The sequence below is a fragment of the Chrysemys picta genome, chromosome 1 (genome assembly GCF_011386835.1).
Source record: "Chrysemys picta bellii isolate R12L10 chromosome 1, ASM1138683v2, whole genome shotgun sequence".
In the NCBI taxonomy this organism is placed as follows: domain Eukaryota; kingdom Metazoa; phylum Chordata; order Testudines; family Emydidae; genus Chrysemys; species Chrysemys picta.
This window is the reverse complement of record NC_088791.1, coordinates 269080301-269152389: the sequence shown is the minus strand read 5'-3', so window position 1 is coordinate 269152389 and position 72089 is coordinate 269080301. Positions and strand designations below refer to the sequence as shown.

General features: G+C 40.8%; 1 long non-coding RNA gene across 2 annotated transcripts; it reads left to right on the top strand.

Moving 5' to 3' along the window:
• The first annotated feature begins 26188 nt into the window (after positions 1–26188).
• Positions 26189–46465, top strand: LOC135983985 (uncharacterized). 2 transcript variants are annotated; one of them, XR_010601880.1, is made up of 3 exons: positions 26189–26399; positions 43341–43416; positions 44266–46465. It is a non-coding gene; the product is annotated as an uncharacterized LOC135983985 (long non-coding RNA). The 2 variants fall into 2 exon arrangements; XR_010601881.1 differs by having other exon boundaries at positions 26189–26406.
• Positions 46466–72089: the final 25624 nt, after the last annotated feature.

Below are 72089 nucleotides of genomic sequence, written 5' to 3'. Positions count from 1 at the left end.
GCACTGCAACACTGGTTGCCTCACAATGCTTTGCTGCTGTAGCTTCCACCTAGGCCTCTCACAAACAGCATGCAGATTGCACTCTGGGTGTCTGTGTATAGCTTTGAGAATCAGATTTATTCACTCTCCAGACTTGTCTGGTAGACATGTTTTTGGTCATAATTTCAGCTTATGTTCATAACTTTACAGATAATGTTGCTACACACATTTCACCACAATATTATTGACCAGTGAGCTATTAGTTTTCATATGATAACTCACAACGCATATTTTGTACAAGTATAATTACAATAATAATTGTCTGTTGTAATTGTCTGTAGGGTGTGAATACAGGGATTTATTGGGTCACAATCATGTTCTACAACTTGCTCTATGAGGTTCTCTACACTAGAATTTTTTTAACCTCAGATTAATTGCCAATTAAATCAAGGCAATTAGCACATTTGTAGACATGGAAAAAATCATTTGTGGAATCTTAACTGAATAATTATGTATTGGAACAATTTTATGCCCCCTAGAAACTCCTGAATGAAGCCATTTCCATCGTAACCTTTTTTGAGATGTCACATACCCTGTAGCTGTATTTATTTAAGTCACATACCCCATGAGAGTTGTCCTCCGTTACACCATCTTGATATCTGCAAAGTTACTTGCAAACCAATATTTAAATATAAAACAGATAATATTGTGGTTGTGTATTTTAAACTACCTCTTCTATGTGTATTTTCCTTGTACACTGAACAAAATAAATGTGATGTAGCAAGACTCCTAAAATCAGGAACACAACACGTCCTAGGAAGATGAGGTCTTACCTGGATCTCCCCTTGCCTGCAGTGTCCACTTTGCAACCCAAGTACAGCAAATGGAAAAGATGAAGATGCCAGGAGCCTTCTTGATGAGATATCAGGGGAAAGGAAACTGGGGAGTTTGAGAGGGAGATGTAATATAATCACTATGATTAGGGAAGGCTGCATCACCAGTGCCAGCTCTGCTCCTGGCTCCTCTACCTGCACTGGTGTCCAGACAGAAAACTTGTCCATAGATGCCTCTACTCAGATCTTGGTGTGTATTTGAAGAGACTGTGGCCTGCATTTCCTTTTCATAGATAGCCAGGCTGGGGAGACTGTCCAGTGTGAAAGGTATTTGCTGATGTAATATCTCAGGAAGCAGGTGGAAGAGCTTCAGGAGAAGGTGGTTAGGCTGAGGAGCATCTCAGTGCACATGAGGAATTTATCAAGAATATTCATATGGAGATCTCCAAGGCTGGGGAAGCTATCCAGTTAGAGAGGACTGCAGTTACACAACTGGGGGAGGCAGATATAACAGAAAATGTGGAAATGACAGTGAAATATCATGTCAGAAAATGTGGAAAAGACATAGAAGTGCTAAAGTACTTTTCTGTTTCAGTTTTCACCAAAAAAGTTAGTAGCGATTGAAAGCCTAACAGTGAACACCTCTGAAAATGAAATAGGATCTGAGGCTAATATAGGGAAGAAGGAAGGAACAAGTTTTAAATTACTTTGACAAGTTAGATGTCTACAAATCAGCAGAGTATTATGAGTTACATCCTAGAATATTCAAGAATGTGAGTGAGGAGATCTCTGAGCCATTAATAATTATCTATGAAAACTCATGGAAGACGGAAGAGATTCCAGAGGAGCGGAAGAGGGCAAATATAGTGTAAATAAGTGGAATAAGGAGAACATGGGAATTATAGACCAGTCAGTTTAACTTCAGTACCTGCAAAGATAATGGAGCAAACAATCAAGCAATCAGTTTACAAACACGTACATGATAAGTAACAATCAACATGGATTTGTCAAGAACAAGTCATGTCAAATCAACCTAGTAGGTTTCGTTGACAGGGTAATAAGCCTTATGGATATGTGGGTAGATGTAGTTTATTTTGACTTTAATTAGGCTTTTGATACTGTCTTGCATGATCTTCTTAAAAACAAATTAGGGAAGTATAGCCTAAAGGTGGGTGCATAATTGGTTGGAAAAACATTCCCAGAGAGTAGTTATCTGGTTCACAGTCAAGCTGCAAGGGCAGTATCCAGCAGGGATCAGTTCTGAGTCTGGTTCTGTTCAATATCTTCATAAACAATTTAGATAATAGCATACAGCAGGGGTGGGCAAACTTTTTGGGCTGAGTGCCACATTTGGGTGGGGAAATTGTATGTGGGGCAGGAGGTTGGGATGTGGGAGGGACTGCTGAGTATGGGAGGGGGTGCAGTGTGCAAGAAGGGGCTCAGGGCAAAGGATTTGGGGCAGAGGAGGAGTGCGGGGTATATGAGGGGGCTCAGGGAAGGGGATTGGGTGCAGGAGGGGTGTGGAGTGCAGGAGGGGGCTCAGGGCAGGGGGTTGGGGTGCAGGAGGGGTGCGGGGTGTGGTAGGGAGCTCAGGGCAGGGGGTTAGGGTGCAGGAGGGGTGTGGGGTGTGGTAGGGAGCTCAGGGCAGGGGGTTGGGGTGCAGGAGGAGTGTGGGGTGTGGTAGGGAGCTCAGGGCAGGGGGTTAGGGTGCAGGAGGGGTGCGGGGTGTACAAGAGGGCTCAGGGCAGGGAGTTGGGGTGCAGGAGGGATGTGTGGTGCAGGCAGGGGGCTTAGGAAAGGGAGTTGGGGGGGAGGGGTGCAGGCAGGGTTCGGGCTTCGGCCCGGCACCGCTTACCTAAAGCAGCTCTGGGGTGGCAGCGGCACACACCGGGGCCAGGGCAGGCTCCCTGCATGCCTGCCCTTCCCTGTCCCTGCGCCACTCCAGGAAGCGCTGCGGCCCCTGGTACCTCTCCCGAAGCTCCCATTGGTTGCGGTACCCTGTTCCTGGCCAATGGGAGCGGGGGGGAGGCAGTGCCTGGAGGCAAGGGCAACACACGGAGCCCTCTGCCCCCCCGCCCAGGGGCTGCAGGGACGTGGTGTCGGCCGCTTCTGAGAGTGGTGCGGGGCCAGCGGTGCAACAGGGGGCAATGCCGCAGGCTGGATTCAAAGCCCTGAGGGGCCGGATCCAGCCCGCAGGCCTTAGTTTGCCCACCCCGGCATACAGAGTACACTTACAAAGTTAGTGGATGTTACCAACCTGGGAGGTGTTGCAAGTGCTTTGAAGGATAGGATTAAAATTCTAAATGATCTGGAAAAACTGGAGAAATGGTCTGAAGTCAATAGGATGATAGGATGAAATTCAATGAGGACAAATGCAAGGTACTCCACTTAGGAAGGAACAATCAATTCTATGCATACAAAATGAGAAGTGACTGCCTAGGAAGGAGTACTGAGGAAAGGGATTTGGAGGTCATAGTGGATCACAAGCTTAATAAAAGTCAACAGTGTAAAACTGTTGCAAAAAAAGTGATTATATATATTATTATTAATGGAGATATCTTATCCCCTAGAACTGGAAGGGACCCTGAAAGGTCATCAAGTCCAGCCCCCTTCCTTCACTAGCAGGACCAAGTACTGATTTTGCCCCAGATCCCTAGTGGCCCTCACAAAGATTGAACTCACAACCCTAGGTTTAACCAGCCAATGCTGAAACCACTAAGCTATCCCCTCCCCTCCATTCTTGAATGTATTAGCAGGAGTGTTGTAAGCAAGACACAGAAGTAACTTCTACTCTTCTCCACAGAGATATGGCTTCACTGGAGTATTGTGTCCAGTTCTGGGCACCACAGTTTAGGATAAATGTGGACAAATTGGAGAAAGTCCAGAGAAGAGCAACCTAATGATTAAAGGCTTTGAATTTGTGATAAAACTTTTACTTGGCAGTCAAGTAGTCTAAAGTCAGATTCAGACACATATTCCATTATTTAAAACATCTTTGTGGAACATGTAGCTATACATGTAGCTATTCAATTAAGTGAATATTTGACAAATAGAATTAAAGTATGAAAGCAATATGGAAATCCTACAGAAAACCTTCCAAGTGAAACCAGTTATTTTTTGCAACTCAACCTGAGAAGCTCATGGGCATTTGGTACGTTAACTGAATTTCTCAGCTGTCTTTATTTGTTGAGTGGTTGGACCCAAAAAAAAAAAGCGATTAACTGTTTCATTTTTTATGTCTTTAAGCTGTGGATTTCCTTTACTTATTTCTCAATATGTCCTTCATGACTAAAACCCAAGGATACACTCTATTGATTAGGATTTTGTCCTTCAGGTTTCATAAAGAAATAGAGATTACCAAAATCTGTGAATCCCTTACAGGTAAATGAGCACAAGGCAAAGGCTATTATAGCTACATATATTGTTTTATTGATAATATGAGTGAAGAATAATTTCCTGTTTACAGAATTTACATATGATACTTGTTTAAGAGCATGTATCATGGAGCAGCTTCATAGTTAAAGTAGAAGAAAGGTCAATTTTCAACACCTCCCTAATATCATTCAAAACAAAGAAATCACTCCCAGTCCTCTGAAAAGGCCTGCGATATAGGCGAGGTCAGAAAAGATGGTCTAATGATCCTGGCCTAGTTTCCAGAAATCAGAAGAGAACATTTATAAAGCTGACTGGGAGATCATGATGGGCAACTGAAACAGACGATCAAGAGTTTTCTAGGCTATACAGTCACATTAGCCCTGAATTAATCAATGGCCCCTTTTTGATGAAAATTGTATTTCTTCATGTTCATTATCAAGCCAGATTTAGTATAAATAACCTTCCTCTACCAGTAGATTGTGTCTGTCAGTATCCTTGCAGATGGGCATAGCGCATGGTAGGGATCTGTGAGACACAGGTATTTTCTAGCCTACTGAAAAGCAAGCTGTTAACAGAAAGACCCCCTCAGAGTCACTAAATATTTTGGAAAGGGATATCTGGCTGTATGGTGAATGATAAAGTAAGTGGGATAGGAAAAAGGGATAGGAAAGCCTCCTTGAGAAAGAGGGTACAAGAACTGTAGAACCCAGGCTGGGAGTTGATAACTCTATACAGGATGATGGACTTTTGGCGCGCGGATCTCTTTGTTACCCCAGAAAGGGTGAAATTATAAATGACCTGGCTGGAGAGTTGGAGTATTGAGAAGAGGACAACCCTCACAGGGCCAAACAGCTGTCTGGCATGGAAAATTAAGGTGCAGTTTCTGCATTGCCACATCTGGCTGTGAGGGAATGTTCTGGCCAATAAGAGACCCATGGCAGACCCTAAATAGACTTTGATACTTTTGATTCAAACCATCACTTTTTAAAGCTAGCTGCACAATACTCATTCCTTGTTTGTTCTGACTGAATGCTCAGGAATACTCTCTTTGAGAAAGCCTTGCCAGCATAAGTGACTCTCATAATTCAAACACCTATTTTATTCCCAAACACCTCCCGACTCCCACCCCTATAACTATACCCTACCCCAAAAAGAGAGAAGTGCCAGAGGCTCAATGAAGTCCACAAGGGACTTTGCTATTACTAGTGATTTTAAATAGAAGGGACTCATACTCTATGCTGATGGATGGCAAGATAGAAAAGTTATCCTCTTGCCTTCAGTTGGGAACTCACACTAGTAGAGTGAGTAGATTTGGTCCATAAACAGTCTAATAACACTATATTAGCACAAATTCTGTCTCTCTGAAACATTAATATATATACTGTCCACCCAAGCAGATTTAAAAGCCTTTTAAGCTATCATACTTTACTATGATAAACTCAGTACTACAAATAAAACAGAATTAAATAATAAAAGCGCTATCTCTACCATTTCAGCAAAAACGCTTTAATTCATAACAAATACTTTTTTTCTAATAAACAGTCTCAAAAGCAATAAATAATTGGCTTATTCTATTCTATTTCCTAATTGTGAGTGAAGATACTCAAAATGCAACTTCTTCTGTAACCTTTAGGCCAAAAGATACTACTAGCCTACAGAGGCAACTTTCATACATAGGGTTCTGGCTGTAGTAAGGACAGTGTTTGACCCTGTATCTCTATATACAATAGCACACACAACATCAGTACATTGCAGAAAAGAAGCAAATTGATCAAATATTTGAGCACTGGAGCAGTGCCTTCTGTTCCCCTGAGTCACTGGCTGTCCATCAAAAATTAGTATATTTGCCAAAATTATGGTGCAATTTGGCGCACCGGATGCTAATAAAAGTGCAAATCCTCTACAGAAATCTAAAGCAGCTGGCACATTTCAGTATATGCAGTCACCTCATCCTTGATGTCTTATATTTACACCATTTGACCTGCAGTCCTGTATTTTCAATCAAAATTTCTAAAGCCCATGGACAGTGAGAGAAAGATGCAGAGTAGCACTGTGCCCTCTGGGAACAATTAAATGCTACATTATTTTGCCTGCCTTTGTCTGTTCGTGTTGGTACAAATATTTGTGAAATGTCTCCACACAAGTTATTTTTCATGTACATTTATAGCAGTAAAGATCACTGTCACAGCCTGGTGAGTCACATTGAACTTTTTCAACCTGGCAACATACTATTGCTATGATTATAAGAAAACCTGCAGGCATCCAGTCAACAAAATTGTTTATTCAACCCCTACCTTTGGAAAGTGAGAGCACAAGTGCATTCATCACTAAAATTATTCAGGGTGAAATTCAACCTCAAAACATCCTCCACAAAGCTAATTGGACTTTGTATGGAGCCCTCTCTGGAGACACAGTGGGATGGAATCTGCCATAATCCCTCACCCTCCTTATAATGCTGGATGTTTGCCTTTCCTGGAAGAGTCAGCCTATTTGTTGTAATGGTGCATCTGTTCTGCTATGTCCTATGCAGCAGTTTTAGACAACTGGATTTGATAAGATTGAAGTTAGTATCCCTGCCATGACTTATCCTCAAGATCCCAACAAAATTTCTGTTTTGCAAAATAAAATCAATAGGTGCTTCCCTTCTGAAATGAAATCATGGGTGGGGTTAAGACACTCGACTGGGACATAAAAGGTGATGCTTCAAGGCCCTCATTTGACTGAGGCAGAACAAGTCTGTACTTGGGTCTCCCAGATTCTAGCTGAATTTCTTAACTACCAGGCTATTGGGTATTTTGTGACTGTACCTCATTTGGATAATAAATTCTATTCCTGTCCTGAGAACTATATCCAAAGAAAATGTTTTGTCTAATTTTTTCTGACAACCACTACTCTTTGGGGCTGTCATGAAGCCCTAATCTGCATTTTGCAGTACGTATAAAGGGTTCCTGTGTAGTTCTTTCACACATATGCATGCATCATAGGGAGAGTCAATGTAGAAATGTTGTGATATAAAGAGAGAAGAGCAATCTACCCGCTCCTCTGAGCTTGGGCAAAATTCACTCTTAGATAATTGTGTTTTTTGTAGGGTTCTGTTTGTTTGTTTTTGTTAGAAAAAATATAGTTAATGTTACAGATTGATGATATCCTGAATGAACTTTATTGAATAATGTAAACCTTATTGAATGTGGGGTAATACCTTTGGGGTACATTGTATTAGAAATGCAAATATGTATGTACTATTGTGAGATGGAACTTCTTTAGCAGGAAGACAATGTTAATTAAATCTCTGGAAGGCATGAAGAAGTTCAAAGGTCTTTTTGGAACAATATGTGTGAAGTGGATTTCCTAGGAAATACCTTGAGTTGAGGGGAATGCAAATTCTCCCCATTCCAAAGCCAACCTTTTGAAGATACACCCTGGGCAGAGATACCCATTCTATACTAATTACATGATTCTTGGAGCTCCAGATCAAAGACCCCATATCTGTATAAGAAGGTGGATTAAACTTGTCATGAGTCTGCCTGTTCTGAATTGAAGCTGTGATGAATTTACAACCACAAAAAACACCCTTGAGTGGGGATTTGAAGGACTGCTCCTACCAGATCCCAAATTACAGGTGGGATGGACTCTGGTAAGCGTATTAGCATGTGTGCAGGTTCTTTATTGTTGTTAGTATGTGTCTCTGTAATGATATTTACCTTAAAAATAGAGTAGGTTTGCATATGAAGAATTATGTGATACTTCTAACTGTTAACAATCACTTTCTTATCAGCCTCTGAAGAGAAAGTAAGCAGGTGTTCTTGGGCAACCAGTCTGTGCTGGGTAATACACAGTCAAGGCCGGGAACAATGTGGCCTGAGAATAGCCCATGAAATAGCTGCTGAATAAAATAAAGAATATACAAATAAATTTAGCAACAAACAATAGAATAGTTTTCTGTCTTCTCTCATAGGTATCCATACCTAATAAAGGCTGTTGGGGGCAAATATGTTATTTTTCTTAAAACACTAATAGAAAATTAATTGAGGAAATGACTCTCCTACAAAATCTTTCATGCCATTCATTTCCAGGCAGTATATAAAAAGATCAAAATTAGCTGCTTACATATTTATGAATAAACCAGGTCAATCAGATATGCATAGAACTTGGATTTGAATGTTTATATCATGTCAGCATCGCAAACGAACAGAGGTAAAGATTTATAGATCCAGTTAGCACCCGGTGACAAATGTTGAACTCTGTGGACCTGTGACAGGTTCCCCACAGGGTGCCATTTGAAACTGATGTGCCACTGAGCCCTGTGACCCACGAGCCTGGGCTCCCTCTCACACTGTGCTGCTGTGACAAGTTACAAAGCCCTCCAAGATTGCACTTTCACCAGCATTCACACAGGTAGGGACACACCCAGCTGCAGTTATATGCAGGGTCTCTAACCACCAGCCTCCCAACATAGGACCCAGAGCAGTACCGTCCTGCCCTGGTCAAATATGGCCAGTATATTGGTTTTAACACCAGGTCCGCCTCTCCCTCAATGTGAAGAGGACTATGCACACTTGTGGTAACCAAGCTGAGATTTTCCTCAGATACCTTAGTCAAATGCACACTTGTCAAGGCTGCTTCCCCACTCTGAACTTTAGGGTACAAATGTGGGGGCCTGCATGAAAACTTCTAAGCTTAACTACCAGCTTAGATATGGTCCGCTGCTGCCATTCCCCAAGCTTATTCCCTTCCCTGGGAAGCCTTGAGAAACTCTTCACCAATTCCCTGGTGAATACAGATCCAAACCCCTTGGATCTTAAAACAAGGAGAAATTAACCATCCCCCCCTCCTTCCTCCCACCAACTCCTGGTGGATCAAGATCCAACCCCCTTGGATCTAAAAACAAGGAAAAATCAATCAGGTTCTTAAAAAGAAGGCTTTTAATTAAAGAAAAAGGTAAAAATCCTCTCTGTAAAATCAGGATGAAAAAATAACTTTACAGGGTAATCAAACTTAAAGAGCTCAGAGGACCCCCCTCTAGCTTTAGGTTCAAAGTACAGCAAACAGAGATAAACACTCTAGTAAACGGTACATTTACAAGTTGAGAAAACAAAGATAAACTAACACGCCTTGCCTGGCTGTACTAACACGCCTTGCCTGGCTGTTTACTTACAAGTTTGAAATATGAGAGACTTGTTCAGAAAGATTTGGAGAACCTGGATTGATGTCTGGTCCCTCTCAGTCCCAAGAGCGAACGACTTCCCAAACAAAGAGCACAAACAAAAGCCTTCCCCCCACCAAAATTTGAAAGTATCTTGTCCCCTTATTGGTCCTTTGGGTCAGATGCCAGCCAGGTTACCTGAGCTTCTTAACCCTTTACAGGGAAAAGGATTTTGGAGTCTCTGGCCAGGAGGGATTTTATAGTACTGTACACAGGACAGCTGTTACCCTTCCCTTTATAGTTATGACAACACTTGTTTGGATTAAAACATAAAATAAGTCTATTAACTATAAAATGATTGATTTTAAGTGATTATAAGTGATAGCTAACAGATCAAAGCAGATTACATAGTAAATAAACAAAACCAAAAACTGAGTTTAATATACTAGATAGGTAGGATATGAATTAGCAAATGCTCACCCTGAGTGATAAACAGGCTGGCAGATTCATAAGGCGCAAGCTGCCTTGGCTTTGCAGCTTGGGTTTCCCAGGCTTTCATACACAGGCTAGAAATCCCTTTAGCCTGGTACCATCACTTCCCCCAGTTCAGTCTTTATGCCTCAGATGTTTCCAGGTGTGTTGTTGTAGGGCAGGTGAGGTCCCATAATGATGTCATTTCCCCCCTTTTATATCTTCTTCCCACTTGCTGGAAAGGTCTTTTGCTATGACCTGGGTCAAACAGTTCCCATTGTGTAGTGCTATCTCTGAGGGGTTTCTATTGTACATAGTTCCTGGGGTAATCCTTGTGCTTGTGTGCATTTCCTCAATAAGCCATTAACATTGTTTTGCTTTTTTATTGTTGTACTTGAAAGTCTGCTTGTGGGTGTTTTCAACCTCACAACATATTTCAGTGACACATACATAGCCAAACTTCATAACTTCACATACGACAATAGCACATACAATCCAATGATATATTAATGTCTAGTAGATAAAGACTTTTAGAATGATACCTCACTTTGTATAAAACATATCCTAATTACATGACAGTGGTGAATATTGTGGTGCCAGGGTGTCCCAGGACTTATGTAAATAGGAGAAGGGAAATAGACCTTGAAGCACCACCTTGTAAACCATAAAATAAACCTATAATTTGTGTTTGTACAACATATAGCACAATGTGACCCAATACTAGTTTTCCAGGCATTTCCATAAACAAATAGTACTGTTAGAAAGAAGCAAATGTTGTCTTATTGTTACTCTACTTGGCTGGGAGTCAGATGACCCGGGTTCAGTTCTTTACCGCAGACTTCCTATGTGACCTTCAAGTCACTTAATTTCTCTGTGCCTTAGTGCTCAATGTTCTGCTCATATTTTCTAACCCTTTCTCCTACCCTATCTTATTTTGGTTTACTTAGACTGTGAGCTTTTCAGGGCAGCAACTATCTTTTATTATAGGCTTCTATGTTTTCACCCATAAGAATGCACTAATGTTGCTTGGGACCTCTAGATGTGACTGTAATATGTAATAGTAAATCTTAGTATTTCTTGGGTCATCATTGGGAATCTAATAATAAATAGCATTACAGATAAAGGAATATAATATTTGCCACAACAACTCAGACCACCAAATGTGGTATCCTTCTTCCTACTGTAGTATCTGATGCTACAAAAGAAAAGAGAAACTTCAATATGTACTATGTTCACAGGAGAAGAAAAATCCTTTATCTCTGTAATATTTAGGTTATATCTAATCAAGTTATGTCCCAAGCAGACTCATTACCCTTATCATAGTTTTCAGAACTACAAAGTTATCCAGTCCTTTTTGACAACCCCCCCGTTCTAATTTTATTTATTTTATTTTTGGGGGGACAGAAAAACAGTTTCTTCCATAAGAATGACAATCACAACACTGATCCCTCATCCTCTACCTCTAAATCCCTACCAAGATAAAATTAAAACAAAATCTCACCTATGCAGAATTTTCACCCTAAAAAGAGAGAAATGGCAGGGACCAATGAATTCCACAAGGGATTTCACTATGTCTATTGATTTTACATGGAAGGTTTAAGATACCATGCTGATTGCCAGCAGTACAAAAGCCTAACATAGATAGATTTGGAACCCTGGCTCAAAGTAATATTTTTGATCAGTATTTGACCAATCCATTCATTTTATTTTTCTCAGTGAAAATGAACCTATTCTTTATAGAGCTGCAGCAAATTATTCAAGCTACTCAAATAAAATGAACTGATCCCTACATATCTTTATAGTTTAATGTAAGAAATTTCTGCCATCGTCTGTTATGCTCCCCTCTTCATGAAGATATAGACATCTATAATAGAATGAACCTGAATACTGTGTTAACCTTTTAAATCTCCAAGCAAATTTAAAGTTTTGCAAGCCCAGCAGCTGCTAAAATGAAATACCGGCTCAGATCTTTCAGAAACCCACACATTTCCATAAGATTTCAGTTCACATTCCTGGACTGTGCTTGTCAATGTCACATTCTGCCAGTGAAATGAATAAAAGTTTTCTTGGAGGGCTGCCAGGTTGAATACCCTGCCTATAAGTCATCCCCTCAGTTCCAGGGCCAGTGAGGCAGCATGCTCAGATGCTCTAGCTCCCTGTTTCTCACTCCGCTCTGGGGGGGGGGGGAGGGAGAAGGGAGGGGGACAGACACATTTTTACGCTGATTCAGGATAATTTTTTTGTGAAAACTGAAATTTTTCACTGGAAAGGATTTCCATTTCCCAGCCACCTTCATTCAGATCCTCATGTGGTGCCTATAAGTATAGAAGCAGACTTTGACTCCTTCAGGGAACTGATGGGCAGGATCCCCTGGGAGAATAACATGAGGGGGAAAGGAGTCCAGGAGAGCTGGCTGTATTTTATTGAGGTTGCAGAAACAAACCATCTCAATGTGTAGAAAGATTAGTAAATATGGCAGGCGACCAGCTTGGCTTAACAGTGAAATCCTTGCTGATCTTAAACACAAAAAAGAAGCTTACAAGAAGTGGAAGATTGGACAAATGACCAGGGAGGAGTATAAAAATATTGCTCAGGCATGTAGGAGTGAAATCAGGAAGGCCAAATCACACTTGGAGTTGCAGCTAGCAAGGGATATTAAGAGTAACAAGAAGGGTTTTTACAGGTATGTTAGCAACAAGAAAGTCAGGAAAATTGTGGGCCCCTTACTGAATGGGGAAAGCAAACTAGTGACAGAGGATGTGGAAAAAGCTAATTTACTCAATGCTTATTTTGCCTCTGTCTTCACGAAGAAGGTCAACTCCCAGACTGCTGCACTGGGCAGCACAGTATGGGGAGGAGGTGACCAGCCCTCTGTGGAGAAAGAAGTGGCTCAGGACTATTTAGAAAAGCTGGATGAGCACAAGTCCATGGGGACGGATGCACTGCATCCGAGGGTGCTAAAGGAGTTGGCGGATGTGATTGCAGAGCCATTGGCCATTATCTTTGAAAACTCATGGCGATCGGGGGAGGTCCCGGATGACTGGAAAAAGGCTAATGTAGTGCCCATCTTTAAAAAAGGGAAGGAGGAGGATCCGGGAAACCACAGGCCACTCAGCCTCACTTCAGTCCCTGTAAAAATCATGGAGCAGGTCCTCAGGGAATCAATTTTGAAGCACTTAGAGGAGAGGAAAGTGATCAGGAACAGTCAGCATGGATTCACCAAGGGCAAGTCATGCCTGACTAACCTAATTGCCTTCTATGATGAGATAACTGGCTCCGGGGATGAGGGGAAAGCAATGGACGTGTTATTCCTTGACTTTAGCAAAGCTTTTGATACGGTCTCCCACAGTATTCTTGCCAGCAAGTTAAAGAAGTATAGGCTGGGTGAATGGACTGTAAGGTGGATAGAAATCGGGCTTAATCGGTAGTGATCAATGGCTTCATGTCTAGTTGGCAGCCGGTATCAAGCGTGCCCCAAGAATCAGTCCTGGGGCCGGTTTTGTTCAATATCTTCATTAATGATCTGGAGGATGGCGTGGATTGCACCCTCAGCAAGCTTGCAGATGACACTAAACTGGGAGGAGTGGTAGATATGCTGGAGGGTAGGGATAGGATACAGAGGGACCAAGACAAATTAGAGGATTGGGCCAAAAAAAGATCTGATGAATTTCAACAAGAAGAAGCGCAGAGTCCTGCACTTAGGATGGAAGAATCCCACGCACTGCTACAATCTAAGGACCAAATCGCTAGGCAGCAGTTCTGCAGAAAAGGACCTAGGGGTTACAGTGGATGAGAAGCTAGATATGAGTCAACAGTGTGCCCTTGTTACCAAGAAGGCTAGTGGCATTTTGGGCTGTATAAGTAGGGGCATTGCCAGCAGATCGAGGGACGTGATCATTCCCCTCTATTCAGCATTGGTGAGGCCTCATCTGGAGTACTGTGTCCAGTTTTGGTCCCCACACTACAAGAAGGATGTGGAAAAATTGGACAGAGTCCAGCAGAGGACAACAAAAATTATTAGGGGGCTGGAGCACAAGATTTATGAGGAGAGGGTGAGGGAACTGGGATTATTTAGTCTGAAGAAGGGAAGAATGGAGGGGGGATTTGATAGCTGTTTTCAACTACCTGAAAGGGGGTTCCAAAGAGGATGGATCTAGACTGTTCTCAGTGGTAGCAGATGACAGAACAAGGAGTAACGGTCTCAAGTTGCAGTGGGGGAGGTTTAGGTTGGATATTAGGAAAAAAACTTTTTCACTAGGAGGGTGGTGAAGCACTGGAATGGGTTACCTGTGGGAGGTGGTGGAATCTCCTTCCTTAGAGGTTTTTAAGGTTAGGCTTGACAAAGCCCTGGCTGGGATGATTTAGTTGGGGATTGGTCCTGCTTTGAGCAGGGGGTTGGAGTACATGACTTTCTGAGGTCCCTTCCAACCCTGATAGCCTATGATTCTATGATAGAACCATTGGTGATACATCTATTTACATCAGCTGAAGATCTAGCCTATTCAACAGAGGAGCCTTTCACTAGGTCATTAAACAAGCCTATTTGTTTAAAGGAGTGTTGCGACAAGACTGGAGCCAGATTAGTGATATTAGTAGGAGACAAGTTAAAATGTATCTATAGTGGGGAGGAAAAAAAACACCTTTCTTTCTACAAGTGTCAGAAGGTGGAACAATGAAAATAAACATTAGTTCCTAAAAACAGCCGTTTAGATGCTAGTTAGAAGTCACTGAGCGTAGGAAGGAAAATAATGGAACAAGAACACCAGCCATGTATATATCTTGTAAGGAATGGTGAAGAGTGTGTACTGAGTGTGGCATTTATGAGTACAGAGGGCACAGCTTTTAGGGAGAGGATTTGTTTCTGATGTTGAATGACAGCCCCTGGTGGAGCCATCTAAGATAGAGTAGAAAAACAAATGTTTACAAGATTGAAAATCTACAATATTTCTGAGTCATCTGGGGACATAAAGGTGGTCACAGGAGGGAAATGCAGAGTGTGCAGTTCAGACGTTAGTGTAAGGGGAAAATAAAACAGACTAAAGAAAAATTTTAAATTCAAGACTGAGAAATACAAATGAAAATAATAACAAAAAGTTTCTGAGGTCTTACAATGATGAAAAATGTGTTGTGGGTGCAATACTGACAGCTGTAGGTTTTGGGAGTGTCAATATTTCCAGTTCTCATTTTATGCCTTCTCATTGGTAGATCAGATTCACAATTGATAAAAAGATTCCATAACTCAAAGATTTCACTGTGAATCCACCCTCAATTCCAGGGCCGGCCTTAGCAAGAGCGGGGCCCGATTCCTGGTGGCGTGGCTTGCCGCAAGCCCCGCCCCCAGGAATTGGGCTGCGCTCCGGCCGGAGCTCCTCCTGGGGTCGTGGGGCTTGGGTCTGGCCCAGAGCCGCTCAGCCGGGGCCGGGCTGGAGCTGAGCCGGGGGGCCGGGCCCGGCCCGAGCCTAGCAGGCCGAGACGGCGCGCTCAGCCACAACCGGGGCCGGCGCCCCGGGGCCCGAGCCGGGTCAGAGCTGCTGGGGCCGGAGGTGCTTGGCCGGGGCCGGACTGGGCCGCGCTGCGCCTCCCCGGAGCGCTTCTCACATCCCCCTCCCCCACCGCTGACTCAGCTTACCTGGTGCTGCCTGCCCGCCCCTGCTTCTTTTCAGACTTCCCGCGAACCTCTGATTCGCGGGAAGCAGGGGCGGGGGAGGAGCAGGGGGCGGAGCGTTCAGGGGAGGGGAGGAGGGGGAAGTGATCTGGGGGCAGGGTGGAGAGCTGTGGCGCGGGGCCCTCTTGGCGCGGGGCCCAATTCAGCCGAATCGGCTGAATCGGCCTAAAGCCGGCCCTGCTCAATTCCACTACTAAGTAGCCAACATCTTCTTTTTTATTCCCACCATTAGAGGACTTCTACATTTTATGTGTTGATAAAGTGGCTCTATGATTACTCATCCCTAATTACATCAGTCCTGCAGTATTATGTAATGAAAACTATCCTTTATTTAAAAAAAAAAATCCACCCAGAAAAATGTGCTTTTTTAATAAAAAAATATGTGTATTAAAATCCTGATAAATCCTGAAATATCATAAACAAAAATGCCACTCCTTAATAGTAATGTTATAAAAAAGATTTTGTTTAAAAACATAAAAAAGCATGTGTGTTTTGCACCCATGAGGGTGAAGGACTAGTTTAATATATGATAGAACGAGAAGGAATTATTTTGATCATGTACTGTATCGTCCCACATAACTCAGGTCACACAATTTCGCCCAGTAATTCATGCATCAGGTCAATAACTTCTGGTTCAGAGCACTAATAATTGCTAAAGTGGAGGCACTAAGGAAGCTTCATTAGACAGTTCCTACAAAGCAAATACACACAATCCTAGATGAAACCCTCCTACTGTTGCTGGGGTGCTTGTGATGTTAAACAAGAGGCAATAAAACAATATCTTACAAATAGCTTTATAAAAGTTTTCAGGTTGACACTTTCACAGGGGAGCAGAAATCGCCAGAATTCACTAGATGGATTTAGTGAGGAGAATATTATTGTAGTAGTTGTTAACTTGGAGATAATATCTTCCATAGTGAGAAAAATACAGTGAAACCCCGCTATACCGCGATGTTTGGGGTCCAAAAAATTACATCACGCTAAATGCAGGGTCGCGATATAGCGGGGTTTCAAGCCCATCAGTGGTCCCCAAGGCGGTGCATTGATGTGCGCCGCCTAGTGCTCCTAGTGCCTAGTGCCCAGCAGGAGAGAGAAGCTGTGGCCCCGCGCCTGCCGGGGACAGTGAGCACCGGCACCAGCAGCCCTGTTTTTCTTTGTTCCCAGCAGGCGCGGGGCCGCAGCTCCTCTCCGGCTTGGAGAGAATCCTCGGCCCCGCGCCTGCCATGGACAGGGAGCTCCAGGGCTGCAGATACCAGTGCTCTCTATCCCCGGCAGGCGCGGGCCGCTGCTCCTCTTGAAGCCAGAGAGGAGTCGCGGCCCCGCACCTGCCGGGGACAGAGAACAACAGGGCTGTGGGCGCCGGTGCTCTCTGTCCCTGGCAGGCGCAAGGCCACAGCTTCTCTCCCCTGCCTGGCATTAGGTGGGGGCACATCAATGTCCTGGCAACCATCATGGCATTGGGGACCACTGGTATAGAACATACAGTACTATATTACTGTGTGTCTTCCAGGGGGGCCAAATTGTGATCGCATTATATGCGATTTCACGTTATGGCGGGGCCCCTTAGTGTGGGGTTTGACTATATATACGTTTCCTTCCTTACTGATTCATCAAGTCTCTTCCAGTATGTCTACACTGCAGCTGGGAGTGGGTAGACAGATTTTCACTGGCGGAACTCGAGCTGGAATGCAAAAATTAGCAGTGTGGACATTCCGGCTCAAGCTCTGAAACCTAGAGAGTCTGATGGGCTTGAGAGCCCAAGCTCCAGTCCATGCTGCAACATCCACACTGCTATTTTTAGTGTGCTAGCACAAGCCCTGCTCACACAAGTCTGCCTACCTGAACCAGGAGACTTGCTTCCACTTGCAGTGTAGACATACCCCTTTGGTCCATGCAGATAGAGATAACTGTTTTCTTTCTGAATCAATGCCATGGGGCACACTACTTTGTTGGTTCAGTAATATGTTCTATTACATCATTATCTCACAGTGAGAAGTTCTTTCACTTCAGGAATCTGTGGTTTGGCAGATTACAGTCTGAGTACAAAGGGTGTAGACTTCCCCTTGCAATAAGACCCAAACTGGTTGTCTTTTAAATCCACCATTTTGTCCAAAGGTCACCATCTCAACTTCCTCTGTTTTCTTTATGAGGCTCATCTCAATGGCTCTGTTGTGGTCTGGGAGGTTATTTGCAAGGTCCCCATTAGTGACAAGTGCCAAACATATAGTCCTTGACTTTGAAGTTAGTATAGTCATTACACTAACACAGGCCACACGATGCTTAGATGCTGCAACAAGCTAGGGCTAGGGTCCATTTCCTTAAGTATCTTTACAATCTCAACAGCTTTGCCCTGGAATCAATATGAATTTAACAGAAGTATTTCAGGTCTTGAGATTAACAATTCAAGCGTATTCATGAATGCTGTCCTTTGGACATAGATCCAAGAAATAGTCCAAGCAAAGATGAGAGATTCCTAGAAGCATAATACATGTATATAGACAGACAGCTCTCCTCCTCTTCCTATATTGCAATCACCTAAATAAAGCATTAAACTCCCATCAGCAGAACTCTAGTAAACTGTTACATAGGCCAGGTCTACAGTACACAAAAATTGCCTGCATAACTATGTCAGGAGTGTGGGGAAAAAAATCACACCCATAAACCACATAGCTATGCCAGCAGTGCTCTTTCCATCTCCCTCACCACCTCCGACCTCTGTATAGAGGCAGCTTACACCAGGAAAAAATAAGGGTCCTTTTGCTAGTGTAGCTAGCGTTATTGGGAGACATGATTTAACTATACCCAATGTCCTTTTTTCTTACATTAACAAGCCTCCTAGTGACTTGTAATTTTGATCTGTACGTATATTTGAACATATTATGAGGCAACCTTAAGGTTGAGTAGGTTGTTTAAACTGTACTGATTAAATCCCATTTTCAGATAGTGTATAATCTGGTTTCTGTGATGTTCTGGGATGAAATCCATACCAGTGAGGGCTTGTGTCACAGCCTGCCCCACAATCTTGGGGGCTTACCAATGCTCACTGCTGTAGCTCCTAACCTGGGCTGCTCACAAGCACATCCCATCTTGCCAGTCACACACTGGGGGCAGCTTTGTCCCCAGCAGTCTGTTAGTAATATTCCAGTCAGACTCTGGCTTCCACCAGTCTTGGTTACTACTTTCAGGGTGACTTCAACAGACTCCGGGTCCCCAAATTTCACCAAAAACGTGTTCTGAACTGTCCAGTCCCTTTCCTGAACAGTTCAGATATTAAAGTTCTGTTGTCACTGTAAAGGGTGAATATTCAACAGTTTGCTATTTTAACTGGAGTTACCAAATCATTCAGTTTAAACATGACACTGGATTAGTTTAGACTAAAAATAAAATAAGTTTATTTAATTACAAAAATAGAGATTTTAAGTTAGTACAAGTATAAAGTATTAAAATCAGAAATGGTTACAAAATAAATGAAGATAAAATACTTTCTAGTAGGTAAAACTTAACAAGATAAAAGGTAAAATCCTTACCACATGCTTCCAGCAACAGGCCTGACCAAATTCTCAGGTCAGGATCATCCCACAAATTCAAAAGGCTGGTTCCTTTTTCTTCTTAGGCCTTGGCTACACTTGGCGGCAGCGCTGTGAAGCGCGAGTGTAGTCGCGCCGCCAGCGCTGCGAGAGCTCTCTCGCAGCGCTGCAAGTACTCCACCTCTCTGAGGGGAATAGCTTGCAGCGCTGAGAGAGAGCGTGCAGTGCTGCAGGCGCTGATTACACTGGCGTTTTACAGCGCAGCACTCGCTGCGCTCAGGGGGGGTGTTTTTTCACACCCCTGAGCGCAGCAAGTGCAGCACTGTGAATTGCCAGTGTAGCCAAGGCCTTAGGTGAAAGAGAGAGAAAGATCATGGGGTGTTTCTACCCCTCACTTTTCACCCCTTTGAAATGTATTTTCCTGAGGATTGTCCCTAGATAAAGGTCATTCCAGCTGTGAAGAAAGAGATTTGGAGTCCTGTGGTAAAAAACATTCCATGTTGTTGTTTGCTAAACTGCAGATTGAACTGTTCCTGCCCCCCTTTGTTGCCAAAGAGTAGCCACTTGACAGGTGATTGCCAATCAACTTTGATGATACCTGGCTAGAGGAATCAGCTAGTCTTTTGTCTTTGAGAAAGAACTTTACCCATTCCCCAGATTTGTCTGGTAAACACATTGTAGTCAGAATTACAGCTTATGTTCATAACTCTTAATACACATTTTGTACATACATTACACAATAATATTGATGATCAGTGGGTTATTGGTTTTTAAATGATATCTCACAAGGCATAATTTGCACAATATCATTACAATAGTGTGTAGGGTCTGAATATGGGGTGCTTTTGGTCAAAGTTTCTTAAAACGTTAGAATTTCTGTTAAGAAAGAAGGTTGGTGTTGAATATTAGCTAGGCTCCACCAAAACACACTTTCATCCTTTTTTTTTTATTTTTTTTTTTACTTTTTTTGTCCAGAATATAGCAGTTTGTTGCTCTTTATCAGAACAGATGGAAAAACAAAAAACACATGTTGTGATTTTTTTTTCTAAACATTGTTTCCATTTTCTATCATAATTTCATTTTTGTGGAGATTTTCTGATCAGCTCTGTTTTTTAAATAATGGATAAAATTCTCTTTCTGCACTTCTTAAGAATCGTCGATGCGTAAAAAGATTTCTGGGATATGAGTTCTTTTGCCAGCATTGTGATATTGGTAAAAGCCCTAGTGCAGATGTAGTTATACTGGTATAAAGGTGTCTTGAATCCAGGACCAGCCTTATGGGTGGGTGACATGGGCGACTGCTCATTGTCAGGGGGCAGTTGTCAAGAAGCAAGGAGTGGGGCAGGCCTGGGGTGCAAGGCCATGGAAGTTAGCTCAGGGCAATGAGGGGGGGAGGAAGGCAACATGGCCTAGGGGTACTGGGGAAGCAGCAGGGCCCAGGAAGGGTGGCGGATGGATCGGGAGGCAGCGGGGCTTGTGAGAAATGGGGGGGATGGGTGGGGAGCCCAGAGAGGCAGCTAGGCCAGAGGGTGATGGGGGGGTGGAGAGCCCAGGGAGGCTGTGGGGGCCAGAGGAGAGCGGGGTGGGGGAGTCAGCGAGGGCCAAAGTACAAGTTTGCCCAGGGTGCCATTTTCCCTAACGTCGGCCCTTCTTGAACCAATATAGCTTACTCACCACCGTGCTAGGTGTTTTTTGTTTGTTTGTTTGTTTTTGTCTTTTGCCACCGGCATAGTTAAAGTGGCAAAACTTTTTAATGTAGCTAAACTGTTAGAGGTATAGGACAGAATTTGCTGTTGAGGGGAGGGGATAAAGGGGCTTTAAACCACCCTTATGCCTTCCAGTTCTGAGCTGTTCCAGGGACTGGAGCAGTTCCTGGCATCCCTGGGGGGCTGTCAAAGTTACAGCAACCTCCTCAAGCTGTCTTATGGGCAGAAGCACTGCCCAGAATATACACAGTTCTATGCGTTCCAGCCCACCATGTCCCTCTCATCCCTAGCTCTGTCCCCTATGCCAGGGTTTGGGAGGGAGTCCTCAGAAGATAGTATTCAGCTGTCTTCCTTGTTCTGTTCAGGAATTCTCCTTCAGCCTGATTTGGGGTTTTTAGAAAACTTATAGACTCATAGACTTTAAGGTCAGAAGGGACCATTATGATCATCTGGTCTGACCCCCTGCATGCTGCAGGCCACAAAACCGTCCCTACCCCTTCCCTTGACTCTGCTGTTGAAGTCCCCAAATCCTGTGTTTTAGTGACTTCAATTGGCAGAGAACCCTCCTGCTAGCGATCCCTGCCCCATGCTGCGGAGGAAGGCGAAAAACCTCCAGGGCCTCAGCCAATCTACCCTGGAGGAAAATTCCTTCCTGACCCCAAATATGGCGATCAGTAAGACCCCGAGCATGTAGGCAAGAGTCTCCAGCCTGACCCCTGTTAGCCATTATACTATTCACCTGCCATTGCTTGGTATTCCTTGGCTAATATGTTTTACCATTAAACCATTCCCTCCATAAACTTATCTAACTTAATCTTAAAACCAGACAGGTCCCTTATACCAGAGTCAGCACATAACTGTTGATAGTGAGGGGGTGGAAACACAATTTAAAAGTTCTGGTAGTATGAAGAGGGGTGGCATATACACCCTATCAGAAATTGGGCTGGAGCATGACCCCATGGGCCCCTCACATGCATTTCCTTTGCTTTACAGTACTCCTGCCCCCATACCCAGTGTAAAGGGGCCGTGTATATATGTGAGAGAGAATTTCATCCAATACGTTCAGAAGCATTATGTACTTCATTAGAATCAGTATCAATATTGCTTCTAGGAAAGGAACATTATAGCTCAGTAAATGGCTGAATAGTGGTACTGTTGGGGTCACTAGGCCTGCCTGAGCCAAAGTTCTTCCATGTTTAAACTCTGTTCTTCCATGTTTAACTCTGATCGGCCTCAAAAGCCAAGGACAGAAATTGGAATGTGTAAACAGTCAGTTAGCAATTACGACCTTGCTCATACCAGGTACCAAGCGATAATGATGAGGTTTGCATGTTTCTAGCTGGAGAAGGGGTAATAAACTAAGGGTAAACAGGACCAAATAACTGTTTAGAGGAGTGTTACTAACAAGCTAGATTTATAGCCCTAGAATGATTTAACGGCTTAAATGTATAAACATGCCTTCGGTAGGGAGGGGAGGGGGAGTAGAGGGGGGGTGATAGAGAGGGGGATAGAGGGGGGGCTTAGTTGTAAAATGTATAAGAAGAGAGAAACTGTTTTTGCTGGTGTGCTTGATTTGAGACTTGCCTGTCTCCTTGCACCACTTTGAGATCTCAAATAAACTTTGATTGTTTCTCCACCCTGGTATGTTTATTGGCACGAAGCACACCGGGCAACGAACCCCGCTGTTGCTGTCCTCGGGCCTCTGTGCCGGAAACAGTACCATCAACATGTGTAGCAAAGTGTCTACTAAAACAGACATGGTCACTGTTTCTAGGAAAACAAGGAGATAATTTATTTTTTCATGAGCATGTTTGGGGGTATGGATGGGTGGTGGGGGTGAAGAAGTCTATCAGGTAATTGGCCAAAGATAAGCCTCTTTTAGTGAATGCTAGTGGATACCAATAGAAGTTCTGTAAAAAAAAATGGCATGTTTTATGTAAGTTTTCTTAATGGTTGGCTGATTCAAATACAACATTTCTTCATGAATTGTTGCTGTATTCAACATCAGCAGGTTTTCTAATATTTTTATTACTTTTGTCTGACACATTTATTGATCTCTGCACTATCACATTATTCATTATTTATTTTTATGCTTTAATGAAATGTATGTTCCCTTCTCATGTTCCACACTGTTAATGTGTTAATCAGATACTGTATTACAGTCAGACTGTTGAACATTAAAGTGAGAAATCATCTTCCATTTGCATGTTTTCAGTGTTCCAATGTTCTTTGTTTCTTTGGGAGATAATGTGAGAGTATGTATATTACCTAATGCTGACAGAAAGAGGCTATAATGATTAGGAGAGAGAATCAGACTAAATATTTGTAGAGATAAGGCGGGTGAGAATATATTTTATTGGACAAACTTCTGTTGATGAGAGAGACAAGATTTCAAGCGTACACAGAGCTCTTCTTTTGTAATCATTTATCAGACATATTCATTAGGAACATGTATCTGTATACAGGAGACCAACGACTGTTTCAGAAAATGCAATTATTGTCAAGTCTGGGAGCTTGTGTTTATTTTTCCTGATGGTATATGAATCTGTTGCTTGTGGTTTACTGAAAAGGGTGAACATGCTTCAGTAAAACAGCTGCAGCAAGATCATCGTAATTGAGAGAGGTGCTACAAGCAAGCCTACTGACTTGGCAAAAGCACAACAAGAGATCCAGTCTGGAGTGGGTATGCTTGGATTGTGAAGGGGGCTGGGAATTACCCTGTCTTCCACTCACATTTACTGATGTTAGTCGAATGGTGACGGAGCACTGCAGAGATGGCTATGTAATCCAGTTAGAAGATGGAAGAGGATTAAAGACCAAAGGGGGAAAAACACAGCAACTGAAGGATGAAGAATCAGAGGAGAAGCCTGAAGATCTTTTCTCTACTTGCCACCAGATGAGTATCTAACACAGTATGAGAAAGCCCACACTTCAGTACCTTTGGCTACATTTTTGCTTTACACACACAGAGACCTGTGTAGGGGGCCTGAGGAGATATATCACCCCCACATCAGGAGTGTTTTTTGCCTCAGGTTACACAAACTCCAAAGGGCTGCTCACTCTGAACTAACAATTACTATGGCACAGGTTGCTCCCCTGGAACATGGTCCCTGAAGGCAGGTACAGAACAGGGAATGGAGCAATGGACCTACCTTCTCTCTAACTCTTTCCCTGGAGAGGGAACAAAGATCAAACAAGCAGTCCTCACTCAGGGACACTTGCATAGCGATACTAGAGAGGGAAAGTTCCTTGCTAGCATGTCCATACAAGGACTAATCACAATCAGGCCTCTTGCAGGGAGAATTGGAGATACCAAGGAATCATTGGAGGAACACAGTGGAAATAACAACAACAACAACAACAAAAGAAAATTAAGAATCTCTTTGTCTTTTGACTCTCTTAATGACTGCCCCCTCATCTACTACCTTGTCAGTCTGAAAGTGACAGTCCATCTTTAGCTGTTTGATACCGCAGACAGGGGTAATGCACAGTATTGAGAAAGGGACATTCAAATGTGGGGGAAAGGGTATACTAATAACATACCATCTGTCTTCTGAACTGCTTTAACAAGGAGCCATTAACACCAACTGTCATTTATTACTGTTAAAAGGATAGTGACACAGCATGTGATAGCTCATATTAACTAAGTCCCAACCCCTCCTGGTTCTGCAGGCCTTTCAGATGTCATTATGTCAGAGCACTGAAAGCTTTCAGAAGTGGATTTTAAATTTTATATTTCCCAAGGAAAAGGGGCACAACCATGATACTTTGGGCCTGATCTTCAGTGGGTATAAATCAGTATAGCTCCCCTGAAATCAGTAGATTTTTGCCAATTTACATCATCTGAGAATCTGGCCCAATTAGCAAATCCTGTAATTCATTCCATCTTCCTTCATTTTATATGCAGCTTTTTAAACTACTCCAGGCCAAGCTAGATGAATATAATTTGTGTAAAATGAGCCCTGGTATTGTACCAAGCTTAGACTGAATTGCAGCTGTAAATTTCTTTATTCTGTAAGAAAAGAAAAGCTCAGTATAGTGAGTCAGTATGCAAAGTGCAAAACCTTTTATCCACTCCAAGTATTATTCAAGTCACACTAACAGGCTCAGGCTGAGGCACATCATCACCATAAAACGAAGGAAAAATAGATTACTCTTTATAAAGACCTGATATAAAGCACACTGAAGTCAATGGTCTTTGGATCTTAATGACTTCAGTGAACTTTGGATGAAGCCAGGAATGTGTACAAGAATATAACTTAAATATCTTAAGTGTTGCACTGTGTGGTTAAGTACCTCACTTGCATCTTACTGCATCTGATTTACACCAAAATAAAACATGAATGCAAGGGACTAAAATTCCTGCATAGAGAATACCTGGATTCACATACTGTTGGTTCAGGTCTAGGGAAGAAAGTGGGACAATGCACTTGCTTACTCCTTCTCCAGAGTAAATAGATAGGGAATGGGTACAGCTTTGGCTCCATTCTCTTCCACTACTCACTAGTTTAATTACCTGAGCCAGTGAAGGATGAGGAGTAATTTACTGCTGGCCCATACCAGTTATACACCCAGGAGAAAACAGAAGAAGAGGAGGAACCGGGCTTCAGAGGGCTGAGTTACAGAGCCTCCTGATGCTACTCCTGGGTTGCTGCAGCTTCTGCACCACCCCCTTGTTCAGGGTTGTGCCTAATGTCACAGTCTAGCCTTTGTAGGAAAAGGAAAGCTTAATGCAATGTAAGTATGCACTTGACAACATTCAGACTTCTCCAAAGCGCCAAATGCAGGGATTAAAGGTCCAAGGTTAGGTGACAAAAGGACAAATTCATTTTGAAAAGTATTGCTGGTGTTGTAATTGCAGCTCCTATTATAGGGCCAGATTTGGATACACTTACTCCCTTGCAGAAGCTCCTTACTCCATGAGTGTTCTCATTGATTTAAGTGGGACCATTTGTGCAGAAAGATACTGTTCAGAATGAGTAAGGGTGGCAGAATCTGGCTCCTATTATGCAGGGCTGATCATAATAGCTGATCATAATGTTTATTATATATTTATGCTTTATAGTACTCTGCTGTATTATCTGTTTGTTCCCCCAAATTCTAGTCACATTTATCTGGTATGGGCAATTTATTGTGATTTGTTCAAAAGCTTGGTAAATCATCTGTCCGTTTTATAAATGTGACTTAGGAGATTTGTTGACAGTCATCTATCAATTGCTCCAGAGATTATACTGTAGACTTGGAGAGGGCAATCACTTCTGCTTTAATAGATGGTGAAACAATTCTTTACATTTGAAAAGGCAGTTACAAAACAAACCTACCTGTGATGGGGTGTCCACCCCATGTAAGCCTTGACCAGGTTAAAAAGGGCTAATTAACGTTATGGGCTGCACCAGGAGGAGAGGCAGTCACTAATAAGCCTAACAAAGGCTAGTTTGGGGGGAGGGGATTAAGTTTACAAAGAGAGGAAGTTGGTGGTAGAAGGGCTGTACGAATTCTGTAGTTGCCTCTTAGAAAGGAAGGGAGTTGGGAAGAGAGAAGGAAGAAGTCTGGGAGAAAATAAGCCCTGGGATCCTGACTCTGGCAAGAACCTGGGGAGAGGCTGAAATTGCCACAGGGAAAAGAGGAACAACCAAATGAGAGGGTGTCAGACCTGTTCACCGCTAATCCTCAGATCAGCCCCAAGGAGGTGCCCCAACAGTGAGTTGTAAGCTTTGACACTATCAAACCTATCAGAAATGATCTGCGAAATCATCTTACAAATGTAATCATTTCCTATCAGCTACAATGTAAATCACTTTTTCCTAGTTAATCATTGTGCTCTTCTACAGTTCTAAAATCACATGGCTTGTTTCTCATCTTTTTTCCTATTTCTCTCTCTCTCTATGTGTGTGTGTATATGTGTATGTGTGTATATATATATATAATATGCATATACACATGTTTGGTTGCATTGTCTCATTCAATGTACCTTTGTATATCAAATCACTAAAAATATATTCTACAAGAAGTGAACATAAAACCCCATTTGAATGTCTAATGAAAAGGGAAGGCATCTGCAAAACTATTATCTTTCTCATTAGTTAGTTATTTGTGTTGAAAAACAATTGCTTCTGATCCTTTTTTTCTACATTGAAGCAGTTTATGCAGTGTTTGGTGTGACATGCAGTATAGAAAGATATGGTCCTCATGTCCTTTTACATATATAACCTGATGTTATTTGGCTTTGGAATCTGAGATATCTCAGACTTCCACATAAAATCCTCAGTTGGTGTAAACTGGTATTACAAGACCTGAGGATCTGGGTGTAAAGAGTTATTTTTGTTTCTATCAGTACAGCAGCCTGAGTTGTCAGTGCTAGCTATACATGACAAAAGTCTGATGTAGAAATTGAGTGAATTTCCTGAAATATAACTATGAAATAACAGAAATTTTGCTTCTCTTGGTCCTGGACATTTTCATGGTTCTTTTCACTATCATCCATCCCTTTTGAGTACAGTTGACGGATACCTTATGATGCCTTAACTCACTGTGAGTACAATTTTCCTCCTTAAGTAGTCCCATTGCAAGAAGATACTATTCATAGTGAGTAAAGATATCATCTCACCTTAAATTATTAACATATTAAAGGTATCACCATGGATGTTCAAATTAGATGCTGTGCAGCCTTTGCTGAAGTAGAAGAAACTGCAATCCCCAATGCAATGCAGTGTTTCTACAGCATATGCAACTTCATTTCAGTTAGAGAACATGAATACTGAATCTTACCAGGCTTTCTTTTGATTAAGCTGGTATGGTAAATGTGTGTCTTTTATCACTTTGGGTGTATTACTCATTTGCTTTAATTTAATTTCAACTGGACTTAAAAATTGTTCTCTAGAGAACCTTTATTATATATTTGTATTAGTATTACTAACAGGGGTCAACTAACAGTAAGGACCTATAGTTCTAGGTATTTTGCAGAAACTTAGTAGGAGACAGTTCCCTGCCCTAATAGTTTACAGTCTAAAGAGACAAGACAAACTAAGGTTGGGAGAAAAAAAGTATCATGATCCCTGTTTTCAGATGAGGAGCTAAGGCATAGAGAGAGAAGTGACTTGTGTGGCAGCTATTTCAACATATGCAGCCTCTTTGGGAACTTTTGTATTAACTCTATGAATCATTGTGGGATGGTTATGGCAGCATTGCCAGGAACTAAAAAAAGTGTGTGTGTGTGTTTACTATAATCCCTGGGACTGTAAACAGCTCCAGAGAAGTACCACCTCTTGGGCGGTTTGTATGTACTAGTTCAGACAGGTCCCATTATCCCAAGGAGACAAAGAAAAGGATGTTGGTATAAAAGGCTCACTTTAGCCTGACAGAGGGGCCTTCATTTCAATTCAACAAATGGACTTGGCTCTTTGTTGGGGTTGGAAGGACTTTGACCTGCAAGATTCCCCTTTTTGGTAGATAGAAACTGCTTGTATGTTAAGCATACATTTATTATTTTGTATGTGCTCTCTCTGTTTTTTGTTCTTAAATAAATGTATTCTGCTCTAAAAGGACTGTTTGGCTACTTGTAACCACTGGCATACCTTTCATAGCCTTTGGAGAGAAAGAAAAGTACAAAGGCTGGACGTTAGTCAAACCTGCTTAAAATTACTGTAGTGCAACTGCAGGCAGCTGCAGCCTAAAACTTCAGTCATGAGAGAGTGTTGACAGCTGGAGGCCTGAGAGGGCACTTCTTGAGCAGACTGGGGGAATGGAGGGAGGAGGGTTAAAGATGCATGTACCCCAAAACTGGGATAACTTGCATGAAAGTCTGGGACAGAGTCAGGAACTGACTTTACATCCTCCCGTGGTTTCAGCCCAGATATTGACCACACTACCAACCTCTTGGTGATTTGCTTGATACAAATGTGCATGTGGATGCATTTGTGTTTTATTTGATAGCACATAGCTATCTATTGATAGGCATCCTATAGATGTTTTAACTATTAAATTAACTAAACTCCATTTTGTACAAAATATGGTGGCAAGACTTCTACTGAAAAATAACACAAGAGTAAATGCAGTCTATTTGATAGAATTGCCTTCTGGTGTCTCGGTGAAGTTACTCGTACCTACCATTATTTTAATGTTTTAAGGCACTGGAGAATTTTAGTCTACCTCATTTCACTGATATTCATACACCTCATATCCCTCTGGAGCTGGGCAGAAAAGAAAAGGTATCAGCTTTGCAAGGTTTGTTTCAGTGTTGGATCTGCAAAAGTTGAATCTGCATCAAGTGTGAAGAGCTCATTCTATATTTTGTTTTTATAAATCTAGATGGAAAACTAACCTTTTAGCTTTCACTTCTAGTTCTTATAAATGCCATGTCATGGCCCTGTGCTGTAATAATGTTTTATCTTTCACTCACATTACTGTGTAAGGAGCTCTGTTGTATCCTATGTGAAAGAAACTGTAAAATAAGTAAAAACAACGAGGAGTCCTTGTGGCACCTTAGAGACTAACAAATTTATTTGGGCATAAGCTTTTGTGGGCTAGAACCCACTTCATCAGATGCATGGAGTGGAAAATACAGGAGTAGGTATAAATATATGAAAACATGGGAGTTTCCTTACCAAGTGTGAGGTCAGTCTAACAAGACAATTCAATTAACAGTAGGATACCAAATGAAAGCTTATGCCCAAATAAATTTGTTAGTCTCGAAGGTGCCACGAGGATTCCTTGTTGTTTTTGCTGATAGACTAACATGACTCCACTCTGAAACCTGTAAAATAAGTAAAGTCTCCAGCCCATACATAGGTGGTTGCATCTGTGTGGCATATTCTCCCACTGATTTAAAAGCAAGTATTTGTGCTTTTGACTTCTCCCTCTTTCTCAGCTTCCTGGTCACTTTCCTTCAACTTTAGCAATTTGTCCTTTGTGCAATTTATCCACTATTTTTTTCAGTGTTTAATTTCAACACTGCTCTCCCCAGATGCCTACCTTGCCTCCTTTCATGACATATATATCTGAACATTACAAATGGCATTTATGTGCCTTGTACAGCTCTACTGCACATGTAAAGGGTTTTTATGTTGAAAAATTGCCACCTTGCAAGCATTGATTATAGTTATAATGTCAGAGCCTTGTTTTGTCTACCTACCGAGTTCTGAGTGTGTGGACCAGACTCTTTACGGAGGATGGAAGGCAGGTGCCAGACTGATTGTGAATGTACAGTGTAAACAGAGTGGACTCTTTCAGGTTATTAAACATAGTCTAACTCTCGTAATGCTATTCAGTTCATGTCAGATTTATTTAAGGGTACAGAAGCACAGCGGCCTATATACATAGAGATGTGTTGATCCCTGTGGCTAAAATGAAGGCTTGCATAGCTGATGATGCTACACCAGTATTTAATTATCATTGTTAATAGAGCACTGTAAGCAAACAAGGTTCTGTACAGTAGGTGAGCTCTGCCAAAGAGATAACAAGCCCTGGAGGTCAATGAAGCAATCCACTTTCTGGACCCAGAACAACAAACTATAAAGCATTCACAACATATATAGTAATGTGCAACGTCCATTTAAATCAATCTGATCTTTCCATCAATTTCAAATATGCTTTGGATCAGGTGGAACATAGAATGTGTCTTTGAACATGTGACTTTTTTTTTCCCCCTATGGAGGAGAAGGCAGGGACCTGGCCTGCATTGACTGAGGCTGTAGCGTGTGTAGAGGAAAGGCTAATAGGAAGTGAAAAGGCAGTGGTGGGTGAAGGAGACAAAGGGATTTAGAATAAAGAAGCTATAGGAGAACAATAGAAATTAGGAGAAAAGCAGGATAAGATAAGAAAAGAAGTAGAGGAAAAAGATGGGATTATGGAGAAGTAGTTTTAATGTACTAAAAAAAGACGGTCATTTGTGGAAATTAAAAGGGGGAGGAAATGTGGAAACTACGGCTGGGTGAAAATTTTCAGATGAATACTTTATTCAATTAAAAGTGCAGCAGTTTTGGCCAACCTGAAACAATTCTCTAGTTTGACACTAATGGTTTCATACATTCACAAAATGGCCAGAAGAGGAGGTGGTGTGCACCACCTTATTCTCTTTAATTCAGTGCTTAGGGTACTCACCTGAGATGTAGGAGTCCCCAGTTCAAATCCTCTCTCTAGAAGCAGTCTGAAATTTACTTTTTCAATTCACCCAAAATTCTGGAAAAAAATCATATCTGGTTTGAGCCAAACTGAAATCTTTTCTTGATTTTTTTTTTCTCCCGTTCCCCCAAAATTGCTGTTGAATGGAAAAAATCACTTGTTTGTGTTAATATTCTTGGAAGAATGTGGTTTGTCCTTTACCATGAGCTGGAGGCAGGAGATGGCTGTATGTGAAGTAGAACTGTGGGGAGAAGTCTCTGAAATTAAAGGCCTTTTCTCCTTCTGGGTGGTACTAGGAGCCAAAGTGAGGCTACTGGGGTGTAGCATCCTGGTGGAAGGGCGTAAAAGATAGCATGGGGAGAAATCCAGCAACTCTGAAACTTTTGCTGGAGGCAATGGTGGTTGATGGCTATGTGATGTTTAACTCTCAACAAGCTGGATGATGTGTACCCCATAAAAAGGTTTTCCTCTCTATTATGTTGTCTAGCCAGTGATGTCTTTGCTGTCTAGGCATCAGTAGTGTGGTCACTATGGATATGTCTGCACTGCACCAGGAAGATGTGAGTCCCAGACTGGATAGATAAACTTGCACTAGCTTGGTTTGGTTCAAGCTAGAGCACTAAATATAGTATGGACAGTGCCACCTGGGCAGTGGCTCAGGCTAGCCACCTTCACTCAGATCCAGGGACTGCCTGGCCCCAGCCTGACCCAGAGTAGCAATTACATGAAAGTCCTGCTTTAACTCTGTATCCCTGGGTTGTAGGGAGCATGCTCAGTTGCTCTGTAGGGACGGTGCATGTGGAGTCTGAGCAGCACTAGGAGGTAAGAGAGGCTCAAGTATCCTCAGTAAGGATGGAATGTTCAGAGATTTTAGTTGGTAAAATCTAAGATGCTGCTATTGAGCATGTGCAAACTGAGATTTTTTCGATGGGAAATCTTGGCCAAATTTAGGCATATTTTCACAGCAACAGCAAAAGCCACATTCCTGATACAAAGTCAATCACCCCACCAAATGTAAAGTCTCTGAACAAAAGTGTGTAGGTGCTACAGCTTTTTATAAAAAGGCCAGAATTTTTTAATCAGGGCAAAACAATGCATTTTCCCCTAACCTTCTTCCTCTTAAAAACAGCTGAACTCATTTGGCTGAAATTTTCCAAAAACCTTCAGGCGATGGTAGATACAAGGCAGGGAAAATTTCAACCCAAATGGTTGAAGTCTAATAAGTTATATACCAGTGAAAGCAGTCTTATAATGGAAAGTGTCAGGCAAACTTAAGGGGGTGGTACTACTCTTACCCTGGCTACAAGTATAGCAACATTCAGTGGTTCCCTCTCAGGATCAGGGTCTCATTTTGCTAAGCAAAATACAGAGTAAGAGACAGTCCCTGCTCCAAGGACTTTACAATCAAAAACTCTAATCCTGCAATATGTAGCATGCAAACAGGCTGCTGTGCCCATGCAGAGCTCTGTGAGAGTGCAGTGCAAAAGGCGGCACTGGTAGGGGGCCAAATGGCCTGGTGTGTGGGGCATTCATGTAGGATGTTGGAGATCAAAGCTGAAGTTCTTGATCTAAATCAGTCAGGGAAGGGACTTGGGCCTGGATCTACTATAACCCAGATGAATTCCATAACCACCAGGCTATTGGTACCACATCTCCATTTCCCACACTCTGTTTCTGAAATCTTGAAAATGTTGATTGGACAGGAAAACCATTCCCCATCTTTTTTTTTTTTTTTTAACTAAGAATAAAATAAATTATACTCCTACTGACCACCTACCTAGTTATCAGCTTGTAGTTTCTTGAATGCATCAAAGCAGGAACAAATATTGAGGAGATATTTTTTGGAAAATAGGATAGTGTTCTGTTCAGAAAAGATGTCCTGGACAAATGAATGAAGGCACTTGTAGTAGTAGACAAATAGGCACCTGGGAGTAACATCAGATGTTGAGTCCTGTGGCACCTTTAAGACTAACAGATGTATTGGAGCATAAGCTTTCGTGGGTGAATGCCCACTTCGTCGGATGCACCCACAAAAGCTTATGTTCCAATACATCTGTTGGCCTTAAAGGTGCCACAGGACTCTCTGTTGCTTTTTACAGATCCAGACTAACACGGCTACCCCTCTGATACTTGACATCAGATGTTGAGTGGAGAATGCAGAAGATGTGATGGGGCAATTTGATAAGGTAAAAAAGCAGAAAGGTTTATGGGTCTTCAAGATGAGCACAAGAGTGGAGGGATCCAAAAGGCAGGGGGTGGGGGAGAAGGGGTAAGATGGTAGTTTTAGCAGCAGTATTTTGAAAGGACCTGATTAGCGAAGTGCATTCCCCAAAGGCCAGAGAGAAGGTTGTAGTAGTGTAGAAAAGCAATGAGGACCTGAGCAAAACTATAATGCTTTGAACTGAAACAAAAGGTTGGATGTTGAAAATGGTGGAAGGAAGGAGTGGAAAGATTTGAATGTGATCTGCATGTGTATGGCTAGAGAAATGTATGGTTCTTTATTACATTATCTTACTTTTTGCAACCTTCTCCAGAAGCTTTTTTGTACCAGGCTTTCTGCAGTAGTGCCTGAACAGACACAGATACCGTTAGAGTTTGAAACTTCATAAATCAAACCTGCAAGTGTCTTCAGTGATTTTTATCACAGACGTCTGTATTCTCTGTTATCTTCATTGCAATGGGAAACAGATCCCCAGAAGCAGGCCTTTTGATTTTTTGTGTCTTTCTGTGACTCTGTCATTCCGTTAACAGTTCCATCTTTTTAGAGGCTCTTCTTAAGGGGAAAACAGCAGTGGGTGATAACAATGAAAAGAACAAAAGCCACTGTAATGTTTGCAGCAGTAGCTGGGGATGGCGAATAGGGTGTTTAACTCTTTTAAACATTAAAAATTGTACTTTTTTTTCGTTTTACAAAAGTGCATTTTATCTTGTCTCAAAACAATATTGAACAAGCCTGAAAAAAGCTGTTTTTTACTGTAAATTCTTATTTGTTCTCCATAACTGTGATTTTAAGAGTAGGCTGAGAGACAATAGCATAGACATCTTCAGAAGAAGTCTATAATGTGTCATAAATGATGGTGAAAGTAACAGTACCATATATATATATATATATATATATACACATGCACACAATTGTTGTGTATGTAACAATGAACTGTACCAGTAGAATAGTACATGTATTTGACTTGGTGTGACAGCTAGTATTAAAGAATTTGTAGGTGCACTGTGGTGTTTTTAACAATGTGGTTATTCATGTTAAGTAGCATATTGTATCTACTTTACACATATCTTTGGTACACTGGAAAGGGCCAGGAAGACTAAATACTTCTGGAAGCACCCACCATTAGAGAGCGATCAGATAGCCATGTGTAATTGAATGAGAACCAAATCAGGCCTTTTTTGTTTTATTTCTTAAATGAGGTTTTTTTTCTGTTTTTTTCCCATCTATAATTCTAACTGTAACAATGACTCTCAAGGCAGCCACCCCAATCTGTATGAAAATCTCTGTGAAGGGAAAAAGTTCTTCTCTGTTAGTAGGTTTAAATGTTAGTTGGTAGAGTTCTACTGGAAATGTAGTGTGGGCAATTCATGTCTTTTTATTATAAATCTCATGATATCTGATATTTTATATAAATCCCCAGCTCCTGTAGGCAAGGGACTTTGTGAGAATCTGAGCTTCCATTAAGGCAGAGTTTCTAGTCTTCTTGATTAGAGAGAAAAGCTTAAACAGGCATTATTAATTCTGTCACTTCCTAACTGTTGAGTGCTTGATTTTGGAACCTTATTACTAAACTTTTAACATTGTTGGGAGTTTTTCACCCCGTGTATTAAATGTGTATATATACACTGAATATACTAGAAAAAGACATCAGCTATAACTGCCTGCCCTTCAGCCTAATGTCTCTGCCCTTGAGGTGCTGAAACTAACCAACACCCATTTTTTAACAAGGAAAAAAAATCAAACACAGACTGCTGTTATTAAAACATCTCCCTTCAAATACTAAGTTTCAGAGTAACAGCCGTGTTAGTCTGTATCCGCAAAAAGAAGAACAGGAGTACTTGTGGCACCTTAGAGACTAACAAATTTATTAGAGCATAAGCTTTCGTGGACTACAGCCCACTTCTTCGGATGCTATATGCATATAGCATCCGAAGAAGTGGGCTGTAGTCCACGAAAGCTTATGCTCTAATAAATTTGTTAGTCTCTAAGGTGCCACAAGTACTCCTGTTCTTCTTTTTTCAAATACTAAGACATTTGTGTTAAATCCATTGGTGCCATTCTCCCAGCACCATTGGTTTCTGTCTGGTTCTTGTGATTTCTGGGTATGGGGTCTACCATCTGCCCATGCTGAGTCTAGGAAATAAGCACCATGGGAGATAAACGCCTGTCCTGCACATAAGCACCTCCAAATATAGAGCCAAAAATAGTCTGAGGTAAGTTTTTATACTTTTGTAACACAGAAATAACAAGTTGGTCTATCGTAGTTGGATAGGTAAACTTGTACATAACGGAGTAAATGGTTTATAATATATATTTTCAGTCATCCCACCACCTGCCCTCCCATCTTCCTTAAAAATGAAGAAGAAAGATCAGCAAAAGGAAACATCTGAAACTAATACAATTATTTCAGCATTTCTAGGCAATTGCATGTATAATAATGTGAATCAAAATTCTTACCACTTAATGTGGGTCATGGGAACAAAAAAAGTTTGAATCATACACAATCGCTAAAGATACATGTTTAAAAATTGATTCCTGAGGCACCAATGAAATACTTCTCTTTTCGGGAAAGTTAATAGACTTTGCTGGCTAGGAAACTTGGGCTCCTACAAGCTGATTTTTTTCAGGGGAATAGAGAAAAAAAGAAATATGTTTTACCATTATACACCAAAAGCACCTGTATTAAAAATCTGTCTCTATGGATAATCTCACAACAAAGCATTAATAATTTCATTTTGCTGCAGTGTATTGAGCCTGAAGAGCAGGGAAAGTAATCAAATGTTTAAGATGAATGTGATCCTTAGGATGAAAACAAAGTTTAAATTGCTGTGAGACAACATCCTCTGAGGCCACATTGAATTGTTTTTTATTTTTGCAAGAGAGACCATTATGACTTTCTCTATAATTAATACCCTGTACCATCATAATTCAGTTCTAATGCATTACAAAAGCACTATATATTTAAGAAGTCTCTGAAGGAGAAATGTCTCACTATCTGCAGTGGCACACAAGCCTGAGGAAGTTGAGAAGGGTTGAGAATTGCCATCTGCCTCAGGCTGAGCTGTTCAGCAGAAACTAGTCTGGTCCATAGGAAACCTTGTTTTCTAAATTCCACAGGTTTCTAAAGGCAGCTCCTACAGGAAGCCAAAAGGAGACGAGATGTGTTATTAATATATCTCTCCATTCCCCTTTGGAAAGCTATTCCCCATTCATTGAATCCAAAAAGTCACTTTGCATGGCTGTGAAAGCTGTTGCTGGGTTCACAACATTAATTCATCTCTGAGCTAGTGTAATGACAGGATAGCATAGTGCCTTAATTGTGGGTATAACAGCTCTGCATAAGACTGTCGTTTTAAAAAACATTGGACTAGAATTCAGAACACAGTACTAAACTTTGATGCAAATACTAAATCTTATTCACACCTACATATATCAGCATTAACAAGATTTTGTGTGCCCATTACTTCTGTTTTTAAAGGAATATATTACAATATTACATTCTAAAGCTATTTACAAACAGTCAGACAAAGGCATCGTTCTTTAACACATGAGCATTACCACTATAGACACTAAAGGGTGCACTATATACAAATAGTTTTACTACATTTTTTTCTACTATAATTCTGAGAATTGTATCATAGCAGAAGTAAAGTGATGTGTGCCTAATCCATGATAAACCCAAGCCATCATGAATTAAATGCTTTTTTGAAAAGCTTCCATAAGCAACAGTCATCCAACCTTTGTCACCACCAAAGTATTGCAAAAGAAATATTTACAAACATTCATTCAAATGCCCAATGGCTGTTTAGTTCAACCATGTCCATACTGCAATTGCATTGTTTGCTATACATGAACATTCATGTGGATGGGATTTTGTTCACAGAAATGTTTCAAAGAATGGCTGTTCATTGGGAAAAACACCCATTTTTTTTAGTTCAAACAAATGTGGTGTTTGTTTATTCCATGATAGAACGACAGTTTGTTTTTTAGAAATATCAAGTGGGGTTACATGAGCTATCATGTACCATATATTCTGAATAGTTCAAGTGAGCAGTTCTCAACCACTCAATGGACTGGAGGGGTGAACAATCAATCCAAGAGTAAAGTGACTTCCAGAAAGTTCAAGGCCTTATAGATGATGATCACTATCTTGCATGGGAAGCCAGTCCAGAGCATTATGTCAGCTTCCTGCACTTAAAATGTCCCCTTGCTATACCTTCCTCAGGCCTTCAAGGGTAAACTTAAGAAGAACCCTGCAATAATCCAATCTGGTGGTAATAAAGAGTCAGTATCAGTCAGGATAATTTGCAGTCTGTGGGCGAGCCAAAAATTCAGTCACATAAGAACCCAAGAGCAGCAAAGTTTCCAGCAAGGTCTTGACATTGTGACAGTGAAATACAACATAGGCATTGCCTCTCAATGGATGGAGAAATCAGAATCCCACCCAATTCTTTATGAGCTGTCTTCTAACCAACATCACCTCTCATCTTAATGTAGTTTAACTCAGATGACATCCATCCACAACCATATTACAGTTAACCAGTGGAAATACAAGTTGTGATGTATGGCCAGAAAGGGTTAAACATCCTGCTGGATGAATGACTCAAATCCAACCCTTAAAGATATATGGGGAGATAATGTTTGTGGTTTTGTGTATTTACATATATATGGGTAGTGGTGAACAATGTCACCAATAGTCCCTGTCTATGCTGTATTCTGTTAAATCAGAGATCAAAAGAACATCCTAGCATTTAAATGAATTGTAAACACAGGATATTGCTGTATTAATCTCTCTTTGAAATGTATAGCAAATCATTTGTGCATGGTGGAGAAACAGGCCATTGCCTTATGTTAATTCATATAGCTAAGTACTGGTGATGGACCTACTTGAAAGTCGCCCTAATTACTTGTTGTTTCCTGAGGGACTCCAACTTGTCAAAGAAGGCCTGAAATTGTATAAAAGACCCTGGGTTCCCAATCCTTTTTATCTCAGATCTGCTTAAGCTTCATTAGGAGTTTTGAGATGCCAAATTGAGATCCCAGTTATGCTCATACTCCCTGAAGGTGATATTGGACATTGGATTATAACCTATGGACTAAATTCTAAAGGAACTCTTTGCAACTATAAAGCTCACCATCTTTGCTATGTATCTGAACCTCAATAATTGAACTTATGCCTGTATGTATATTGATCTTTTAGCCATATTCTCTCTTTTTTTCTTTTTTAATAAATTTTAGTTTAGTTAATAATAATTGGCTGTAAGTGTGTATTTGGGTAAAATCTGGAATATTCAATAACCTTGGAAATAATGTGTCCGATCCTTTGGGATTGGTAGAACCTTCTCTTTTATATGATGAAATAATAATTTTCAGAAATGTTCATCATATTTGACTTGGGTACGTGGATGGAGTCCTGAGGCTGGGTTACTTTAAGATAACTATGTTGCTGGTTTTGGGGCAACCAGTGTGGTAATAAAGAAGTGGTTTTGTGCTGGCTTGGTAAATCTAAGTACTGAAAATATCTACCATCTTTGGAGATTATGTGCCCCATTCTTTGCAGTTCACCCTAATTGAATGACCTCAGCTGGCCCTCACTGGGACCATGGTGTCACAAGTAATAAATAAAATATAATGGGATAGCAAAGACTTTACAATCTCTATCCAGTGACAAGGAGACATAGAATTGATGTTGCATATTGATGGCACTACATCCCCAAACATGTCAAAATCTGCAGTAATGTCATCTCATGTATGGAGGAAGAGGGATGATAGGAATTCTCCAGCACCCTGCATGTCTGAGCATAGATTGTGGTGAACAAAAGATGATTATAATAGTCTTGTGGTTGGACAACATCAACCCTTAAAACGCTGAGTTCAGGAGTATCCATCAGTCTCTGAGAATGGATATTTGAAACCAATCCACCACCCTGAAGGTCCTGACCTCAGCCTAAAGTGGGGAGGTGATCTGACTGACAAATGTGTGATCCCTGTATCTCCTCTACTTAATTCCATGCTAACAGATGCAGAGGGTAATATTGTACATGTGTTGGACAGAAACCACAAGGAGGAATCCAATACTTGTCATGAAACCTCAGGCCAAAAGATAATGTGTGTCAATATTGAACTCTCCTAGATCAATGTCTTGTTACCTCATTGAGCACAACACTAGCCCCGAGAGAGTTCAATCAGCTCAGGCAGAGTTTTTGGTTTATTACATACAGTATCTCAGCACAGTTGAGGGGACTAGACTTGTTGGCACGATTTAGCTGCTTTGTGCGGCTCCAACATCACAAAGGAGCTGTAAACCCAACATAACTGGCAGTCCAGTCTGATTTACGGTTGCTTTGTCACCATAGTCAGTAGTGCAAGACAACCAGAGAGTGCTAGAGAATCTGGTTTGAGATACTGGCTTTAAAACTGTATAAGCTTGATTCACCATGGCAACTGATTTATTCCTGATGCAACTCTGTTGACTTCCATGGAGTTACACTGGCTTGAAACTGAAGTAAATATAGCAGTGAAACAGGTCTTGTATTTACATCCTTATCATATTAAGGGGAGTAGAGATTAGCTGTATGTTTCATAAAGTGATGCTTGCTTTTCTCCTTTTTCATCTCTTGAGTTAAACAGCTCTTTTTGAAACCAGAAAGATATGTGCTGCTTCATTTAGCATTCCGGCATACAGGAATCTGAACACTGACAGTGGTCATTTTGAATCTCACAATGTAACCTCATGTGGAACAGATAAGTATCCTACAAATATCCACTCTACCAGTTTAAAAATGAGATATTAATGTGTATGGATGCTGACATTAACCAGAGGCAGCTCAGCTTATAAGAGTCAACATAAAGGTCTTCATGTTTCCTTTTAATAGTAGTAAGTGTTAGAGGAAGAATCTAAGTTTTACATAGGGTATCTAAATATAGTTGAGGAGATCGAATTCCTGCATTTCTGGTAAGAGTTTGTGCATGATAGTCTCTTATCTGGTAGCAATGAAGGGTCTCTTTATCTTCCCATCCTATTAAGTGCCCCTCATTTTGGGGTTAAGATGTATGATACTTCTGAGCATATAACCAAGTTTTAAATGATTAAAATATGCAAATAGGAATGACGAATATCCTTGCTGCAAATAACCGTTACAATCTGGGAGAAGATTAAGTTGGTCTGCCAAGATGATACAGTTGTTTAGGTTCTTCTTATAAGAAGGTAATAAGAAAATTGTGCAACATCTGTGTATCTTTAACTGAATTATATAATTAATACATGCAACTATATACAGTGCATTACAGTAATATAAACATAGGTACAGCATTTAAAATTGTGTGCTTTTTTAAAATAATAATTTCTCAGTGTTCTGAAATGGTGATGAGAATAACTCCTTATTAATAGGGTTCATCATAGTTATGGGGTTTAAATTTATTTTTGCTATCTGGGAATGTTATCAGAGCACAACACTTTGGCATGCCTTTAGGTATTTGGAAAAGGTATTGTAGCACAGTAGTTTGGCATGTCCCCAGATATCTGGGAATGACATCAAAGCACAACAATTTGGCATCTATATATTTTAAAAGTTCCCTTGGGCACCAGAAGATAGAGATAAACTGAGGGGAAAATATCCACTATCTGTATCCTCCAACATTATTCCACATCACAGAGCCTTCCTACATGGAGCCATTTTAAAAACATCAAAGGAGAGTTAAATATAAATACCTACTTGTTGTTTAAAGCTTTACTTTTAAAAAGATCACTTCTGTGTATTTTTATACTATTAAATGTGTTTAAAAACTTTAATGTATTACCTCTGCTTTTTTTTTTTCTTTGAATACTAGCTCTGTCCTTTGCAGTGATAGTCACTCTGCTGGCTCTGTAAAAAAGCCGGCAGGGGTGCTAAGTTTAGTGTAAAGGCAAAATGGTATTTCATCCCAAGCATCAGTGCACCATCTATGGTGACTATTCCAGTACTCTTGTTATGGCACTGCTAGGATTTTAAACAAAACCAAGAATGTAACATAAAGGAATACTATCAATATTATAGAAAAATATTTTTGTAAAGATAAAAGCACAGCAGAAATGTGGGATACTAATATAATAACCACTGATTAAAATTGTCAGATTTAAATAATATTTTAATTTACACTATTTCTGCTGTTTACTTGTTGCATTTCACTCTGAAGGGATGTGAAATTAAATTGTCCAGTGTCATATTTTGTATGTAGGTAGCTTTTACTTTTGGCTCCTTCACTGGCAATAATACTTCTAGGTTTGCTTTGTATTGCATATAAAGGTAACTGAATAGCTGAGTGGATAAATTCAGTGCAGGCATGAGGAGAATACTAGAAGGAGCCTAGAGACAGTCTGAAGGAGAAGAGAAGGTAGTGGAAGCTTGGGTGGTATGTATATGAGTTTACTTGAATCTCATTGAGTGCCTATGCTGAATCAAAATACAGTATCTTGGGTTTTTTACCACACTGAAAAAGGATGTTTGAATTAAAAAAATTGGGGAAAAAAAAGTTTCATTTAAAAAAAAATCCTGATAATAATACTAATCAGAGTTGTAAAACTTTTAAAAAGTACTTAAAGTTTTAAGCCAAGTTATTTGACAGTGTCCCTTTGACATGAGTGGGATGAAACTTCAAAGTGTTTCTGAAAGGTTTTCTCCCAGGGTGCCTGTGTTTCTAATAATGCCTTGGTTTCAAATGGATATGTCTTTAATAATAAAATGAATGAAGTACAATACCCAGAACGTTCTGTACTTGTTTATTTTCATCATGTATAATTTTCCTAGTATAAGTGATTCATACATTCAAGGATTTAGCTACTATTTCTTCTCCATTATGAAATGTGCACAATATTCCTTCTGAGGATAGATTATGGCTGGTCCTTCAGTGAGTGCACAAGGGAAAAGGAGAAGGCACACAAAAATCTGTCTCTCCAATTTCACACTTGCATCCCACTACATGGATGGGCAAATAGGAGTCTTTGTACTTACTGCTTGATGCAAAGCCCATTGAGGTCAATAGAAAGATTCTCATTGACTTCAATAGGTCCTGGATCAGACCATAAGGCAAACTGCACTACAGGGCTAGTTACACCATTAGCCTTAGCGTCGTCAATGGGGCAAAGGCACTACAGGAAGGCAAGAAGACTACGGGCCGTGTTCCATGTCCCACTTTGCACTGGCAATAGAGTTGGCTGGGCATACAGTTGAGGGGATGTCAGTCCTCTTCAATGGTGGTGCAGTGGCAATGCTGTTCCTGCACTCCAGGGAGCTCTCACAATTCAGCCTGCTGTGTTAAGCTCAACCCTTCACATTGAGAAACATACTTCTGCTTTGGGAAGAGAGAGACTTTATCCTAGTGATAAGAAGAGCTCTATGTAAACTCCAAAGCTTGTCTCTCTCTCCAACAGAATTTGATCCAATAAAAAAGATTGCCTCACCTTCCTCGTTTCTCTAATGTACTGGGACCAACACAGCTGCACACCACTACATATCCCAGTAATACTGAATGCTGTGTGCTGCTCTCCCATTCTTCTTAGGGATTAAAACTAAGTGAGGCTATCTCAGAATCTGGTTCAATATTTTTTCTGACAGTTTAAGAAATATCCCTGGATTTGCTAAACCAATATAACTTTATTTTAATATATTCCTATTTCATTTGTCTAACAGAATCTACCCCAGTTTTATACCTTTGACAGAAAGATGAAATATCCAGTCTAATCTTTTATGTAATTCAGTGGGGATCCAATTCAATGCAAGGGCAGTGAATAATGTGAAATTCTATATTTCATTGTGAAAGTAATTTTTAGTTCTAGCTGGAGCTTTCCAAATTTCTCCATACTGAAAGATATGTAAGCAAGACTGTGAAAGCCATAAAGTAATACACTTATCTGTGCTATACCTTAATATAAGAACAGTTACTATGATTATAATTCCATTTTAGATCTAAGAAACTTGGAAATTGTAAATGTATACTAATGTGTCTCAACCTCAGGTGTCCAAACACATAGGTAATTTTATTTTTTGTATTTGTTCAAATGAGGATCTAACTCTTCATTAAAACAATGTTATTACATAGTGTCAAAGTCTGCCTATTTTAAGATGTCTGGAGTTTGAAGGGCAAGCTAAAAATTCCCACAGTCAAAGGGGAGACTTACATATTATGAATACAATCATATACCCAGAAACCTTTCCCCAAAAACCTTGTAGTTAAGGAAAAGTGTGTGTGTGTGTCATTTTTTATTGCATGCAGTGTGTTGTCAATTACAGGCTTATCCCAGCTTTTTTTTTTTTTCCTTCCAGTATTCTCCTCCATATAAAAACCCACCATGTAAAAACACTCTGCTTAAAAATGTAATTTAATCTGGAATAAAATAAGGTAAGTACCTATGGTACCATTTTGAGTTTTGCTCACATAGGGTGGGTTTCTTCATCAAATCTGCAAAAATGTTAATATAACTATCAAGAAAGAAAATGGGTTTTAATGTAAGAACTGGCTGTAAATAGAAAAGTTCGGAGACTGACGTAACATTCTTATTCTAGTGCTGCCCAAAGGGTTCTATAATGGAGTAGTTATATGTTAAAATTCATGCTGGAAACATTTCACAGTAAGCAGAATTAACTCTCTGACCACTTGTTCCACTCCATCCTGTGAAAGGCATAGTTCACTTGTGCTGACTTCAACTGCTTTTAGCTCTGCAAATGGAGCAATAGCTAGAGAATTGTAAACAGTGGTGAAAAATCGTTATTTTTTCTCACCTTTACACAAAGATGAGGTTTGGACCAGCTTTTGTGAAAGTGTGAAAGATAAATTGAATACATAAGGGTTCCATTTGTGCACGCTTTCCAAAGGCATGTCAGAACTGCAGTCCCTAAGCTCAGAGTGGGAGTTGGAACTCAGATTGAAAAAGCTGTTCCTAAGAAAACTGGACAGGTAACTTACCTGGATTACAAGCCTCATAAACCAACTATGATTGGAGCTCAGTCGCAAGTGGTCTGAGAAATACAGTAAGGAAAAAGAACAATGGCTTATGTGAGGTGCCACTGCCCGTGTTTGTAAGTACATTCAGTCCATCTCAGAGGTGGAAATGACACTGGGAATTCTAATTCAGCCAGTCAAGATGTCCTTTATCATAAATTTACTTAAAAAAGGATGGTAGAGCTCTAAAATGTCAAATATGTTTGTCCTGCTTTTCTCATGAAATATTTTGCACACTTCTAATTTCAGAATTTTCTTTCTATTGCAAGATGATTGTAAGAAGTTTATCCGGTTGCTCCAGTTTCATGCTGTTACGACTTTAATGCAGTTGCACTTGTGTAAAACTGGACTCAATGACGAATCAGGCCCACCATTTCTAAAATATTGCAAAAAGTATGAGACCATGACCCTGAATCTGATGAGCCATGGAGAGAACACCGTCTTGGATATGAGGTGGATAGAAGAAATTAGTCGTCCATCCCTCATTTCTGTAACTCCAGGTGCCTCAATAGCTGGACTGTTCTGAAAGGTCCCTCTATCATGGACAGATTGCTGCTGCTTCTGAGTTCTCACAAGCTCTCTTTTATTATCATTGTCACTATTTATTTATTTATTTATTTATTATATTTTTCAATGAGGGTGGCACAACTGATCATCATGCCACATAGCTAGAGTTGTATGATGCTTTTGTTAGGAAACCCAAAACCTTGTGAAATTAACCTGACTTCAGATTTTGTCCAGCATTAATGAAAATTCTGCTTATGTTTGCAAATATTTTCAGCAAACCAATTTATTATTTTACAGCAAAAGTATGAAATGCTGAGTGTGGCTTGTTTTCATTGCGCTGGGTAAAACTTAAGAGTTTTGATTCAATTTCAGTTTGAATTTGGAGATTGTTAGACTCTGAATCTCCAGAAAACACCAAAGAAAAGTAAAGAAACAATTATCACAAAGCCTTGTGATCTGAGATTTGTCATTTAATGCATGTCTTGCATTTTCCTCTGAGGCATCTAATACTGATCCTGTTGGAGACGGGAGACCCTGGGGCTGATCCAGTATGGCAAGTTCCTATGTTTCAAACTGTACTATCTAACATTTTCATTGTAGGGCCAAATCCTGTTTGTGTAAGTCTACAGACTTGAAAAACTATATCTGATTAAGGCAAAAAAAAAGAAAAGAAAAAAAAGAAAAGAAAAAGGCTTAGACAGCTGACACACAGCCTTTCTTCTGGTCTTTAACTGATTATTTGAATATTGCAGCCTATCTGATAGGGATAACCTGGCAACTTCAGGCCATTTCCTTTAAAATTCTTTCCAGATGACTGATCCTACTACAGTACTCCTCACTTAAAAGTCGTCCCGGTTAACGTTGTTTCATTGTTACGTTGCTGATCAATTAGGGAACATGGTCATTTAAAGTTGTGCAATGCTCCCTTCTAACATCCTTTGGCAGCCTCCTGCTTTGTCCACTGCTTGCAGGAAGAGCAGCCCGTTGCAGCTAGCTGGTGGGGGCTTGGAACCAGGGTGGACCGGCAGCCCCCCTATCAGCTCCCTGCTCCCCTAAGTTTCCTGTGCAGCAGCTGCCCAGCAGGCTAGCAATTGCAGCTGCCCCTCCCCCCACTGCCATGTGCTGCTCCTGCCCTCTGCATTGGAGCTGCTCCCCGAGACTCCTGCTTGCTGTGCGGGGGTGGGTGGGGGGAAAAGGGGGGGCTAATGTCAGTGTGTCCTCTTCCCCCCTGCTCCTGCACCCCGCTTTCCCCATCTTCCATAGAGCGAGGGGACACATGACAAGGCTCAAGACTGAGGGAGCTTGCTGGGAGCAGCAGCTGTGGTCTCAGCAAGCTGATCTAATTAACAAAGCAGTGTACTTAAAGGAGAAATGCAATCTGTACAGAGCAGAGACAGTTCTGCTACAAGCTATCCTGCAGCAAGATGGAGTTGTACCTTTATGCCTTAGGAGCAGCCTGCTTTCTCTGCTCTGTTTTTGGTTCTTGTGTGTTAGGATTCTGGATTTTAAGAAATAAAATAGTGTTACTTTTCAGCTTTTCTGAGAGATTATTTTATGTTTTCACCTACCTTGTTTGTTCTGTAATTAATATAGTGTGTGTATATATATATAAATCAAATTAGATAATAAAATATCTCATCATATCATGCAATACAATACAACATGATCTAACATATATTATGAAATGAGAGGATACAACAGTTGAAGTGTTTTGGCCTTAAATTATATTATATGAATTTAAGTCAAACCAATAAAGTAGAAATGAAACATTCTGACTTTATCTAAATGTTTCAATAATTTTTCGATGAAATTTTCAAATGAAATCAATAGGGCTGTCAATTAATCACAGTTAACTCACAGAATTAACTCAAAAATATTAATCATGATTAAAAAAATTAATCGCAATTAATTGCACTTATAACAATAGAATGCCAATTGAAATTTATTAACTATTTTTGGATGTTTTTCTACATTTTCAATATTGATTTTAATTACAACACAGAATACAAAGTGCACAGTGCTCACTTTATATTAGTATTTTTATTAGAAATATATGCACTGTAAAAATGATAAGCAAAAGAAATAGTATTTTTCAATTCACCTCATACAAGTACTGAAGAGCAATCTCTTTATAGAGAAAGTTTAACTTACAAATGCAGATTTATTTATTTTTTTGGTTACATAACTGCACTGAAAAACAAAACAGTGTAAAACTTTAGAGCGGGGATCGGCAACCTTTGGCACGTGGCCCGCCATGGATGGGGCTGAGGGATGTGCTGGCCACCGCTTCCCGCTGCCCCCATTGGCCTGGAGCAGCAACCTGTGGCCAGCGGGAGCGGCAATCAGCCAAACCTGTGGATGCAGCAGGTAAGCAAACCGGCCAAGCCCACCAGGGTGCCGATCCCTGCTTTAGAGCCTACAAGTCAACTCAGTCCAACTTCTTATTCTGCCAATCGCCAAGACAAACAAGTTTGTTTACATTAACGGGAGATACTGCTGCCTGCTTCTTATTTACAATGTTACCTGAAAGTGAGAACAGGTGTTTGAATGGCACTTTTGTAGCTGGCATTGTAAGGTATTTACAAGCCAGATATGCTAAACATTCACGTGCCCATTCATGCTTTGGCCACCATTCCAGAGGACATTCCATGCTGATGATGCTCATTAAAAAAATAATGCATCAATTAAATGTGTGACTGTATACCTTGGGGGGAGAATTGAATGTCTCTTGCTCTGTTTTACCTGCATTCTGCATATATTTCATGTTATATCAGTCACGGATGGTGACCCAGCACATGTTCGTTTTAAGAACACTTTCACAGCAGATTTGACAAAACGCAGAGAAGGTTGCTTGAGATTTCTAAAAATAGCTACAGCACTTGATGCAAAGTTTAAGAATTTGAAGTGCTGTCCAAAATCTGAGAGGGATGAGGTGTGGAGCATGCTTTTAGAAATCTGAAAAGAGCAACACTCTGATGTGAAAACTACAGAACCTAAACCACCATAAAAGAAAATCAACCTTCTGCTGGTGGCATCTGACTCAGATGATGAAAATGAACATGTGTCAGTCCACACTGCTTTGGATCTTTATTAAGCAGAACCCATCATCAGCATGAAAACATGTCCTTTGGAATGGTGGTTGAAGCATGAAGGGACATATGAATCTTTAGCGCATCTGGCACGTAAATATCTTGCAATGCCAGCTACAACAGTGCCGTGCGAATGCCTGTTCTTGCTTTCAGTAAACAAGAAGTAGGCATCATCTCCTGCAAATTGTAACCAACCTTGTTTGTCTGAGTAATTGGCTGACCAAGAAGTAGGACTGAGTGGACTTGTAAGATCTAAAGTTTTACACTGTTTGATTTTTTTTAATGCAGTTTTTTGTACATAATTCTACGTTTGTAAGTACAACTTTTGTGATTAAAAAAAAGTACTTATATGAGGTTAATTGAAAAATTTTTGGTTTTTAGAGTGCAAATATTTGTAATAAAAATATAAAGTAAGCACTGTACACTTTGTATTCTGTGCTGTAATTGAAATTAATATATTTGAAAATGTAGTAAACATCCAAAAATATTTAAAATAAATGGTTTTCTATTGTTGTTTAACAGCATAATTAATCACATTTAATTTTTTTTAATTGCTTGACAGCCCTAGAAATCAATAAATACCCGAGGAATGTTTCAAATTAGTCAAATAAGCCTTTTGTGACAGAAAAACATTCAATTGTAAAAATTTCAAGCTGTCATAAAGGTGATATGCAGTTCTTCATTCTGCTTCAGATGCTCACCTGTTTTGTTCCTTCAAGTAGTGTCAATGGTCAAATTCATCCACAGTGTAACCTCACTGGCTACAGAGGAGATATTCAAGGGATGGATGAACAAAGCAAACAGAGTTGGTTTTGTGATATATGTATTTTAGAAGATGCCTGAAATGTTTCACTTCCTGTCTGAAAAAAAGAATCCATTTCCACTAACTTCTTGTATTCTTGGAGTTTTACTTTGTCAAGTCTTTCTGCTCAGTTCTTGAATGTTTTTTTTCCTCTCTTTCCCAAACAGTTTAGTGGGACCTGAAAAAAGGAATTTGCCATGAACTGTATACAATTGAGAGGTGGGGGGAGGGAAGAAGGAAAAGAAAACCCAAATGCTTAGGAGAAAGGGATGAGGTCTCTCTCCCTGAGAAAAGTGCTGTTATCTTTAGGAAAGACGTGTTCTTTTTCTACATTTTTTTTTCAATTGTTTGGCCTGCAGGCTCAGCCTGAGAGAGGGGAAAAAGCATATCCCAGAGCAGGTCACTGTGAATCCCGTGAAACCCTGCATCTTGCATTCTCCTCTCCATCTCAGCTGGATTAATTGTTCAGTTACATCCTGGTTTCTTAGGCTTTTTCTCTGTGAATCAGCAGTGGGTGAAAAAAACTGGAAGAAGAGACTTAATTTCCATTTTTTCTCTGTGGTTTTATGTTTTTATTGGCAATGGGTCATTTTTGCATTTTTTGTGACAACTATATAGATTTTATAACCTTTGACATAAATTCAGAGCAGATATTCAACCAATGAACAATATATCTTTATTTGATTTTTTTTGTTACTTGTAATTAATCATGATCTATTATATCCAACACTGGAAATTTTACAGTTTGTACACACACTACAGTATGCGTCACTTTCATAAATTACAAATTGGAATCCTTGCAGTATTCTTAGACCAAGAAGTTCAATTCATATTACACACATTTTTCCTTTGTTTTAGCTCATATGCAGTGTGCTACGTCAGCTTTTCCTTATCTGAAGATGACTCAGCATATTATATATTAGCCTTTGAAGTGGACTGTCACAAGTACTGTCTAAAATATCTTAGCATGCAATGTCTACCGCACCTCTCATCATCATTTTTTGGCAGCTAGTTCTACACAGAATTCCTACTAATTAGGACATGACCTTCACTTTCTCAAAAAATCATATTGCTCTTTTCATCAAGATGTGTCTTTCCAAGTTCACTCCTTTTGACCCTTTAAAATAAAGTAAGACTTTCTCACAATTGATGTGAAGCTAACCAATCTATGCTTTCTGGAGTACCCTTAGGTCTGGTCAAGTAATGATATTATATTAGCATTTTTTTTTAGTGCTCAGGGACCTTTCTTCAAGTGAACTTAAAAGGAAAAAAAATTGTATTCCAGGTTCTCCAATTTCTTCTCCTAAATGTCCACTTTGTTCACTTGTAAAGATAGATATAAAGTAATGGTATCATGTATTGTTTTTCTTTCTGTTATCCTTAAAGTACATATATCGCATATATCACTGATCTAATGTTGAAATACATAAAATACTGCATAGTGCTTTGGTACTATGCACTTTAAGTTGTTTTTTTTTTAAACCCTGGCACTGTTGTTTACATTGTTTTTAATGAGGATTCATTGAACTCTGGCCTAAATAAAGCCTCTTTCTTTTATGCCTCTCTCCTGAAGTGTAAATGAGACGAAATAGAAAACCAACAGATAAGTAACTCTTGGTGGAAGTCCTCCCAACACTGTGTCTGTGTCACACACAGAGAGAGAGAGAGAGAGACCCTTTTACGCATAATCCCTCTCACTCCTCACCCTTGGGATCAACAACACTTTTATCTTCCCTATTCCATCACAGCCACCCCAAGGCTTCTGTGGTTGAGGCCAGGGAAGGAGATGGAGAGTGGGAGGGCCGGGGACAGGAGAGAGATATATGTCCTCCCTACTTTTGGTCATGTGGATGTTAGACAGAATGCCTCCTAGGGATGTAGGCCCAGATCCTCAAAGATATTTAGGCTCCTAACTTCCACTGCTTTCAATGGAAGTTAAGAGCTTTTGCGAATCAGGGCCATATTGTCTATTCTTTGAACCCTGGAGGCATGTCTGGGGTCAGCCCTGGAAAGACTAAGACTCATGGAGCCATGTCAGAGAGCTGGAGGCATGGGATATGCAGGAGCCAATGTGGAGGCCAAAGGTCTCCACACAGATGGCTTGCAGTAGTGCAGATCTGTGATGGGGTACACAAACCCCACACTGTGTAACATGGGACAACAGACGCATAAGAGTTCTCAGCACACAATGAAGAGACAAATCCAGCTCAGTTTATGGCAGGCTAATGAGGTGAGCATATCCAGTCCTCCACTCCAGGAGGGAGGGCTGGATGAGGGCAGAGCAGGAAGGTCTGATGCTGATTTACCTTCAGAGGGGACTAATCCTCTCTATTTGCTTGTGAACTCAGTTTAGAGCCATAGCTTGATGCGCACACTGAAGGAAGAGAGTTTAACCAAGCTTTGGAATGAGTCATGTTAATTCCCTTGTGTTCTGTTTATTGACAGTTCTGGAAGGCACAGACTATCTGGGACCCAGCCCAAGAGCTGAGCCTCTTAGGACTGGAACTGGAATGAGGAAAAACACCAGGACATCACAGTGTGCTGGTGTCTTCCACAGAGCCTAGAGGAAGGAACTCTGGTGAAAATGTCCCATGGAATTTGTTAAGTTGACAGACGGGCCCTTGACCTTTTCCATGCAGGGTAAGCCAGGTCCTTTGATGGATCATGGGATTTCTTGAGGGAGGAGATGATCCTCTTCTTAGCAATGTAACTAAAATATATCAAATAATTCAGACTTAAGAGAAAAACTCCATTCCCAGCCAGAATACAAGAAAGAAGGTACCACAACATGGTGGGCCTGATTCTCTACTTTCTTTTACCTTGTGTAGTCATCTTCAGCTGTGGAAGGAGATATAAAGTACTGTCATTTTATACTCACTTCACACCGACCTCATAAGGGTGCAAGGGAATGCAGAATTATGCTTTGAGGGAACAGACATAGCTTATGCCTAAGTATGATGTTTTGTGTGTAACATTGCAGAATACACACCTGGGCAAGATTCCTGGAAGAGACTGAACTCATCACTGATTAAGCTGATTAATAAATTATTAGTAACAAAAAAACCCACATAGGGTTTAATATACTCTATGCTAAATCTCTGTACATGGGTTATCCTTTCAGCTAAATAGACTGTAGGAGACTCAGTTGAGACAATTTCCAGATAGATGACCCTTAAGATAGATGCCCTATGATGTACTCTTTCTGCCCTAAACATACAAAGGTAAATGGATGTATATGAGGAGTGAAAGCTGAGATCATCAAGGTTTAAACTCTTCCCAGAAGCACTGCTGAACAGATCAAAAACTTCAATAGAATGAGAAAGTAAAGGAAATGAGGGGTTAGCAAGGATGATCTGCACAGTGATGGCTGTGCCATGTCTAATTGAAACCATCGTCAGCTGCACAGGGATAGGGAATAATCTTTTCTTCCATCAGGTAAGGTGGCTGTAAGTATAGCTTCAAGTCATAATTCTCTGGTGCCCCAGCTGTTTCTGTACATGGCATATTTCATTCTCTGCCTATCTGCCAAATGCTTCCTCTTGTGTTTCAACTTAGTGTGCTACCACACTATACACAATAGGTTTCTCAGATCATCCTATATGGCATAACACATTCAAACAGAGGGAGGCATCATATTTAGTTCCCAGGTAGTCACAGGCCCCCCAAAATCCTGAGATTGTCTTCAAAAGCATGACTTTTAAAGCAAAGGGTTCCTTTCCTATTTGTTTTTGGCATTGCAGCCTTTAGGCTTCACATTCAAGGTTTTCTCTGCAACCGTCTTTTCATTTCTTTTTAAATGAAAGCAGGAAATATGTGGTGACATGACTTCATGATTGGACTTTAAGTAAACACCAATTTTCATGAGACTCACAAAATAGGGAGAGTTGGAAACAATAGTCCTTGCCCAAACCAAAGTTTCTAAGCCCTGTACCTCCTGGCCCCATATTTCTCTTCCTGTGTCCCTCCTGAACTTGGATAAAAATTCCATTGGGTCATGAGGACCCCTACCAGAGAAGACTCAATCTACAGATTTGTGGGGTGTGTGCTTAATCTGTCGTGATTTGTAAAGGACCTGAAAACTTGTTGCCTGGGTATAGAATGTGAAATTCTGGGGTTTAACTCTGTGTGATGGAATCATTTGTTGCCATCTATATTACTGGAAAATATACAGCTTGGCAGTCACAGTAAGGACACTGATGAGAAAATTCTTAGGGCTGAAATAAATGTTATTGAGACTGATGTCATCTTGGCTTTTGCAGTTTGTTTCTGAGATTTCTGGTGTGCTTAGTTTGGGGGTTCTTTCTGATTGATGAGCTAGAGTTTGGCCCTAAAGGCACAAAGTGTTCAACTTAGATATTTAGGTTTTAATAAGGTTTCACCAATTGGAATAAAAGAAACTGTTGCCACTAACAGGAGTGATTTACTATTTGTACTTGAAGCAAACCTCTAGCTCCCTGGAATGGCGGACCCTGGGTTATCACTATATTTCATATATTAAATTAATACCTTACAGGCAGTTAATGGAAATATTGCTCTCAAAGGCAATAAATATTATAAACTAGAGCTTACTGTGTCCTTTTCCCAAATATTTTTGAAATCCGACCTTGCTGCCTAGATCCAAGCACAGAGTAAAGCTTCCACTCCTGGATCTCCCACCTCCCATAGGGAAGGTAGAGCTTAACTGCCTCGGTACCACTATCCTTTAATTCCACCCTACCACCTCCTTCCTCTGGAGCCTGGGGCGGCATCCCACCCTTTTAACCTAGGGGATAATCCTGGTAAGTGATATAGCCCTCTCCAAATTGCTTCCTTTGAACCCTTTCACTGAGGATCCTGCATGCAGTCATGCCTAGAGGGAGTCCATTGTAGTACTGCGATGCCATTTGGAACTTAAGGGATAACCCCCAGGAGCCAGAGCTAGGGCAGAGGCACAAGGCCTCTGCGTGCATAGCCCTGGTGTCTCACGGGCCCATTCTACTTATGTCGCTTAATATGATGGAGATGGTATATTTGGGAATGCAATTAAGGATATAATCAAGAATATAACTAGGAATAATGGGAAAAAATCAAAACAAATCTTTAGGATTAATATAGGAAAAACTACACATCATAAATATGAGTTAGATCTTGCTCACCTGACTTATAAATACACACATGGAAAGCTTTCCAACTAGGGAACTGGAAGGGAGTTAGACAATCAGAGTTTTATTCCCGGCTTCTTTGCAACAGGCTTTCTGTGTGACTTGGTGTGACACACTAATCCTCTCTGCATTATTTTAAGTTTCCCATCTGCAAAAAGATCTAATGCTTTTCTACCTTATTGGAGCGGTACAAGACTTACTTCAATAATATTTTGGCGAGCTCCATACCATGTTAATAAATGCCATACACATGCTTGAAAAAAACAAAATAAATTTAAAGAAATGGGAAAGTCATGTAAAAAAATTGAGTATTACTTGTTTTGTTAGGTATTTATTTAAAATAGGGAAGTAAAATAATGCATCTCTTAGATAAATATGATCTTTTGTTGGCAACATTTCAGACCAAATAATTTTTTTCTGACCCAAGTAATGATCCCATAGTAAATGGGATTTAAAATGAAAATGTTAAAATAATCAACCTTAATTGCTTCAGTACAAAGGTGCTGCTATGCCTTCATATACTAACACCAAAATGATTACTTCTGAATTAGAAAGTTAGAACGATGGGAAATGTGTCATTATTCCCAACCAGCTTTATTCACTTCATTCCACGTTCTCAACATTTTATTTATTTTATTTAAAATTTTATTTAAAGGCCAGTATGTTCATTGTATGACCTTGGCACACATTCTTAGGACAATTTTAAGTATGAGCTTATCATGATCACTAGATCACCTTTTGTCTTATTTATCAGGCCTGTTTCTCTTGCTAGTACTAAGTATGGAATACTTTGTTCTTTTGGTCGCTTAACAGAAGATGAGAGAAAATAGTCTTGTTTTGAATCTTGGAATATGCATCTAAGCTTAGTGATTACATGGTTGTTATCCAGGTCATTTTCTGAGCAATTGAAAATCCCATGATTAACATTCCAACCATTTTAAGGCCTCCTTTTTCTATACCCCATTGTTTCCTTCTTTTGTTATTTTCTTTCCTTTTTTTCTTTTCTGTGCTAAACAAATAGCATGTGTCTTTTTTTTTTTTTCATGTCCCATATCATGAAAATTATTACAGGACTCTTGGGGACTAACCCTCCTCCACTTTTCTTACTTTTCATAGGCAAGATCAATTTCTTGATGTAACTAATTCTGCCTTCAGTTATTCTGGAGTTTTTCCTTCTTCTATTACAGAGAAGAAAATGAGCATGAAACTTTCTTTTATTATTCTTTTGAGTATTGATCCCTAGTTTGTAACTTCCTCTCCATTGTTAATTGTTTGCTTAATAATATTTATCTGCCCAGAGGTTTTCATTTCAGTGTTTGAAATCTTGGATGATAATCCTTTTTATTCTCCTTTTCGTAGAGAGAGAATGATGTTGTAAAAAGCTTTTGGCTTATAAACAAGAATATAGTGAATATTTCAATTTGGCTTTTGTTATTGTAACTACTCTTTCATGAGCACAGCATAGCTTAGACATTCTAATCATTCTCCCATAGGCATAAGATTTATGCTCATTACACATGATGTCACATAAGGTGATGTCACAGACTCTTTCATATTTCCTATGCTTGCTAAAGAAAAATACGAAAATAGGTTTTAGTGGTTACCATTTCTTATGGTCCTTTTAACCTACCTGATCTCATTATTTCAGGAATACCTATTAATACTACTGATGCTAGATGCTGTCCGAATTTGTTTTAAACCTAAAGTTGACTGCGGTAGTAACTTGACCAAAAACATTCAATTACTATCACTTTAAAATCTGAAGAAAAAGATCTGACCTAAAGAGCAGGATGTTTTTTTTAATAATGTTATGGTTTAGAAGGTGTATGTGTGTGGGTGGGAGAATGCAAGTTTATCCATTTCCAAAACATTGGATTCTCCAGAATTTCTAAAGGGAAAACCACACACAAACAATGAAATATGCAAGCAATCACTCCATAATGTAAATTCTTGCCATTACATTTACGGCTCTAATCATGTAAGCCTTACTCATGTTGGTGAGCACTGCTCACAAAAGTAGTGTTACTGAAGTCAAAGGGACTACTCACATAAATAAGTACTTGCCAACATTAGGAAGCACTGCAGAATCTATCTCTAAAGCATTTTTAAATTACCCAGTGAACATTAATATTATTACTCTTTTATTAAATATGTTTTAATCCACACCCTGAATATACATGACAGCAAGAATAGTTTTAACAGCTGGACTACAGGATTGGGTGTCAGGAGTTCTATTTCTAGAGCTGCTACATACTTCCTTTATGACCTTGGGCATTTTTTTTAAAGGAAGAGCTTCTGATTTAGTGTGCCTGAGTTCTTGGATGCCCAATGGAAGAGCTTGAACCTAAGGTGAAGTGGTGGATGCTCAGAAAAATGAAGCCCAAAGTTGGGCACCCAAAATCAGAGGCTACTTTTAAATATTGACCGTACATTGTCTGTGCCTCAGTTGCATCACCATAAAATAGGGATGATAATATTTGCTAGCATCCCAGGGATGCTATGAGATTATCCAGGTTTATAGTTTATCCAGGCTCTTACACAGGAGACCCATCACCATAGCAGCTGACTAAGGGCTACATTCTCACAGCTCTTATTTGGATGTGGAGTAAAAAAAGCCTATTCCACTTGAACCTGCTCAGATAGATGCTCCAGCTAAAGGAGATTGCGAGAGGGGCTTTCATGCTCCCGGACTAGCGCCACCAGGGACTAGGGTGACCAGATGTCCTAATTTTATAGGGACAGTCCCGATATTTGGGGCTTTGTCTTATATAGGTGCCAATTACCCCCCATCCCCTGTCCTGATTTTTCACCCTTGCTATCTGGTCATTCTACCAGGGACAGTTGCCGCTGAGCCTAGTGTCCACCCCAGTGGGTGGGGTTGGGGGCAGTATAGAGGAGCTGCCCACGCAGGGCGCTTGCTCCTGTGAGTGGTGGCCTGACATAAGGCTGCTTTCGCTACTGCCTTTCCCGGTAAAGCCCTTCAGCTGCTCAGATATCACAGAATCATAGAAGATCAGGATGGGAAGAAACCTCAGGAGGTCATCTTGTCCAAGCCCCTGCTCCAAGCAGGACCAACAGCAACTAAATCATCCCAGCCAGGGCTTTGTCAAGCTGGGCCTTAAAAATCTCTAAGGATGGAGATTCCACCACCTCCCTAGGTAACCCATTCCAGTGCTTCACCACCCTCCTAGTGAAAAAAGTGTTTCCTGATATCCAACCTAGACTTCCCCCACTGCAACTTGAGACCATTGCTCCTTGTTCTGTCATCTTGTACCACTGAGAACAGCCGAGCTCCATCCTCTTTGGATGGAGCTTCAGGTAGTTGAAGGCTGCTATCAAATCCCCCCTCACTCTTCTTTTCTGCAGACTAAACAAGCCCAGTTCCCTTTGTGTTCAAAGTACAGCTGCCATTGACTTCAGGTGTAGCAGTGCATGCTCAGCACTTCTGCAAATCAGACTCCAGCTGTCTCAAGCTGTGCACCCAAAATATAAGGAACTTATATTAGTGGCCACCTGTGAACATTTTGATGTAAATAACTTGCCAAGCATCTCATGGGAATTCTGCAGGGATAGAATCCAGTTAACCAAGAGACTGTCCTTTCTCTCCCTGCAATTTCTTGCCTCATTCACTATACACCTTCCAATTCATACAAGAAATGAGTCAGGGAAACCTATAGCAATAGCTTCATTGACTACACAGCAATGATTAATTCCCTAAACACAATCTGTGCTGAATGATAAATGGAGTAAAGAGGAAAATATAGTAAGTTATATGATAATACATCCCTACAGGGAGCTGACTTAAGGTTGTAGAACTCAGAACCAGGGTTGCACAGAAGTTTTTTCAGGGCCCAGGACAAAATCTGAAACTGGGGACCCACCATCCTGCCAAAAAAATAATTACCATGGAAAGCTCACGCAGCAATAGTATCTCCTGTTCCATGGGGCCGTGCCTAATTCCCCACTCCAGGTGGTGTATCCTGTCACATGGGATTGCAGTGCCCTTCAGGTTTGGCCCTGCCACCTCTCCTCCTTCATCAGTGAGATGGAAGAAGTTAGTGGAAGGATTGGCAAGAGGGATACATCAAAGCTGAGAAGGAAATCTATGTCTGCAACATCCCTAACCCTTCCCAAAAATCTGACATGAACTGGGAAGACAAAAAGGTAGAAATACAGACTATAAATAGCCAAATTACTTATTTATTGCATTTAAAAAAAATACTGATTGCTATTGCAATTATAATTGTTAGTACTCAGGTGTTTGCTACTTGTGTGCTGGGCTCTGATATCCTTACTCCTGCTGAAAAGTACCTCACCCCACAAATATTCCCATTAATTTTAGCAACTTTCAACTAAAAATGGATCAACATTTCTTGCAATAGTGCTTTAAGCATACATTCATTATCTGAACTTTTGTGTGTTTTCCAGGCTTTCTTTCATAATGTGAAAGGGATTTGAAGGAAGGACTGGAGATCCCATTCATGATGACTAGACCATCTTAAATTCTTAGAAGTCATAGCCAGACCACTGGAAGTTTCCTTTTTAAAAAAAGGTATACATAATTCTTCCAGTCATACTGACTGGATGAGGAATGGAGATACAGAATGTTTTTTTAATAAATGATTTTTAGTTTAGAAACTTCTAAAATTGAGCTATCCAGGTGTGCATAATCTTAGCTGAACAGCTGTGTTCTTATTACTATAATCCTTGTCCTTCATCACCTCAGCCCCTATCTACTATTTGTAACAGTCCCTTGACACACAAAGTCTAAAATTAGCATGTCTGCTCTACAGAGCAGAATCACATCATCCTAGTTTTTCTGTGGAACATCTAACCTACTTCTGAGTGCTGTAAAATCCTTTCCTCCATTATTATTATTGTAAGTTCCAGACCAATGACTTCACTTACTTTGTGGTCCTTGAGCAACTGTATAAATGAAGGGTCAGATCCTCAGCTTGGCGTAGCTCCATTGACTTCAGTGCAGCTGTGCCAATTTACAGGGGATAAGGATCTGGCCTGAAGTTTTGGGACCTGACTGCAACATGTTGGAATAAAAATGATATTCAGGTATGGGAGAATTTTCTCACAGCGCAACCCATGCAACATAGCATTATTGGTTAACAGTCGAACATCTTCTCATATAGCACTAATTGAAACAACCAGATATAAACATGCTTCATAGTGGGGCCAAATTATGACCCCCTTACATCTACAGAATAGTGAGATACTACTCAGCCTGGTTAATGGCACTGGCAGCAGTATTAGTAGTAACGATTGTTTTACGATCTAAGTTGTTACTCTGTTCCTAGTCCTGAATAATGGCCACACATAGCTGCACTTGCTAAGGAAGAGCCCTGGAAAGGAAGTGCACCTTGGAGAGTTACACTTACTTTCCTCATTCCCTCTTACTCAAGGGGGAACTAGGCTACTGCAGCCCTTCGCACTGTGTACTTCCTTCCTCATGCTGGTTCAGGTCTGCTGCCTGGTGCTTTGCTGGGGAGTGGAGCTGACGCTTTGTTCACTCCCTGCCCACTTGCTCATGGTGACACTGTGGGACCTGTCTTTCCCCACTCTGTCTGGAAAATTATCCAAATTACTTATTTATTACAACCTCCCCACAATATGGGCAGGTTGCACATGGGAGTATACAGGGGCCTTATGTCTCCTGCTTCCCTGAATATCCAATTGAGGTTCAGTGACAACTGAGTCTTAAGAAATCATTGTAACTGTATGATAGACTTTTAACTATTCACTTCTATGCACATTGCATATGTAAAGAAATTTCAATTTTCCACTAGGACTTTTTCTACTACAAATCAGTGATTTAAAATTAGAAGAGTGGAAAACATTCCAGGACGCCTATAGCAAAACTGGAATATAGATGTTTATAGGATCCCTTAGTAGCTGTGGGTCTGTGCTAGCAGATCAGGACTGGGGCCTTTTTCTGTCTGACATATGGTTCCATTCAGCTGTAGTACAGAATGGCCTTTTTCTATAGAACCTGCCCCCCCCCGTAATTTTTTCTGATAAAAACAAGATGTCCAAAAAATTTACTTTTATCAGTTTTACTTTGAATGTGGTGATGTAATGTAAAAGAGGAGTTTTTCCTCTGATAATGCTGTATCCGGAAATATGATTGTGAGCATTCAGCCATCTGAGAATTTCAAGAGTCTTTGTAAAAAAAGTTGGATATTTTCTCTGAGAAAGGTTCAGAACCTTCTTCTGTAATGAATTCATCTCTTTTATATGAAGGAAGGACCATGGCTTGGACACTAAGGACCTTTATATACTCCATACACAGAAGTGGCTTTTTTTCCCTCTCATTTCAGCCTGTTCCCTGTGTACATGAAGCTCTTTTTCTCTGGTGAAAGATTGATCATTTACCATGTCAGCAGTTGTCATGCAGATGCTTTCTTATAGTAACAAGATGAGTATTTTCTAAATTATTTAAATTGCAAAAAAGGAAAATGCTATTGTGAGTCACATGATAGTTACCCCATTTAGGTGTAGTAACTATCACTTGTTTGAGAGAAGATCATGTGGAATTAGACACTCAACAAGAAAAAATATTGCTATGCTCTTTAATAGAACGGTGGGAAAATCTACAAGGCATATTTAGGTTTATTAATTTTGTATTGCTATTTAAATCAAAAGGACAGTGGCATAGGGCTTGTTATGAGGTATTTCAGGGATAGCAGCAAATATCACCAGTATTTCATGATTCAGCAGTCTGAAAGTTGGTACATAAGATGTCAATCCAGAGGCACATTAAAAACAAATAAACAAGCACAAAATAGTTAACAGAAAATGGGACAAAAGTTGGGAAATTTTGGGTGTATTGTCATGTTGGAGAGCCTTTCAAAGGACATTCCAAATGAATTCATGAAATGAATAGACACCTGTGACTCCATCCCATATCTGTCACTGAAGCTGCTTAGAAAGTTAATGTTGCGATTAAATGTTTGTGAATATTTGTCATCTACAGAATGTATCAGTATTGTGTATTGTCTATTATATTTAATAAACAGTGATTTACAATGTTTTATAATTCATTAAACTTGGTTTAAAAAATGATGTGCTGTGGTAAATGTATGTACAGAATATTTGTAATATTTCTCTAGTGTTTCCTGTGACAGGGACTATGTCCTGATGCAGGAAAGTACTTAATCACAAGCTTAGCTTTTAGCCTGTAGATAGTGCCATTGAAGTCAAATTACAATGGGAGCATTGCAGTGTCTCTTGCGTCTCAGTCCACTGCCTTAACCACACTGCTTTCCTTTCATGATTTAAAATCGCAATTCTTAAGAGAAAATAGAGTTTATTATATAAGTTGTCTACGGCTCTGATTCAACAAGGTACTTAAAAGTAAGAGGTGGCATGTAGATCTACTGCCCCAGGAGCAGATGAGGGAACAAACTGTGATTTCCAGAACTGGTCTGAACATTTTCAACTAAAACTTCATCAGAGAAAGAGTTTCTCTTATGCTCTATTACCTAGTGGTTAGATCACTGGAATTGGATGTCATGGGGAAACCCACATTCAAATCCCTGCTCTGTCTGAATCAGAGTGACCTAGGATGAAAAACTCGGACTTCACTCTGGGGTCTCACAGCAATCCTAGCCAGTGCCCTAAACACCAGCCATACTCTCTTCCTGAATTGAAAAATCTTTTTATATAGCAGCTTATCCTCCTTGTTTCTTTCCAGCTATTGTGGCAGGTGAATGGGGGGGTAAGTAGGGATCTTCTCACTCCCCGTTTTCTGTCTCCTTCCTATCCACTTGTGTGCAGCAGGGATTATCAGGCAAATGTCCCCTGCTCTCTTCAATGCAACCAGTACCACAATCTGATCAGAGCAGAGAAGAAGAGTACAGGAGAAACACTACTTTGTATAAGGTATGAGTAAGGGCTGTGGCTATCTAGCCATGAGGATACACTGAGCAAGTCTGATAGTGAACTGTGTACAAGAATAACACAAATATATTGTGAGATGTTGCACATATGTATCTGAGGTGTTAGACAATATTATATTATGCTGTATTATTTTGGAAAATGGGTGGGGACATATAATTGAAGACTGTTTTATAACCAATGCCCCCCGAGGAGGCAGCATTAAGGGTGCATGCTCAGTCTAACTTCCGAGTGCATGACTGTGCAACTGTACTGTTGCATTAACATATCTTATTGCATTTAATACATCATATTATACCTAGATATGTCCATGTGTTATATGTTTGGGGAACTGAGCATCTAGTTATTTATGGATTCAATAAGCAGTAAACTCACCTTTGACCTGTTTTCCCTCAAGCAGTTTGATTAAGACCAATCCATTGTTGGAAAACATCCAGCTTGGTGATCGGTGTGTCCTGGTTCTTTTGCAGTAGACCAGGGTATTTAGTTTAGTGGATGGTGGAACTTACAAAAATGGTGATTGCACAGTTCACAGTATTTTTCACTCCATGCATCTGAAGTGGGGATTTTTACCCACAAAAGCTTATGTCCAAATAAATCTGTTAGTCTTTAAGGTGCCACCAGACTCCTCGTTGCTTTTGTGGATACACATTAACACAGCTACCTCTCTGATACTTGGCACAGTTCTGTAACAATTCTAAACTATACTTGCACCATAGTTCCTGCATTAAGGTGGTTATAGGGCAAGCTAATTCCTTTTATCTGCCTAAAACATGAAGTTTCTATAGGCTGCAACATCTAATATTTTACTCTGAGCAGGTAGCCAATGTGTTCAGTGCTATTTAATTTCAGTGCAGCAAACCTGCAAAGCAATCTGCAAGTAGTGTTTAACAAAATACCTGAAGTACTCCAGATTATTTTTTTTATTAATCATCAGACATCTTTCCTATAACTAAGCAACCATATCCTTCAAGTGGAAAATGAAATAAAAAATAAAAATACATTTAAAATGGAATATATCGTTGACTTCAAAGAGGAGGATAAAAAGAAATATTGAATACCTAATCATTCACGGACAGAGGAAGGGATCCTTTGAGGAAAATATAGCATTTGATAACATAATTAAAGATTGTACCATAGTGCATACTCACAAGGCAATCTTAATTCTGACATTTCCTAATTTTTGAGTGCTTGATTTTGCAACCTTAATGTTCTTTTAACATGCATGTGTGTGTTTGTGTTGCCATTTTCTAACTTCATCATGATAATTTTCTTGACCACTTCTTTTATGGGTTAGAAGATTGGACCAAGATAATCCTTGTTTCTCTGACAGTGTCATCAAAGTTTAATTATTGTCCTTATTACCCCTCATAGCAAAAAATGCCATCTCTATTTCACAGCTCCAGCAAGCCAGACAATACACTGGGAAGTTCCTTGGGAATGGGGTGAAATGATTCTTTCCTTCTCTCCCCAAAAAACTGTGGGGTTGGAGATTAGTGCCTCCTAAATATTCCCTCCAAATCCTGCTCCAAAACAGCACTAGTTCTGTAGAAGGCAACATTTCTGTACTCATAGGGTGCAAGATTTGCTCTTTGAAGAAATTTTAAACCTACATCAAGAAGTACTAGAACCACACAGCCACTATACATACCACTAAGTCTTCTAAAAGGTGTGTACCAAAAGGGCTGTTTACTGTACAAATTGATAAGAAGTTATGTTCTTTCTGGCAATTTAATAAGGTATTTTTCAATGGCTACAATTAGAAGATATTCCAGAGAATTTGCACTATATTGGACCATTCTGTATTTAAGAATAAAGTAAAGAAAAAAGCAGTGCTGTTCAATCTGCATGGCATTTAGCTCATTGACACAATTAATTCCTTTCTGTGCCTGCCGGTATTTAGAAGCATTGGCTGGCCATTCTATATCTGTCATAATCTTCCTTGGCAAATGCAACTAGGTTAAGAGACAGATTGTGCCCTTGAGCTATCAGTTACATAAGGGTGATAAAGGCTGATAAAGCCCCTCTTGCTCCATTCTGCAGCAACATTCACTCTACCCGGGCTATGGTTTCAGGCTATAAGGAAGAGCAGAGACTGTCACTGATATCTCCTCCATGAGAAAAGAGGTGGGGAGGCCTTTGACACTAGAGTCAGCAAAGCTAAATAGAGATGTGGGGAGCGGAGGGGCATAAAATACTCCCCAGAGAGAGGAGAAGTAATTTATTCAACCTGGAGAGTAAAAGAGAGCACAGGTGGAATTTTGCCTGGAGCTCCTCCTGTGTAGCACGGATGTGCAATTCTCCTTTCTTTCCATCTAATGAGTGATTCTATTTTGCCTTATATGATAAGTTTCTCAGGTGTCTCTCATGTGGTGTTAGTGAATAAAACGTGTTAAACGTGTTCAGATTTAATACAAAAATCAGGAGATGGCCAGCAATTTTGACAAATGTGTTGTTGTTTTTTTCTTTTGTGGGGAATGATGAACTAAAAATGACCTTTTTCCATGGAGTCAAAACATGGCCATATTTCTTCTCTTGAAATCCACCTTAAACTTGTATGTTATGGCAAGGTTAGCAGTATTTACAGAGCTGAACTCCACAGGATATATTCTCCTTTGATTATTCACGGATTTTCATATCTAAAAACAAGTAAGTCTCATGCATGGAGGTGAGCACATTCCACACAGTTTCGTTACGTTCACATTTCTCTGGCATTGATGGGAGTAGGGAAGGGATCAAGCTCTTAAATCAAGATTTTCTGAAGTTCTAATAACTAGGTGTTTGCTTTACAGAACCATATAAATGTGTAATAATAATGGAGTGGTTCACACGTTGTTTGTGCTGCTGTCAGACAAGTTCCTGGCATCACTGCTGCTCTCTCCTTGGGTAACATTACAGGACTTTTGTTTTACTTTGCTCTCAAAGCCACGACTGGGATATTTTTCCTGCCCAACTTCAGTTGCCTGGTAATGTCTGAGCAATGCTCTATTTCTAATGTGTTTATTTTGGTATGTACAGTATAATTTCCATATGGCTCTGCTTTTGATGGAATTATGACTCACAGATAACACTGCTCTACAGCCAAAATGCTTCTGAAATAAATGTAGTCAAACTTTACTAATTCTGGGTCACTGAGAATGAAAATAATGCTTAAAATTGTTGATCGGCTCTAGTTTTCAAGATATGCTATTGGGTCAGTATATACGACCCTTGACTTCGGAATGGCGGAGGATAAGTGAGTTATAAAGGGAAGGAATCTCAATTTAAACCAGAAATGACTAAAATACATCTTTGACTGGATCTATGAATAAATCTATGACTGGGCTTGGACAGTACTTGCTTTTTAGGCAAAGAAATGAATGATGCAATCTGAAGCTGGTATTGCGTCATACGTGATATGAATTGCATCATGTTATTCCTAGAAGTCATGGATGATGCAATCATAACGAAGCTTACATTACTCTGCTGAACAAATTGCCCTATATCAGGTCTAGAAATCATACAGTGTCGTTTTCTTATTTGTCAGTATTTGATTTTGCAATGGCAAACATTTCTGTTTAGCCAAAGTGAGCAGAGATGCCTCGTACTTGTGTGAACAGTGCAGATAACTTCTGCTATGTTTGTGGTGAAGTGACTTTTGCATCACAAAAGCGCAATATAACCACTATCGTTAAGAAAGCCTATCACCTTTATTTTGGCTGCAAAATTGGAGATCAGAACAAGAGGTGGGCCCCACACATATGCTGCAACACTTGTGCAACAAATCTTCGCCAGTGGTTGAACAGGAAAAGGAAATCTATGCCTTTTGCAGTTCCAATGATTTGGAAAGAACCAACAGATCATACCAGCAATTGTTACTTCTGCATGGTGCCTCCAGTTGGGAAAGGTGTGTCAAAGAAGAAAAAGTGGACTGTGCATTATCCAAACATTCCATCAGCTATGTGCCCAGTACCCCACGGAGAAGGACTGCCGGTTCCTGATGCACCAGAATCATTCTCACTTGAGTCAGACGAGGAAGAGGAAGAGGATGAAACTTCTGGTCCTGAACCATCAATGTCACAGGACCCACATTTTCTCCCATCCTCCTCCTCTGAACCACACCTCATAACCCAAGGTGAACTGAATGACCTTGTCAGAGATTTGGAACTACCCAAGAGTAAGGCAGAGCTGTAGGGCTCCAGACTACAGCAGTGGAATCTCCTGGCAGGTGATGTTAGGGTTTCCATGTTCCGTGACCGTCAAAAGGATCTTGTCCCTTTCTTCTTCATGGAAGATGATCTTGTAGCCTGCAACAACATCGATGGTGTGATGGCAGCCCTCAACATCGTTCACGATCCAGATGAGTGGAGACTGTTCATTGATTCATCGAAGATGAGTCTTAAAGCTGTTTTACTGCATAATGGCAATGTTTTGCCATCAATTCCAGTTGGTCATGCAGTCCATATGAAGGAAACCTATGACAACATGAAACAACTTTTGAGGTGGATAAACTATGACCAACATCAGTGGCAGCTTTGTGGTGATTTGAAGGTTGTTGCTCTCTTGCTTGGTCTGCAGACTGGATACACAAAGTATTGCTGTTTTCTCTGCAAATGGGATAGTCATGCAAGAGATTCCCACTACATCAAGAAAGATTGGCCAGTCATTGAAGCCTGGGAGGAAAAGTGTTCAGCATCCACCACTTGTTGAATCAAGGAAGATTTTGTTACCACCCTTACACATAAAGCTGGGTCTGATGAAGAATTTTGTCAAGGCCATTGACAAAACACAAGCAGCTTTCAAGTACTTCCGTGGAAAATTTCCAAGGTTAAGTGAAGCTAAGATAAAGGAAGGTGTTTTTGTTGGTCCTCAGATTCGTGACCTTCTTCGAGATGATGCATTTGACCATGCACTCCGTGGCAAGGAAAAGATGGCATGGAAAGCCTTCCAGTTAGTGGCAATAAATTTTCTCGGAAACAACAAGGCAGACAACTACAAGTTGTTGGTGGAAAACCTCCTCAAGGCATACAAAAGCCTTGGTTGCAACATGTCACTAAAGATACATTTTTTGCTCTCATCTAGATACTCTCATCTAGATTTTTTTCCACTGAACTGCGGAGCAGTGAGCGACGAGCACGGCGAGCGATTTCACCAGGACATTGCAACAATGGAGAAACTCTATCAGGGCAAATGGATCCCATCAATGCTTGCAGACTATTGTTGGACAGTGACAAGAGATGCTCCATTTAATGAATACAAGAGACAAGCCAAGAAGCGCCGAGTAGATACTGAATAAACTATGTACATAATAGTTTTTTGCCTTTTGTTTCATAATAAATTTTATTTATATAACCTTTTTGCTGATTTTTAAAGTGTTACATAAACAGGATAGGTGAAATATTATCATTTAAAGCAACCATAAACACATGAAAAGACCTAGGTTTACAATTTATGATTAAAACTCTACTATCTACACAATATACATAAACATAAAATGTAAAAACTTAAATATCTTAAGAACAGTAGCCAATCAATTGTTTTAATTGTCATATTTGAATTCAGCACATCAAAATACATAAAAAATAGCACATTTTATCTCTGAAGCAGACGACTTCTCAAAAATTGTAGACCAGTGTAATGATAGGTGAAGGAACAGGCTTTTTCCCCCCTAAAGTTGTGGAGGAGTCTTTAGCTGATATTTTCTTACAGCCATTTAACAGGACAAAATAAAAATCCAATCTATAAATATGTCTGAACTGGGTTTTTGTGACTAACCCACTATACATATGTACTTGCTGGACAGGATGTAGGAAAGAGTCTGAAATGAGGGAGCGGCGAACAGTGGAGGCTAACAGAGGGAGTTTGCCTGGGAGTTCACCTGCGGAGAGCCCACTGAGCCTTGCATCTCGCAGGCTTCTGTGAGTTGCTGCAACAGCTGAGGAAGCTCTTAGAAGGAAGGTCATATGGAAGGTGAGCGTTCAGTTGTTGTAACCTGCACAGGTTGTGCCATGTTTGTCTTTCTTCCACAGGACAGAAGCGACCTTGTCTGTACAAAGTGCAAGCTGGTCTCCATATTGGAAGAGAAGGTTCGAGGTCTGGAGAAACAAGTATCGACCCTGCGTTGCATACGAGAAAATGATGATTTCCTGGACAGATGTCAGGATATGCTTCTACAGGCACAATGTTCTGAAGTATCAGAACAGGTTGCACAGAGGGGACTGAGGGACGGTGAAGAAAATTGGCAGCATGTGACCTCCAGAAGAAGAAAGAGGAGCGTCCATGTACCAGCAATGGAGATACAGGTGAGCAACTGTTTTCATGTTCTCTCCAGAGGTACTAATGTGGAGAGTGGAGTAGATGATACATCTGAGGGAAGAGAGCAGAAGGAGACTCCGCTGATTGGAAGGCATGAGATGCATTGTCCTAGGGATGGGGGTTCCATGACCACCGCTCCCAAGGGAAGGAGGAGGGTGGTGGTGGTCGGGGACTCCCTCCTCAGGGGGACTGAGTCATCTATCTGCCGCCCTGACCGAGAAAACAGAGAGGTCTGCTGCTTACTAGGAGCTGGGATTCACGATGTGACGGAGAGACTGCCGAGACTCATCAAGCCCTTGGATCGCTACCCCTTCCTGCTTCTCCACATGGGCACCAATGATACTACCAAGAATGACCTTGAGCAGATCACTGCAGATTACGTGGCTCTGGGAAGAAGGATAAAGGAGTTTGAGGCACAAGTGGTGTTCTCATCCATCCTCCCTGTGCAGGGAAAAGGCCTGGGTAGAGACCGTCGAAATGTGGAAGTCAACGAATGGCTACACAGGTGGTGTCGGAGAGAAGGCTTTGGATTCTTTGACCATGGGATGGTGTTCCAAGAAGAAGGAGTGCTAGGCAGAGATGGGCTCCACCTAATGAAGAGAGGGAAGAGCAAGCAGGCTGGCTAACCTAGTGAGGAGGGCTTTAAACTAGGTTCACCCGGGGAAGGAGACCAAAGCCCTGAGGTAGGTGGGGAAATGGGATACTGGGAGGAAGCATGAGCAGGAGAGTGCAAGAGGAGAGGACTCCTGTCTCATACTGAGAAAGAGGGACAATCAGCAAGTTATCTTAAGTGCCTATACACAAATGCAAGAAGCCTGGGAAACAAGCAGGGAGAACTGGAAGTCCTGGCACAGTCAAGGAACTATGAGGTCATTGGAATAACAGAGACTTGGTGGGATAACTCACATGACTGGAGTACTGTCATGGATGGATATACACTGTTCAGGAAGGACAGGCAGGGCAGAAAAGGTGGGGGAGTTGCGTTGTATGTAAGAGAGGAATATGACTGCTCACAGCTCCGGTATGAAACTACAGAAAAACATGAGAGTCTCTGGATTAAGTTTAGAAGTGTGAGCAACAAGGGTGATGTTCTGGTGGGAGTCTGCTATAGACCACAAGACCAGGGGGATGAGGTGGATGAGGCTTTCTTCCAGCAACTAGCAGAAGTTACTAGATCGCAGGCCCTGGTTCTCATGGGAGACTTTAATCACCCTGATATCTGCTGGGAGAGCAATACAGCGGTGCACAGACAATCCAGGAAGTTTTTGGAAATTGTAGGGGACATTTCCTGCTGCAAATGCTGCAGGAACCAGCTAGGGGCAGACCTCTTCTAGACCTGCTGCTCACAACCCGGGAAGAATTAGTAGGGGAAGCAAAAGTGGATGGGAAGCTGGGAAGCAGTGACCATGAGATGGTCGAGTTCAGGATCCTGACACAAGGAAGAAAGGAGAGCAGCAGAATACAGACCCTGGACTTCAGAAAAGCAGATTTTGACTCCCTCAGGGAACTGATGGGCAGGATCCCCTGGGAGAATAACATGAGGGGGAAATTAGTCCAGGAGAACTGGCTGTATTTTAAAGAATCCTAATTGAGGTTGCAGGAAAAAAACATCCCGATGTGTAGAAAGAACAGTAAATGTGGCAGGCGACCAGCTTGGCTTAACAGTGAAATCCTTGCTGACCTTAAACGCAAAAAAGAAGCTTACAAAAAGCGGAAGATTGGACAAATGACCAGGGAGGAGTATAAAAATATTGCTCAGGCATGCAGGAATGAAATCAGGAAGGCCAAATCACACTTAGAGTTGCAGCTAGCAAGAGATGTTAAGAGTAACAAGAAGGGTTTCTTCAGGTATGTTAGCAACAAGAAGAAAGTCAAGGAAAGTGTGGGCCCCTTACTGAATGAGGGAGGCAACCTAGTAACACATGATGTGGAAAAAGCTAATGTACTCAATGATTTTTTTGCCTCTGTCTTCTCAAACAAGGTCAGCTCCCAGACTGGTCAGCTCCCGCTGGGCAGCACAGTATGGGGAGAAGGTGACCAGCCCTCTTCGAAGAAAGAAGTGGTTCGGGACTAGTTAGAAAAAGTGGACGAGCACAAGTCCATGGGGCCGGATGCGCTGCATCCGAGGGTGCTAAAGAAGTTGGCGGATGTGATTGCAGAGCCATTGGCCATTATCTTTGAAAACTCATGGCGATCGGGGGAGGTCCTGGATGACTGGAAAAAGGCTAATATAATGCCCATCTTTAAAAAAGGGAAGAAGGAGGATCCAGGAAACTACAGGCCAGTCAGCCTCACCTCAGTCTCTGGAAAAATCATGGAGCAGGTCCACAAGCAATCAATTCTGAAGCACTTACAGGAGAGGAAAGTGATAATGAACAGTCAGCATGGATTCACCAAGGGCAAGGCATGCCTGACTAACCTAATTGCCTTCTATGAGGACATAACTGACTCTGTGGATGTGAGGAAAGCAGTGGATGTGTTATTCCTTGACTTTAGCAAAGCTTTTGATAGGTCTCCCACAGTATTCTTGCCACCAAGTTGAAGTATTGGCTGGATGAATGGACTGTAAGGTGGTTAGAAAGCTGGCTAGATCGTCGGGCTCAATGGGTAGTGATCAACGGCTCCATCTCTAGCTGGCAACTGGTTTCAAATGGAGTGCCCCAGGGGTCGGTCCTGGGGCCGGTTTTGTTCAAAACTTCATTAATGATCTCTAGGATGGCGTGGTCTGCACTCTCAGCAAGTTTTCAGATGACACTAAACTGGGAGGAGAGGTAGATACGCTGGAGGGTAGGGATAGGATACAGAGGAACCAAGACAAATTAGAGGATTGGGCCAAAAGAAACCTGATGAGGTTCAACAAGGACAAGTGCAGAGTTCTGCACTTAGGACAGAAGAATCCCATGCACTGTTACAGACTAGGGACCGAATGGCTAGGAAGCAGATCTGCAGAAAAGGACCTAGGGGTTACAGTGGATGAGAAGCTAGATATGAGTCAACAGTGTGCCCTTGTTGCCAAGAAGGCTAACGGCATTTTGGGCTGTATAAGTAGGGGCATTGCCGGTAGATCGAGGGACGTGATCATTCCCTTCTATTCGACATTGGTGAGGCCTCATCTGGAGTACTATGTCCAGTTTTGGGCCCCACATTACAAGAAGGATGTGGAAAAATTGGACAGAGTCCAGCAGAGGCAACAGAAATGATTAGCAGGCTGAATCACATGACTTACGAGGAGAGGCTGAGGGAACTGGGATTGTTTAGTCTGCAGAAGAGAAGAATGAAGGGGGGATTTGATAGCTGCTTTCAACTACCTGAAAGGGGGTTCCAAAGAGGATGGATCTAGACTGTTCTCAGTGGTACCTGATGACAGAACAAGGAGCAATGGTCTCAAGTTGCAGTGGGGGAGGTTTAGATTGAATATTAGGAAAAACTTTTCACTAGGAGGGTGGTGAAGCACTGGAATGGGTTACCTAGGGAGGTGGTGGAATCTCCTTCCTTAGAGGTTTTTAAGGTCAGGCTTGACAAAGCCCTGGCTGGGATGATTTAGTTGGGAATTGGTCCTGCTTTGAGCAGGGGGTTGGACTAGATGACCTACTGAGGTCCCTTCCAACCTTTATATTCTATGATATGGAGATATACCTATCTTCTAGAATTGGAAGGGACCCTGAAAGGTCATTGAGTCCAGCCCCCTGCCTTCACTAGGAGGACCAAGTACTGATTTTGCCCCAGATCCCTAAGAGCCCTCTCAAGGATTGAACTCACAACCCTGGGTATAGTAGGCCAATACTCAAACCACTGAGCTATCCCTCCCCCTGAGGAAAGGCTGAAAAGCTCTGACACATGTGAACAACATTTTTGGCCACTGGACAGCAAGGAGTAAACAAGCAAATAATGTCCTCAGATCTGAGGGAAGTGCGGTGCTGGATACCCCTGTTTGTTGTGAAGTCCCCATATTCTAAACCATGTGCTTGGAGTGAAGAACCCCCATTGCCTTCCACTAGGCCCCAAAAGCTTGGTTCCCTTCAATAGCCTTTGAGGATGGAGGAATTCACTCCAGAAATAAATACTGTACTCCGAGATGATGCCAATGACTTTGTCTGAGCAGTGACAAATGCTTGATTTGCACAAGGAACTATTCAGGGATCCATGTGATGAGTGACACATACACTCACACCCCTAGCAATAGCACAATGTACTCAGTCCCCAACTCCTAAATATATAGACTGCTGCTACCATCTAACTCAATTAAGAATATAACCTGACACTTTTCCTAAGTCCTTCATTCCCAGAATAGGGTACCTCCTTTTCTTTGCAATGTTGCTGCTGTGTCTACTG